A 71,582-nucleotide genomic window follows, 5' to 3' on the forward strand; every position below is an offset into this window, starting at 1 on the left:
AATGGGGAATGGGTCCCAGGAGGAATATCACAGAGGTGAAATGCCCTACTCGACACATCTTATCAATGGTACAGGCTGTTAACTGATAATGTTAACTTTGATCACCTGGCTGAGGCAGTGTTTGTCAGGTTTCTCCATGTTACTTTTTTCCCTCTTCTGTACTGTTTGGAAGGAAGTCACTATGCACAGCCCATATTTACAGAATGGAGAATTATACTTTACCCCCTTGAGGGGGGAGATAATACTGGATTTTAACCCACAGAATAAAATAAATATCAACTTAAGGGTGGAGGGTGGGAGGAGGGTGAGAGTTGAGAAACTACCTATGCTTACACATGGGTGATAAAATAATCTGTGCACCAAACCCCCATAACACACAATTTACCTATATAGCAAACTTGCACATGTACCCATAAAACTAAAATAAAAGTTAAAAAAACTGAATAAACAGCGGAGAAGGGGGAACTTCCCCTCACAGTAAAATTGCAATCAATATGCATAGAAAGAAAGAGGAAAATAGATAATTGTCAGGAAAGCACCACCACAATAATGGTGGATCCACTGATGAATGCTACAAATTGTGGGTGAACGTTTGAGGAGAAACAGGACTTGCATAGTCCCAAGATATTTATCAACTAAAAAGGGAACTATAGTAACTTTATAGTGGAGAAACCCTGCACACATCAGCTTAACCAAGTGATCAAGGTAAACACCACTAGTCATAAGACACATGGACATTATGAGCCTCTTGCTGTGGTGTGCTGAGATGGACCCAACACCATTTCTGTGGTATTCTTGCCAAAAATTACAGCCTCCCTCAGGTCATGAGAAAATATCAAGCAAACCTCAATCAAGGGACTGTCTATAAAATACCTGACTAGCACTCTTCAAAAGTATGAAGATCATGAAAGATGACAAAAGACTGAGGAACTGTCATAGATTGGAAAATACTAAGGAGAAGTAACAACTAAACGCAATGTGGGATTCAGGACAGGATCCTGGAACGGAAAATAAGAAGTGAGGGGGGAAAATGGGGAATTCCAATAAGATCTGTAGTTCAGATAATAGTACTGAACCAATGTTAATTTCTTGGTTTTGATCACTGTACCATAGTTATGTAAGATATTAATATTAGGAAACTAGGTGAGAGGTGTACGAAAGCAAACTGTTCTATTTTTTGCAATATTTCTATAAGTCTAAAATTAGTTCAAAATAAAAGGTTTTAAAAGTTGCAATGTAAAAGATTTAGGGCAGATACCTGGAAGGCCTCTGGTGGCAGAAACATGAGATGTTTCAGTGGATTTTTGAAGGGTGCTTGTCTCAGGCAGTTAAGGAAAAGAGCCTGGGTGTTTAGCCCTTGGGTCCTCAAACATCCTGGTGCCTCTCTCTGCATTTGGGGCTGGGAGACCTCCTCTCTTCTGGGCAGTCTCCCACGAAGATTTGTTCAACGTAGTGGCCTGTGGTTGGTCAACTCCCCTGTATCTCCAGACCACCCCCACCCCCCCCAACCTTGTGTCACCGACTGAGACTGCAATCCCCACTCCCTGTTTCTTCTCTCTAATATAGCACTGGTGGGGGGAGGGGGTGGGGAAGCAGCCCTGTGTGTGTGTGTGTGTGTGTGTGTGTTTCTGTGTGTGTGTATAGCAGGAGAGCTGGGGATTCCCATCCTAGAGGATGGAGGTGGCCGAGGTGAGGCTGAAGCAGTTGGGGGAAGGCTTAGCAGGCAGGCAAGCGGCTGCTCCAGAGAGAGGGCGGCTCAGACAGTGGTTAGCTGCGGAGTGGGGCTTAGCAGAGGGAAGGGGGAAAGGGAGGGGGCTCTCCTTCTCAAGGGGCCCTTTCATGTTGAAATCAGCCAGCGTGAATGCTGGCGGCCCAGGAGCCCAGCCGGGGGAAATGTGAGAGCCCCCTTATCTCCCCTCATGTCACAGTGCCGTCTGCGGTTCTCAGCCGGCCAGAGAGGATGCATTAGGAGAAGTGTTGGTGGGGGATGGGAGAGAGAATGCTCCCATCAAGACCTTGGGCTGGGCCCACTTAGTTAAGGGGAGGTTGGAGGAAGCAGGTTCCAGACCGTCCTGCTGCTGGAGGTGGGGGTGGACTGGAGTGCCCTGCATCTCGAAGCAAGGAGAGCCAGCAGGCTTTGGGGCCTAGGGTGGTGGATTTGGCAGGAATCAGAAAGAAGGCCTCAGGTTCCACCCCTATCAAATGCCAGAATGCCCTATACAGCATGCCTCTGGTCTGCTCTGGGAGTGCAGTCCCTGCCCACACACCTGCAGGAGCAAGGAGCCCACTCCCTCCTGGGAGAGTCAGGCCATGGGTTCCACCCCTGGATTCAGTTCTCGTTTCTGGGTAGGAAACCTGGAACATTTGACTAGGAAAGCCAAGGCCTCACCTTTCCCAGGACACTCTCAGCCCAGGAGTGACCCCTGCTGTTCAAACAACCTTGAAGGCAGAGGACAGAGCCATTAGCTTCCCATGGCTTGGACTGGGTGGTCCTTCCTGCCCCTTCCAACCCTGCAATCTTGTTTCTCTGAGATGGGCTGTGTGGTTCTTTGTAAATCTGCTGTTGCAGGAGGGAGGTGGGTGAGGCCACACCTGGACTGTGGGGGCCTTGTTGGCTGGAGCTGTCAGCAGCCAATGTTTTCACAGACACCATTTGCCCGTGCAAGTTCCCGGCCCCCCAACACACTCCCACTGCCCAGGGCCCCAAGCCTCCTCCCTGCAACAGCACAGGAACCCAAGGGAGCCCCGGGTCGACTCCAGGATGACCTAAACCTTTAGGTCATCCCAGAAGCCTCTGCTGCCCAAGAGAGGGAAGAGCTGAGACGCCACGGGGCCATGTGGAGGTGTGGGTAAAAACAGGACAAGGTGAATGAGACAATTTGAGGAGTCCCTGGAGACAGCTCAGTGCACAGGGCTGTAGACCTCTGGGATCTGCCTCTCGTTTTTTCTTTTTTGTTTGTTTGGTTGTTTGTTTTCGGGGGGGTGGTTCTTTTGAGACAGAGTTTCACTCTGTCACCCAGGCTAGAATGCAGTGGTGAGATCGTGGCTCACTGCAGCCTCGACCTACTGGGTTCAAGCTATCCTCCCACTTCAGCCTCCCAAGTAGCTGGGACTACAGGTGCATGCCACCATCATGCCTGGAACATTTTTGTATTTTTTTGTAGATATGGAGTTTTGCCACGTTGCCCAGGCTGGTCTCCAACTCAAATGATCCGCCCGCCTTGGCCGCCCAAAGTACTGAGATTACAGGCGTGAGAGCTGCCGTGCCCGTCTTGTCCTGATTTCTCCCAGAACCTTGCTGGATGACCTTGGGTCAGTCTGTTCCTCTGTCTCCCCAAATGTCCAATGGGAAGAATTCCTCACCACCTGATTGAAAATAGCCTTAGCTTCTTCTGTGAAAATAGCTCCTTCACAGCATGTACCTCTATTTGAGCTCTTCTGTCTCCCCCACTAAAGCACGATCTCCATGAGGGCAGGGGCCCTATGCCCTGGGCATCCAGAACAGGGGGGCAATGGGTCTTAAAGGCCTTCTCAGTGCTGGACACTCTCATTGCATTTGTTCCAAGCAAGATTCAGGGTTTGAGCCAGGGACGGAGGAACCATGTTCTGGGGGTGGCAGAGGAGAATTTTCTCCTGGAGCTGCGTGAGCATAGTGGGCCACATGGTGGGCTCTAGGATGCAAAAGGCTAGGCTAAGGCCCCCTGGGAAGGGGAGACAGGCCTGAGATAGCTGCCAGGGCACGAGACCTACCAGAAGCTGATCCAACCCAGCCAGGAGATGGGCTGTTTCCAGATGGGCTCTGTGATTCCTCCAGGCGTCCTCAGCACCAAGCTCAGGACCTGGCAAGGAAAAGGGATTCTGGCAGTGTTTGATGGTTAGCAACAGTTAACTACTCACCATTTATGCCTGCCTTGGCACCTCCCAGCTTTGCCTGTGGGACTCTCTAGGTGGGCCTGGTCATCTCCTACAGGCTAGCTGTGCTTTATGCATCATTACATTGCCCTCTCACAGCAGTGGGGTAGGTACTATAGTACTATCCCTGTTCTACAAATGTGGAGACAGAGACACAGAGAAGTTTAGTGACTTGCCCAGGGATACACCACCACCAAGGTACAGAGCCAGGATTTGAGCCCAGGTCCATGCTGTCTTATTTACCCTGTTGCCTTCTGTAAAACATGTTCAGAGATCCAATTTGACCAGACTCAGCACCTGGGTCCCACACTCCGACGTTCCCACACATTTTTGCTGTCTCACTGCATTCTTACCCCCAGCCTGTGTGGTGAACAGGGCAGGCACTATCATCCCCACTTCACAGACAGGAGAATGGCTTGTGGTCACCCAGCCAATAAATAGCAGCACTAGGACCTGAGCCCAAGTCAGCCTCGTTTTAGAGCCTTGCTTTTTGCCTTCAACCAGGCTAGTCCTATGCTCTTAGACCCCACTCACTCCCTAGGGCTCTCCCAGCCTGCATTCAATACCACTGATGCCACAAGCACCCGAGGAACCTAGCCCTCAGTATAACCTGCTCTTTTCACCCTGGCCACAAGGCCCTTTCAGCAACTCCTGCTGAACCTTCAGTGGGGAAGCAGGTGATGGGGGGTGGGGAGCAGGTGGCCATGTCATGGAACAGACAAAGAAGGCAAACTATGGGGCCCTACAAAGGTCTCTGCAAAGATCTCTGACTGAAGGCAGCTGCAACTTAACTTTTGCTCAGAATCAAGCCTCGATTCAATGAATATGTACTGAGTATCCACAATCCACCTGGCATTTCAGAAAATGCTTTTCTAAACAGGCAGTTGCCATCAGTCAAACGCTTGCTATATGACAAGCAGGCATTGTGCACAATCCATTGAATCTTCACAGATCCTTCGAAGGGTGCTACGAACATGGACCCCATTTTGCAGGTGGGTAAAGTGAGAGTCAGAAAAGCCAAACCGCATGCCCAAAGTCTCCAAGGTAGAAAGTGACAGATCTGGGAACAGAATCTAGGCCTGCCAGACTAAAACATCTATGTTCTTAAGCCCTGTGTTATCTGTCTCCGAAGGGGAGTGCCCTGCCTGGGAAGCACGAATGACAGCCAACTGCATTAAAAGCGGGAAAACAGAGAAAATGCAGGACAAGAAAGAGAGCCCTAGCGAGGGGCCAGCTCACTTCCAGAGGACACAGGGGCCATGGGAACATGGGGGTGCCTCCCCTCAACATCCTACCACAGACTTATCAAGCCTAGGAGCCCCAGGTTTGGCTGAGGTGAGGCTTGCTGAGTGTGTGAGGGCTCTAATGGCACTAGCCATTGGAGCTGAGGGGCCCAGAACATATGGATGACAGTGCAAAGGGCCCAGAGAGAACAAAGGAGGTGGGATTGGGGAAGGGGGATGTTCAGAGAAATTCTGGGGGGAAATCATGGGAAAAGCTTCCAAAGCAAAGAATGATGCCTTTTGCTTTGTAAATCAGGACGCACTTGTAGGACAGAAGCAAGAGACCAGAGGGGCAAGAGCCTGGCTCAGCAGAATGCTGGCAGACAAAAGGAGTCAGGCCTCCCAAGCTTTGCCAGGCAACTGACACAGACTCTTGACGAGGGTGAAACAAGCTCTCAAATGGGACCTGAGGGATCTGAAATTGCATAGTTAGAAAGGGGGCAGATTTGAGTTGTGAACACGGGCTTAATCTGGTTTCAGGGCCTGTCTTAGTTCAGACTGTGATAACAAAATACATTAGACTGAGTCATTTATCAATAATAGAAATTTATTGCTCACAGTTCTGAAAAGTCCAGGATCAAGGTGCCAGCAGACTTGGTGTCTGGTGAGGGGTGACTCTCTGCTTCCAAGATGGCACCTTCTAGTTCTAGTTGTGTCCTTACATGGTAGAAGGGCAAAAAGGCTCCCTCAAACCTCTCTTAAAAGGGCACTAATCCCATTCATGAGGGCTCCACCCTCATGCCCTAATCACCTCCTAGCAGCCTCATCTTTTAATACTATTGCACTGGAAATTAAGGTTCAACATATGAATTTTGGAGGACATAGCAGAGCCCATGCTCTGAAATGTCCCCAAAAGCAGACTATTGGGGAGAAAAGCCCTGGGTGGTGGCAGTACAAGGAGCCCCAGAGCCCACAGCTGTATGCCTGAGGCCTGGGTATCTCGGCCCCCAGAATCCCTTGGACAGCAGTAGCCCCTTCCTAGAGTTCCCTGGCAAATACAAGACACTCTGGGCTGGGAGGGAGGTGGAGAACATCTAGTCCAAACCCGTCCCTCCATTCATCTTACACTGAAGTCATCTCTGCAACATCCACGTTGAGTGGGGTTTCACTGGCAGAAATAGGAAACGGCACTCCAGGCTGAGTGCACAGCCTGAGCAAAAACATGGTGCTTAGAGAGGCCATGGTGGCTGCAGGGCAGATGACATTAGTGTGGCTGTAGCAAGACTGCTGGGAGGGATGGAAAGGAATGTGGGAAGCCAGCTGAGTCTTGGGCTGAAAAGGACCACCAAGATTCTCTAGACCAGGCCCTCACTCTGAGCCATACCATCAGTGTCTGCTCTCCTTTCCCCCGGCCACCCTGCAGGATTTGAGAAGCTAGAAGTTTCCTTACAGTCCATCTAGCCTGGGTCCTTCATTTGCAGATGGAGAAATTGAGGCTCAGAGAGAGACAGTGACTCATGCTAGGGCCCACAATCAGTCAGCCCTTTTGCGGACATTCAGTAAATATCCATTCATTTGAAGCTTAGTTCTGAGCAAAAGTGCAGAGAGCCTTTAGTCAGAGAACTTTGTAGATGTGCCATAATCTTTGCTCCTTCAGAGCAAGCATCCCTAGCTTCTGGGGCCACTCCTCAATACTTAGAAACTGCCTACATATGGCGCATAGTAGGAGCTCAACTCGCATTTATTAAATGAATAAAAGCTTGGGTAAGTCAATGGTAGGGACATTAGGACAGCCATGTGGGCACACAGCCAAGGGGACAGTGGGAGCTGAAATCGAGCCCACGCTGCACTCACCAAGCCATGTGCCCTGGTACAAGGCTGCATGCATCCAAAGGAGGTGCTTTTTGCCACCTTGCACTATGACACTGTATAGGCTGGTGACAGTGCTGGGGACTTCAGAAGGCCAAGGAGTCAGTCTCCTCTGCAGCCTGCTCTCCTCTAAACAGGCATCCATTTGGCCATGACCCAGCCACCACACCTCCAGAGGGATACCCAGTGAGTAGAAGAGATGCCTCCCTTGCACCCAGCCCCCAGCCATCAGCTGATGTAGGAGCTCTTCAGGCCACCAGGTCCGGTTGCTGACTCATTGAGTTTCCAGTCAGCTAATCCCAAATCCTTTTCTGCTCACTCCCTTGCTCACCGCCTCATTACACACCAGCCTCTGGTGGGAATTCTTTCCCCTGACATATCTTCCAATTGCATGTGCTTAGTAGGTACTGCCATCCTAGAGCCTTGAACAGTGAGAGGGCAGGGCATTGACGGGTGGGGAAATTGAGGCTTAGAGAGGTTAAGTAACTTGGCCAATGTCACCCAGCAAGAACATCCCAATTTGGATTTAAACTGAGATCTATCTATTCCAAGCCTTAAGCTTTGCCCAGGGCTCTCCCTCCAGATGCCAGGGCGGGGCAGTCCCACTGGAAAAGTGCCTGATGGCAGATGCTTCTCCATCCTCTCTGGTACAAGGCATCTGTGTCAAATTGACATCAGAATGTCTGGCCATGTGTTGTACATGCCACCTGTGTGACTCTAGGCAGGAGCTCCCACCTGGCTTTTTAGTAGGGGACAGATGGACTTTTGTTCCGCCCACCAACCCTGCTACTTAGAGCTATGGCGGGACTTTTGAGAGCAGGGCTGGACTTGGTTGGGAGGGTCCAGGGCAGAGGCTGGGAAGCGTGTGCAGGAGCCAGGCCCTGACAGTATGAATTTCTGTCTTTAACCTGGGCAGGATTTCCCTCGGTAGGGGGTGTCTGCAAATCCTACCCCTTCACTGAAGTGAGTGTCAATTCTAGTTCTGCCCTAGGCTTTGCTTGGCAAGGCAGGTGGGCAGAGAGGAGGAGTAACTGCTGATGCCCTGTCTCAGGAAGACCTCAGAGCCCTGTGGGGCTGGGCCTGCCTGCCTAGTGGCCTGATTTGATGCCAGTATCTCCTGGTTGAAGGGAGAGTAGGAGGTTACTCCAGAGAAGATGGAACCCCCACATGCAGGCCCAGCCAACAGGCCACTCACCTTTGGCAGCCTGGGGCAGAGGGGCATTGAAAGAAGTTCCATTTAGTTGCAGGTCTTAACTGCTCAAACTCTTGTTGAGGAAGGAAGAATGCATTGCATAGTGAAGGAGGGAGAGAGAAGGACAGAGGCAGATACATAGATAACAGAGGGGACAAACAGAGGGTGTGAGAGAACACAGAGTGTGAGTGAGCCAATGAGCAGGGGCGCACTTGGAATGAACGCACAGCTGGGAGTCAAGAGACCTGATTCTAAACCCAGCTCTGTCACTGACTTGCAGGGGGCCCTGTAGCCAGTCACTCCTTCTCTTCTAGGCCTCTAAGTCCCATTTGTCAGGCTGTGGGGGCAGGGAGGGGGAGGTAGGACTGACCTAGGTACCCTCCAAGGTCCCACCAGCCCTGACCTCAAATTCTGTGAGATAGAAATTGCTCCTCTTAGGCTGGCTCTGGCAGTGGGCGTTTCTGAAACTCACAGCAATGAAAAATAGGAAAAAACAAACTTTGGGAATTCCAAGTATGGCTGGGGCTGGAGGATGAGGCAGGCAGAGCTGCAGAGCTGTTTGTCTATGATTCAGAGCCTCTTGTGAGGTAGAGCACATGTTCTTAGAGGCAGGACTGCCCACCACTACCCCCAGCCCCCACCACCACTCTGGACTCCCCACCCAGCTCAACCTCAGTGGGGCCCCTGCCCTGGCCCCGCTGCCACTGCAGCCACTACCTCACTCCGACTGACCCTCTGGAAGAATCAGGGATGAAGCCAAGGCCCAGAGAGCCTCACTAACTTGTGCACAGACACCCAGCAATCTTCAGGCTAACCCTAATATCAACAGCCCAAGTGGGCAGAAAGGTGAAGGGAAGGAGGGGGAAGGAGGAGTGTCCCATGCAGCCAGCCTCTCCTAGGTGCCCAGGACAGTACTTGTATCTTCCAAACATCATCCTCTTTAATCTTCAAAACCATCCTTTGGTTTAGGCCTTAGGGTACCTGAAACCAGTGCTCAGAGAGGTGCCTCTACTAGCTCAAGCTCACATAGTCACTAGGTGTAAAGCTAGGATTTGGAATTCAGATGCCAGATTTGCACCACTGCCCAAGGGTCCCAGCATGGCTGCAACATAGGCCTTCCTGACAGTTGGGCCTTATCACTTTGACTAGCAATTTCCTGTCCCACACATGCCTGACCATGAGGCCAGGTACAGGCTGCAATCTGAGCAGCTTGTGGGAATAAGCTCAACTGAAGGAGGTAGCCTGAGGAGGTTTGGGGAATATTGTGGGGTGATTTGCCATGGGGGTTGTGCCTCTGTCTGCCTGTGTCCCCACCTCTTCCCCAAACAGGGGTGGCAGGCACTGCCCCAGCCCCTGGATCCCAAGCAGGCCTGAGTGGACCCACTGGGCCATGGAGCCCTGCAGTTTGGGCTTCTAGTTGATCCTGTGAGGGGACAGTGGGAGTTGCCACCCTGCTTCCAGCTTCCAGGAGCTGCCAGCCAGGCACAGGGGGCAGAGCAGAGCAGGTCTCACACACACAGAGTTGAAGGCAGAGCAGCTGTAAGAGACAGAGAGAGAGAGAGAGAGAGAGAGAGAGATAAAGGGAGGTAAAGAAAGGTAGAGCCAGTGAGAACCAGAAAGAGGGAGATAGAGACTGGGCAAGAGAAACAGACACGGAATCAGGGAGATACTGAGACCGGGAGATAGGACAAGGAAAGGCCTAGAGGCAAAGAGATGGAGAAACAGAGACAAAACCAGAGTCAAAGGGCAAGGGAGACAGGACAGACATGGAGAAAACCAGCAAAAGGCAGAAGGGCAAAGAGGAGGGGTGGAGAGAGGGGCGGGAGCAGGATGGGAGCTGGGGCCAGGGATCTGGCCTGAGGCGTCCCAGCTGTGGCTGACTCCTGGTCCCCACTTGCTCCTCCCTGCCTTTGTCTCCCTCTCCCAGTCTTTTTCCTTCAGGGCCCACAGAGGAAAAGCAACACCATTTGTATGGCAAAATAGGGGGAGGGGCCCTGGAGGCTAGGGCCTCCTCAGGCCTCACTTTGCCTCCCTGAGGGCTGAGGGGGTGAGCACCCCCAGAGACCTATAACACATGTGGCACAACAATAATTGGGAAGCTCTGTCCCCAAACACTGCTGCTTGGGATGATCCCAGCCTGTTGTCAGAGCAAGTCCACAGCTGGGAGGGAGGGCTCCAGAATCCTAGTTTGGCCCTCGCCTTTCTCCTTGGGTCCTCAGTTTCCCCAGGGTTTTATTGATGGCCCAGCATGCCTAGCCCACTAGCCGGGAAGCCATAAGGAAAAGGACCCAGGGCCATTGTGAGGCCCATCAGGCCCCTTCAGTTGGCTCTGAGTAAAGGTGGTCAACCTTCCCCACTTCCTCCTGGACCTATCTGCACACCTGCCTCCTGCACCCTCTGCCCTGTCCTTACTCTCACTGAGGCCGCACCATCCTGATGTGCTGCCTCCTTCCAGCCACCACCTGTCCATCAGCCCGAAGTTCCAATCCCTCCCTTCTCAGCCAACCAGGCCCAGGGAAGCCAGGCTTCCGGGCAAGAGTTCAAAACCTCCATAGCTGCCACCTGCCCAAGCCCAGGGAAGGGTCCTCGGGCCCCCCAAGGAAGCTTCTTCCTGCCATCCAAGATTTTTCTACTAGTCCGGCTAGGCTGTACAAGGTCTGCTGAGCCAGCCCTTCTCTGCTCTCCTTTGCAGGCCTGGATCAGGCAATGGTCAGGGTGAGGGTGCCTCCCTCCCAGCCAAGATACTTCCCACATTTTACCCAGCAATCTGGGAGCCTCTAGCCATATCTTCTCCTCTGGGACCCACAAGTCAGGGGCAGTGCCAGCTCAGCCACCAGCCAGCAGCCCTGCCCTAGGCTCTAGATAGGACTCTAAAGCTCCCCATGCTTTAGGGAGGTGAGCTTTCAGGTTCCAGGCCAAAGTGTGTGTGTGTGTGTGTGTGTGTGTGTGTGTGTGTGTGTGTGTGTGTGTGTTTGTGTGTGTGTGTGTTTGTCTGTCTGTCTTACATCCTAGCAGTAGAGCACTCCCAGAGCCATGATCTTTCCATTGGGAAGGAAGGTGACAGGCTCTGCTCTCAGAGGGCCTGAGGACAATATTTGGCCTGGTTAAGTGGAACAGCTGCTTCAGACCAGGAGAAAAGAATTCTCCGTCCCAGCCAAAATGTCTCTATTTAGGGGGTTATAGGATGTGAGGAGAGGTCCAAAGCCCATTTACTCACTTCCTGGGAGGGCAGACAGACCAGAACATTCTTCATGACATGGGAAAAGGGCTGCCTCATCCTAGCCCCTCTGCCCTGCAGAGGCTGGCATGGTGGCCCTCCTGGATGGTTAGGTCACTCAGGGATGGCATGGAAGGGAGACAGGTCCCAAAGGATGCAGAGAAGTGACCTATGCCAGCCTCTTTCTACAAGTTGGAGCCTTCTACATGTTTTCTGCCTGCTGTCAGCCCATATTTGGTCCCTTGGCTGGCATTTGTTCCCCAGTTTGAGCTGTAACCCAGTCACCAAAGGAGGCCCCATGCAGTCTGGTCACCAAGCCTAAGTTGAAACACTATTCCCATTCTCTCTACGCATTTCATACCTTGGAACATCGAGGCCCAGTCAGTAGGAATGGCTGGGTCACATCTCACTCAGTAGAGGCAGGGCCTTCAGAGGCCCCAAGTGACCAGAGTCTTCAGTTTTCCTAAATAAGTGTCACCAGCAGTGGAGAGAAGTTCCCAAGTCCCATCCCAGGACTCACTCAGCATGGCTATGGCCTTTATCTTTGTAGCGCATGTACCCACAGGATGCCCGTGTGGCACCTGCCCGGTAGCCAACTGACTTTCTTTCTTTCAAAGAGTCAGTGTAATATTGAAAAAAGAAATCAAGTTTGTGACTCCTGGGTTTGAATCTAAGATCTGCCATTTCCTAACTGTGTGACATTAAGCAAGTCCTTTAACCTCTGTAAGCCTCCACTTTCTCAACTACCAAAATGAAGGTAATTACTACTGCCTGCCTGCCCTGCCTACCTTGCGAGCCCCACATCAGGGAGGGGGTGTTGGTCATTTACTTGTCCACTGAAAAAAGACTAATCAAGCACCTACTATGAAAAAAGACTAATCAAGCACCTACTATGTGCCAGACACTGTTCTGGGGCATTAGGGTGCTGCAGTGAAGAGAAGAGACAAAGTCCCTGCCTTTGAAGAGTGCCCTTTCTAGAGAGGAGAGACAGTCAGTAAACAACAAATATCTAATATAACATCAGCTGTGATAAGTCCTATAAAGACATGGCCAAATGAGGGGGCAGAGGGTGATGGCAGTGGTGCCCTGGCTCTGACTGCCTCATCTTTCTGCCCACCGGATGCTGACAGAGCTGCCTTCTCCAGCGTCCACGTGGCTCCTTGCTTATGAGTGGCCTAGCCAGGCAGGCAGAGCAGGACTGATCTGGAAACCCAGTGGCCTGGCCTATTTCTGTCCCAGGGCCCTGGCACTGATCCAGCCCAGATCCCAGCCTCCCTCGCTTCCCCAGCTCCAGTTGAGTTGGGCAGAATCCCATCTCTGCTCTTCCGTCCCACCAATCTCTGCAGCCACCTCCCAGCAGCCAGCCTGGGCAGTCCCTTCAGCCTGGTTCCCTCCCCCCAGCTCCCCACAGATGCGTCCCCACCCTCACCCTGTCTCCTACACTGGGTGCAATTGGGGCTGCCTCCCTCCTCCACCCACGAGCTGGAAGGCAGCCCCTCAGAAGCAGCTGGGGCTCCACTGAGCTGGTACTAATGCTATCTCCTACGAGGAGGGAGGAATGAAAGGGTCTTGGCTTCTCAGAGGCCCTCAAGAGCTCAGCCCTTCCTCCACCAGCCTCCTTCCCCGGGCTCCGCAGGACACAGTGGTCTGGTGGGGGATGGGTCACTTCAGGCAACAGAGGGACGGTGGGGTGTCCTCAAACTAAGAAGAGGCTGAAGTGGCAGAGCAAAGGGATTTCTCCACTGGGCCCCACACCTCTCTGGGCCTTCCCTCGGCAGATATGTCCTGGGACTAGGGGCAGCTCTTATTGTCCCTTTTAAATGTGTTTACATTTCCATTTTGATGATTTAACATTGATGAGGCCACTATGTACTGACGAAATTTTTGAGAGTTTTTTTTTTTTCTGTTTGCAAAAGTTAATCAGGCTCATTACAGAAAGTTTGGGAGGTACAAAAAAGTATAAGGAAGACAAAAATAACATTTCCCACACCTAACTATCCAGATATAATTCCTGTTCACATTTTGGTTTATTACCTGCTGCCATTTGTCTATGCCTATCTCCAGAGCCCTGTGTAGCTATATTAATACCTATACACACAGATACATTTTAACATACTTGAGAATATATATGCTAACAATAGTTAACACTTATTGTATGCCTACTGTATGCCAGACCCTATTTTCTGCACTTCACATGTATTAGCGAATTATTCTTCCCAACAACCTTAGAGGTAGGCATGATTATTAAGCCCATTTTATTTCTAAGGAGACTGGGGTAAAGGGAGGTTGAATGTCCAACCCAAGGTCATGCATCTAGTAAATGGCAAAGCTGCAAAATTAACACAGACCGTCTTAACTTCTGGAATCTGGGTGTTTAATGGTAGACTGCCTTAAAATTTTTTAAATGATAAAATATATTATACATACAAAAGAATGTATGTAACGCTAACACTGTTTAAAGGCTGGGAATAAGGTGAGCATCTGTGGTATCACTGACCAGGTTATGAAATAGAGCATTACCATGGGAGTGTTTTGTTTTCTTTCTGCTTCACCATATATCAGGCACATGTTTCTATATCCCTCCAAATTTTCAGATAATGTGGCTCATTACTGTCTAATAATGAAGTTTCTTCCCCACAGGCCTCCAAAACCTCCCTGATAGCTTCATCTGCCAAAGACTCCTGGTAAGCCACTGGGGTGCACTTCTCTAGCCCTTCCAGGATGGGCCCCAGGACACACAAAGGCTGGCTGGCTGGGATTGGTGGAGGCACAGGCAGCCCTGCACACAGCCTGCCTCTCCTGGCATCAGGTACCATCTCAGCCCTGCAGGCACAATTTTTATCTTGCTGACGTCCACTGGCCAGTCCTTCTGACAGATGGGGGAGGACAGGAAGAAGGGGTGAGGAGAGGAAGGGAGGAGGTGTGAGCTCGCTGAGATGGGGCCTAAAAGGCACTGAGAGCGCATAGGCTGGCTGTTCTCTCCGGCTCAGCAATAGGACCCAACATGGGGGTGTTTCCTTCAAACCTTAGAGATAGATACTAAGCACCCCCATCCCAATGGCTGGAAGGCATTCATTTGTCCTTTCCTTCAACATTTTTTCCTTGGACATCTACTATATACAGTGCTGCGTTCTGGGGCACAGTGGCAGAGGAGACAGACACCATTGCCTCCCTCCTGGAGGGTTTAGTCAGTGGGGGCTGGGGTACAAATGTTCAATGACTAATAATCAAATAAAGATTTAGTTACAGTTAGGATGAGTACTCTGAAGGGGAGGTGCAGGCTGCTAGGAGGGCATATGACAGAGGTTCGTGACCTAGCCTGGGGGTCAGGTCTGGGTCGGGGAAGCCCTTAAGAACCTGGCCTACCTCCTCTCCTGCAGGCAATGAGTGGATGGACGTGGGAAGGGCAGACACAGCTCCTATCCACCTGAAGTCACTTTCAAGAGCCAGAGTCTGCTGGCTGGTGGCCCTCGACTTTGGCCAAGCTGAACTGGGTGGTTTTTCTCTCTTCTCCATTATTCTACACTCACTGCTAGGGGAAGGCTTGGCCCTGCTTCTTTGCTGTGTCCTCCAGGCTAGTGGCAGATTCTCTGAATGAGCCTGCTGAGCAACAATCAAGGCACAAACTGCCTCAGTGAAGCACCACTTAGGTGACTGGGCACGAGGGTGCCAGGGCCTACCCACACTCAGGCTCTCCTGTGGGCCCGGCCCATGTGGCCTTGAGCCTCACAGTATGCCAGACCCTATTTTCTGCACTTCACATGCATTAACAGAATTATTCTTCCCAACAACCTTAGAGGTAGGCATAATTATTAAGCCCATTTTATTTATAAGGAAACTGAGGTAAGGGAAGTTAAATGTCCAACCCAAGGTCATGCATCTAGTAAGTGGCAAAGCTGGAAAATTAACACAGACCGTCTTGACTTCTGACCCAGGCTCAGCTTCTGCCCTACCTGGGAGCCTCTTCTCCCTACTCTGCCCCCATGTAAGTGCCTGGGCCCTGAGGAGAGGACACTAGCCTTCCCTCTGTTCCTGAGGACACTGGGAAAAGAAAGGCTGAAAGGCTGGTGTCCAGGGCCAAGCCTGACTCGCCTTTGGGGCCCCAGAGTGCAGAATGAGGTCTCTCCCTCCTCTTGCCCATCCAGCCATCCTTCTGGAAAGTGTTGAGCCCAATGCATAGTGGTTAAGACACAGGCTCCTTTGCCGGGTGGCCAGGGTTTGAATCGTGGTTGCGCCACTTACTAGTTAAGTGGCCTTGGGCAAGTTACCTAAGCATTCTAACCTCATTGTCTCATCTGTCAAATGGGGATAAAGATGGTGGTAACTATATCATAGGGTTGGCACAAAGATTAAACAGATTGTTTGCAAAGTGCTTAGGACAGCACTTGACATTAAAGAGTAAATATAATGATTGGCTGTTTGTAGTTTTGCTGTCTCCCAGGGCCTGAGGTGACAGACAAGTGTTGCTCTGAGTCTTGCTTTGGACATTTCCAAGCAAAGTTATTGCCTTTGAGTGTGGAGGCTGAGAATAGTTGATTTTTTTTGCCTTGTCAGAGATCCATAGAGCCTGCAGCTGAAAAAACCCCAGAAACCATCCAGACCAGCCACTAACATCCCCCTACCTCCCACCCTTGCTCAATGAATGAGAAACTGAGGTCCAAGAAGGAGGCAGGACTGGCCCAATGTCACAGACAGTAACAGCAAAGGGGCTATGAACTTGACCTTTTAGTCACAGCTCTAGTCTAGCCTGGTTGCTAAGTAGTCAAGCTTGGATTCAAACCTGGGCTTTGGCACTTGAGAGTACTTAATGACTGTGTCCCTTAAGCAAGGGCTTTAACTCATAGGAGCCTCAGTTTCCTCATCTGTTAAATGGGGATGATAATATCTACCTCACAGGCTTGTTGAGAGGATGAAGTGGAACAACGCATGTAAGTGCTCACTGTGGGGCCTGGCATAGAGTAATGCATGTTTGTTAACATTCTTGGCTCAAGGGCTCTTTCACTGCACCAGCCTGCAGGTGCTGATGCCCAGGTGATGCCCACTGAGCAGGCCAGGCAGACCCAAGGGCTCACCAACTGACACCATGCCCCTCTGACCAGGTCATTCTTCCCCTCTGGTCTCAGGCCCTCTGCGCCTGCTGTTAAGGCAGCCTGACTGGCTCAAACTGGACTTATCAAGGGCCAGGCTGGCTTAAACACACTTGAGTCGAAGGACACAAGTGATGCCGGGCAGTGGTGTGGTGGTTTCATTCATTCTCCCTGCCCTAGGGAGAAAACACGGCTTTCTCTGTATTCGTTTGTGTTTGTTTTTGTTTTTTTTTTAGAGGCAGAGTCTTGCTCTGTCATCCAGGCTGGTGTGCAGTGACATAAACATAGCTCACTGCAGCCTTGAACTCCTGGGCTCAAGTGATCCTCCTGCCTCAGCTTCCTGGCTAACTGAGACTACAGGCACATGCCACAATGCCTGGCTAATTTTTTATTTTTAATTTTTGTAAAGACAGATGTCTCCCTGCCCAGGCTGGTCTCAAACTCTAGGCCTCAAGCAATCCTCCTGCTTCAGCCTCCCAAATGCTAGGACTACAGGCGTGAACTACCACGCATGGCCAACTATGTGTTCTTTTTTATGCTGGGGCTGGCTGGAGACCCAGCTTCCTCAGATGCCCTTTCTGGGGTCCCTTTGAGCCAGTGCTGGTCCCCTCAGAGGCCAGCTCACAGGCCAGGAGGAATCAGAGCCATTTGACCAACAGGCAGACACAGAATGCTTGTTCCAGCAGTTCTCCACCCTGTATATTAGGCTCATCATGCTGGGAGCTCTGAAAATGCCCATGCATGGGCTCTATCCCCTAGACTCTACTTTAATTAACCTGAACTGGGCCTGGGACAGAGACATTGTGTAGAAGCTCCACACATGTTGAGTTTGACAGAGGTGCAGCCAGGGGAGTGAGCACCTGTGCAGTAGGTGATTCCAAGATGCTTCAGCTGAGGTTCTTGGCCTCACGAGGCTCCCTGGCTAGTGGGAAGATAAGACAAGTAAGGAAACCATGACCAGACAAAAGGATGTACATACTGACAGGGATAGAAAAGCATGCTGCTAGCACCAATGTGCTTTTCCTGGGCTACCTCACAAAGGAAGTGACATTTGAACTTGACTCATCCATGCAGTCAACATTAAGGGACTATTTATTGAGCAGTTACTGTGCATCAAGATGGTTCCAGGTGTTGGGGGTGCAGCAATGCCCTCCTGCAGCTTCCATTCTAGCAAGGATGCCCTGTGACGGGTCAGTGGGAATTTGGCAGGCAGGGAAGCTGGGGAAAGGTATTCCAGATAAATGAAATATCATGAGCAAATGGGTGGGAGAGAGGAGGCCTTGCTTTGACAACAAAGTTTGACATGGCCAAAGCCTTGGCATCAAAAGAGGAAGTGGTAAAAGAGAAGAGATCTGGATATGGCCCAGCTGATGGGAGTGGGTTGCATAGGCTCTGCTAAGGAGCTGGAATTTATACTGCAGACAACAGGAGCCATGGCAAGGCTGTGGGCAAAGGAGTGGCTTATGTTTAGAATTATGACTCTGGGGCCATGTAGAAGAAGCTAGGTCGCTGGCCCATCCTAGGTGACTCTTCTGACCCTTCCTCAGTCAAGATCCTGAAGTGTTGATTTCCTCTTGAGGGAGGCCCCATATGAGGCCAGGATTGGAGGCAAGGAGCAATGAGCACAGCAGGCATCTGTTGAGTGCACTCTTCCAAGCACTGTGCAGGCATTAGCTCATTTAATCCTCACGACAGCCACTCAGGTGGGCACCATCATCAGCCCCGTTTTGCAGATGGTAAAACTAAGGATCAGAGAAGTTAATCCATTTTCCCAAGGTCACATAGCTGGCCAGTACCAGAGCCGGGATTTGATTCCAGGCAGTTCACACTTTAAGCACTATACTACACTGCTTCATAAAACACCTATTAACTTCAAGAGCTCTCAGTCTTGAAGGAATGTCATGGGGGTATCATCACCTCAATTCCTCCAGGAAGGTGAGGGGTATTCTAACCTCATGTTGAGATTGGGGTTTGTCCTCTTGAGTAGAAAGGCCCTCACTGGTGCAAGGCTGGTCCTGACCTGTTGGTAATTTCAGGCCTGGACCAAATGAGATCCTTCAGGCTGTGACCACCTTGCCAGTCTTGCCTGACACCCTTATGCTAAATGACTTCTCCTCAAACCTCTCTGGGGCAGTTTGGAGGAATACAAGAAGGATGTGTGGTCTTTCCACAACTGGCATGGTTCTTGACACAAAGCAGGGCAAGTTGGAAGTTGAATGAATAAATGAGTGAACAAATGAATGAATGGTGCATCGAGCTGAGCCCCCTCAGTGGCTCTTCGCAGGCAGTAGAGCATAGTGGTTAAGCATTGGCTTTTATGTCAAGACAGCCTAGGTTCAAATCCTGACTTGACTGATTACCAGCTAGGTGGCTGTTTCTGAATCTAGGTCCCCCACCTCCTTCTTGGAGCTGTTTGAAGGGTAGAGATAAGAGCTATAAAGCACTTAAGATGGTCCCTGACATACAATGAGCACTTAATAATTAGCAGCTCATGTTGACTTTCTGGAAGCCTCTGAGAACCTAATAAGCACTTTGGACCATCTCCCTAGAATAATGCACCAACCTGCCCAATTTTCCATATAAGATCAGGGAACCTCTAAAGACTGGACCCCACCTTTAAGAGTCTGGCTCCAGATGCCCTCATATGAATGATATTGGGAAACACGGTGGTATTTGCCCTTCCCCTCTGCCTACTCCTGCCCCCAAGACCTTTGGAAAGGGGCAGTTTGGGAAGAGGAGTTCCCAAAGGCTTGGGGACAAGGGGAGGGGTCCCTTGCCACAATTCCCCCACAGCCATTGGCATCTTCAGTCTGTCTGACTCCACCCTCTCCTCCTCCCTCTAAAAGCCAGAGATGGGGTGGGTAAGGCTAGAGTGGCTACTGGCTTTAGATCAGCTTGGACAGGGGAGAGAGGTGGGGGGTTCAGGACACAATAAAGAACCCCAGCTGTTGAACAGCCACCCAGGCAGGCACGGGCTAGGAGACCTCCCCAACCGTCTTCTCCTTCACTGTGTAGATAAGACTGCATGTGTCTGAGGAGTTAATAGCCCCATTAGCAGATGAGACAGCAGGCTCAGAGACAGGGATGGGTGTGTGGGGGGAACAAGTGCAGGGCCCCTCAGCTCTTAAGTGATTGAGTTGTAAATGCAGCCGGAGCCTGTCTCGTTCCAATGCCCTATTCTCTGCTCCCCACCAGGTTGCCTCAGGGGAAAGGAATGGCTCCCAAGCCAGCTGAGCTCAGCCTCTCGTCCTGTAGGTGGGCATTCAGTGTAAAGGGCCTCAGATACCTAGGCATGGGCACCCACCTCCTGCCCTGTTCAGGTCTCAGGCAGGCTGTACTGGGAGCAGCAGCCACCCATCCAGAGTGGGTGGTGAAGCCGCAGCTGAGTTTATGAAGAGCAAAAGATGACTCCAGCTGCACAGGAAACTCAGTAACCCTGATTATGTGTTTATTCTTTCCCTTCCCTGCCTCCTGTGCCCTCCCTCCCACCTCCTTCTCTTCTTTCTTCCTGCCTCCTCCCTAGCTGCCTTTCCTCCTTCTATCGCCTCTCAAATCTGCCTGCTGCCAGCTGCCAGCTGCCCTCCACCCTCCTCTGCTCTTTTCCCAGCCTCATCCCGGCCAGCTGGTTCTACATGGCCCCTTGTTCTCCCCCTCCAGAGGCAGGGGCTGCCCAAATACCACACAAAGAGGCACCAAACTTCCATCCCTCTGGTAGAGAGCCACAAAGCTAGAGGCAGCCCTAAAGGTGAGCTTGTCCAGCCCTACTCTCCCCTTTTTTTATAGATGAGGAGACTGAGGCCAGAGGGATGGAGTCAAACAGCTATAACAGAGCCAGAAGTAGAATTCCGGATGCCCATGGCAAGACTTCAGGGGCATCAGTGACATGATACCATGGGTGCTGGAGGAAGTGCCAGGGACTTGCCACCTCTGGGCCATGCTTCCACCAATAGGGCTCAGTACTAATGGACTCCCAGTCAACTCCTTCTGTTTGCCAAGAATCCTAGAGCTACAGACTATCAGAGGCCACAGGACGCATTGAGGTCATCTAGTCCAACCACTCGTCATATTGGATCCAGGGGAAGGTGGGAGCAGACATCAACTGGCCTTAACCCTTGGCCCAGGAAGGAACATGGCACCAGACTCAGACATAGGAGCAAGTCAGAAGTGTAGACACAGCATAGCATTCCAGCCAGCCAGGGTTCGAATCCTAGTTTAACAGTGCATTGGTGGTGAGGCCCTGGACATGTTGCCTAATTCCTGTCTCTTAGTTTCCCACCTTACAAAATTGGGTGATCATAACACTTACCCCATAGGGTAGTTACGAAGATTGCATGGGTTAATACTTGTGAAGCACTCAGAATAGGGTCTGGCGCGTGGGAAGTGACACATACATTTTGGCGCTCACCATTATTCAACTTCATAAGGAACTCTTATATCGCCAACAAAGAAAAGTGCCCAGTAAGAAGCCTCCATGGGCCTATTATAATGATTCACCAACAATCGAGATTGCCCAGTAGTAGGGCTGAGAGTGTCCACTGTAATGATGCAACAGGGAGGCTATTGCCCGAGACAGTCCTTGCAAGATTTACTTTACTGATTCACTCAGAACAGTTGGAAACTATCAGGTTGAACTGTATGAAATTGTCAATATTTGACCACTTCTGACCTACAAAAATGGTTATTTCACATGGTTTAGCCTAATAGCAAGGTTCATTTTGGGGTGGGTAAGGGATGGTTCAGCCTCCACTCATTTGTTACCTCTTCAGTTGAGGGAAGGGGGTTGCTAAGCATGATTCATTTCTATAAAGAGTCAATAGGTGGTTTCTAGTAGGTGTTTCTAAAGTGCTTAGAAACTGCTTCCTTGAGAAGTTGAAACTCCTCCTGGAACCAATTTTGCATTGTGAGAGACCTTGATATATAAAGCCAAGAGGGGATTTTAGCCAAAAAAAAAAAAAAAAAAAAAAGGAAAAAGAAAAAAGAAAAGCAACCTTTATTTTTAGCTGTCTGAAGATGAGTGGTGAGTAATCAATGATATCGATGTCATTTCTGGAAGTCCTGGAAGGCACCAGGGGCCACTGGAGATGGGTTTGAGACACTGGGATACTTCCCAGGCAACAGAGTAGAAGAAAAGGGGGCAGGTCACTGCCATCTCTGCCCTGGGATGGCTTCCAGGTTTGTGGAAAATGGCTCAGGGCAGAAGCATGTGTAGGGTGTGTATGCATCGTCTCTCATCTGTATGTTGCTGCTATTTTTAGTAGTATCAATGACATGCTATGTTCCCTCTGAACCTCAGTTTCTTCCCTGTGAGCTCCAGGAAGTCAAAGACCACATCCGTCTTGTTATCACTGAATCCCCAGGACTTAGCACATTGCTGGGCACAAGTAAGCATTCAATAAATATTTTCTGGATTGATTAATTTCTGGTTTCCAGGTGGAAACAATGACATCCTGTGAAAATCCTTTCCAAGAACTTGAAGTGGCACCCGAATGCCTGGGGATTTCATCAGTGTGGTGGCCGTGATGCTGATCAAGGCTCCCCAGAGCAGTTGGGGCCGGAGCTCTCAGAATGATGAAAGCCACAGAAGAGGAAGCTGAAGGAGCAGGACACGGCCACTTTGGAGTCCACAAAATATTAGTCTGTGTCAGTAGCTCCACTGAAGTGTGACAAAACAAATTGAATTTATCTGCAGCAAGAGGGATTTAGGTCAGACCTTCTAGACACTGTGGGGAGGTGAGGCAGGGTATAGACGTCCCTCCCTGAGCAAACAGAAAGCTTCAATTCTCATCACACTACCCCTAACTACTTACTGGCAGTGGAGCTCCAGCTAATTCCTTCCCCTCTCTGGGCCTCAGTTTCCCCATCTGTAGCTGGGGGTGGGGGGCAGCGGTAGACTCCACAGTCTCTACGGTTCCTTCTAGCTCTTAAAGTCTGGAATTCTGTCTGGAGGCTGGGCCGAGCTGGCATAACTTCAGAAGGCTGTAGACGGCCATAAAAGTGGTGGGATCCCTGGGGATGGAGAATCCTGCAGGGAAGCCCCCTCCCCCAGCCCTTCACCTCCTGCCCTTTTAACTGCTGCAACCACAACCCTCCCCTGCTCTCCCAGGTTCCTCCTCCCCAAACCCCCACAGCTCTGTCTGGAGGCCCCATTCTCTGACCAGCTTTGTTTGCTTTTAATAAAGTTAATCGCACTCCTAATTTGTATGTAATGAAAAGATAAAAGGGAGACATGGGGGCGAACCTTCCATTGGAGTGGGAGCAGTCCAGGTCCAGGGCCGGCAGCCGCCTCCCCCACCTCCGCCCTTACCACTGCCTTGCCCATCCCTGGAGTCTGAGCAGGCGCTGCTGTCTGGGCGGCAGCCCGGCCCAGTTGTCCCTGCAGCTCCCCCAGGGAAGCCTCCTGGGGCCTGCTTGATCGGCCTTTCCTGTGCCTTTCGTGGAGGACAAAGAATCCCCACGTGTAAGTCCTGACAGCATCCCACAGTTCACCTTTGTAGGACTCCCCATACTCCCAGCCATTCAGTTCCTTGAAGGCAGGGGCTGGCTCCTGGCTGGGAACACAGCAAGCAGCAGCAAAACTTAATTCCTCCACTCTTGACTGTGTCCTCATTTGGTCTCTGGGAATGCGTTGGATTCCTCAATGAGAACAGAGAAGAATATACTGTAGGGGGTGGAGGGCTACTGATTAGATTTTACTCATCTGTGGGTCAACACTTCTGTCTACTTAGCCCACTCAGCCATTTCTTACCCCCTTACATGGCTTTTCCCTCACAAGCCCCACTCAAATAGTTGGTCACCCCAGGTCCTCATTCTTATCCCAGCCTAAGATCGGGGTGCATAAGTCCCAGCATGCTGAAGCAGCTCTGGGGAGCTGCTCCCACGAGGCCAGTCCCCCACAAAAGAAGCCTGGCTCCCAGGGTTACTCCCCCTGCACCCGCCCGCCCCCAGAGGCAGTGTCCATGGGAAACTACCCCCTGTGGTGGTGGTTTGGGGGATGATGTTCATGGGGAGATAGGGAAGGAAACACAGGCTCCCCATGGGGAATGCTCAGGGACACAATTCAGTGAGGACTGTGGCAAGGGATAGAGGCAGCAGGGGTCACCTCTACCTCCAGCCCTTGTTTCAGAGGCCCATATCCCATACCCTTGACCATTCACAATAGAGGGACAGAGGTGAGGCCGATGGGGATTGGGAGTGGCTTAGTGCACAGGGAAGAAGTCAGGCTGAAGAACAAGCAGCCCTTCCCCTGCCCTCCCAGGTCTAGGTCAGGCAGGGCACAGGCTAACCTCCAAACCCAGATGGGGGTATGGAGTCAGCAGCCCCACTGGAGGGGCTCCCAGCATGGCACGCCTGAGCAGCAATCTGGAAGCTATTGGGCTGGTACATTTCTGCCGATCCACCGCGAATGCCATGCCCAGTTCATTTCCTCTAAGGAAACACAACCTCGGGGGATAATTAGAGCTTCTTTGCGTACACAATCCCATATTGTTTATCCAACACAAATTAAAAAATGTGGGCCCTGAGAACATGGAGCAGAGAGATAAAGGAACCTCCTCCTCCTCCTCCTCCTCTACTTCCTCCCCCTCCCCTCTCATTCCCTCCCAGCTGGATCTCATTACCCTACCCGGCCAGGCCAAGGCCAAGCCCCAGCCCCAGCCCCAGCCTCAGCCTCACCCCTATCCTGCCAGGTCCTGCTCCTCAGACCCGGACCCTCCAAGTCAGGGCCTGGGATCCTCCCCACCCTTGCCCTTGTGTCTACCTGTAGTGAGAGGTGGCTCCGGCATAGGCTTCTCTGTCCAAGGGTGCTGGACAGAGTCACCATTTCATCCCTGTGTCCTCTCAAGGACCCTCCCACAGAGAAATGTGGGAAACACCAGCCCCAAAACGCAACTCAGCACCCAGAAGCAGAGGCAGGGCCTGTGCCCCGGGGCTTTCTGGGAAGGAAGGGCTGGCTCTGTTGGCCCTGGCCTTGGCCCTAGTTCCCTTCCACTGCCCAGATGTGCTCCACCCAGACAACAGGAGCCCAGTCAGCCTGGCCTGGGGGCCCCCTTCACAAAGCCCGGCCCCTCTCCCCCCAGGGCTCAGCCCAACAAAGGAGGATTCTCAGGCAAGGCGACTCAGGGCGGGAGGAAGGAGGGTTGTGGGTGGAAAATCGCTTCAGAACCCAAGGTTGGCCATCTCCATGAAAGCCCTATTATTGCTCGAGTAGTGAAACGTCTTGCTCAGCATGGCCAATTCAGCTTCCCTCACTTCCCTGTCTCCCCCTAGGAATAGCTCCACATTCCAACACTGCACAGCCAGCCTTTTCCAACCATGGGGAGGCGGGACAGGAGAAGGTATAGGCAGGGAGGGGTTGGGGAGGAAGAAGGGCTGCCCATGAGAACTTACCTTTCTCAAGCCTTTGCTTGCTTAGAGGGCAGAGATTGCCCCACAGAAGTTAGTTCATCATTAGGTGTGACCTTCCCGTTTCTCTTACATCACAGCCTACTTCCTGGGGGGCCTTGTTCCAGGGAGGCCTGGTGGACTTTCCTTGCTGGCTGGGAAGGTGTCCTCCTACCCACTGGCCACTAAGCAGTATGGCATCTCTCCCCACCAGGGCCAGAGACCGGCATGGCCAGGCCTCTCTATTCTGTGTCCTGACCCCTCCTCCACCTCAATCACTAAGAAAGCCAGAGGGTCAGGAGAAGGAATGGACTCTCTCCTGGGGGCCAGCCCTCCCACCCTTCCACAGGCACAGAGCAGGGAGCTGACCGGCTGGGTGAGCAGGGAGTTTGACTGGAGGTAGAATTTTCTCTGGTTGAAGTGAAGAGGAAGTTGTGTGAGCTGAGAACACATTCCCTGTCTAGTCTGTCCTTTCAGCTCTCCTGGTATTTTTTTTTTCTTCTTCTTCTTCTTTTCGTTTGTTTCTGAGCTGGAAAGAACATGTGCTTGGCAGATTTTTATTAACTCTATAGCTTGCTCTCTCGTGCTCTCTCTCTCTCGTGCTCTCTCTCTCTCTCTCTCATTCTCTTTCTCTCTCTGTCTCTGTCTCTCTTTTTTTCGCTTGCTTGACAGAATTTAGATTAGACAAAACATGAGCTCATTTCTGCCTGAGAAAAAAAAGCAAACCACTCCCCCTCCCCCTCCCCCACCTTCTCCTCTTCTTCCCAGCCTCACCCACCTCCACTCACCAGGCAGGGGTGGGGAGGGCCGGCAGGGCTCACCCAGATATCATCTCTAAGTTAGGTCTTGGGGTGCCATTGCCCTCACGTTGTGCCAGCTCCCAGCTCTGGAGGACAGACAGTCTCACAGTCTTGTAGTCATAGGCCTGCCACCCAGAGTTGGCCGAGTGTAGGAGGCAGAGGGGTGGCCTGGAAGAGACATACCTGGAGTTCTGAGGGTAGGTTGGCAAAGTGGACCCTGCCAAGGTTGGCCAGGCTCCTGGCAGCATCGCACAAGCACCCAGGCCCCAGACCCTAATGCCACTTGGGCCCATCTCTCACTCACCTTCCTTTATTTTCACTCTCATAGATATTCCTGGACAGTTGTTACCACTTCCCATCGTCATCAGGCCACCTAACCAGAGTCCTGTTTCTTCAGCCCGTCCCCTCTGAGCACTTGCTGGGGGGCCCCCTCCCTGAACTGCTGACTAAATTACTAAAGGCCCTTGTTTCTTCATGGATCATCAGGCATACGGGCATATGGGATGGTGGCTTGGGAGGCCCATCTGAGTTGAAATCCCAGCTTTATCATTTACTTGCTGGGTGTTGGTCTAATCATTTCCCCTCACTAAACCTCTGTTTCTTGTCTGAGAAACAGGGATAATAAGATCTGCATTATAAAATTGTCATGAGATTTAAATAACATTGGAATCCATTTTGGCCAGGCACAGTAGCTGATACCTGTAATCCCAGCATTTGGGGAGACCAGCTAGGAAGGATCGCTTGAGCCCTGGAGTTTGAGATCAGTCAGGAAAACAAAGCGAGACCCTGTCTCTACCAAAAAATTAAAACTTTAGCCAGGCTTGGTGGCATGTGTCTGTAGTCCCAGCTTCTCTGGAGGCTAAGGCAGGAGGATCACTTGAGCCAGGAGTTGGAGACTGCAGCGAGCTATGATAGCAGCACTGCACTCCAGGCTGGGCAATAGAGTGAGACCCTGTCTCTAAAACACACAAACGAACAAAAAACCTTACCATTTTGACCTTTTTAAAGGAGTGAAAACAAAGAGTCCTCGATAAATTACAAATAACTGTGCAGTAACTGAAGGAATGACCCCCTCCTCTTTCTTCTCCTCCTCCTCCTTCTTCTCTCTACTCATCTCTGAAGAAAATTGGGGTGGAAGGGCAGCAGGAAGGATTGTACTTAGACATGAGAAAGAACTTCCCAGGAATGTAGAAGCTGGAAAGAAATGCACACTGGAATCTGTAGACGTGCCTTTCAGCATACAGCAAAGGAGAGCTGCCCAACCCTGGAGGCAGGAGGATGCTGAGTCCTGCCCTGGAGGGTCTGGAGCAGTGGAATGACCATAGACTGTGGTGGGACAGAGCCCTGGGTTTGGATCTTATTTTCATCATTCCTTGTGTGACTGTGGGCAGGTCACTCCCCAGTCTGATCTTCTGTTCCTCATCTACCTCATCTACAGTGGAAGAAGAGCTTCCCTCCTCTCGAAGCCATTGGGAAGTATCTTTATGAGTTTCTGCGGGCTGCCCAGATGAGTCTTCCTTGTCACTCCAAAGCAGCAGGGAGGAAGGCCAGAGGGGGTTTCTGGGGCTGCCCTAACTGCTGAAGCTGCTGGGCCCTCGGGAACCCTCGCGGTTGTCCTGTCAGGCAATGGTTCAGCGCAGTTAGGGCTCCCAGCCCAGGCTCCAGGACTGGTGGGCCCCTCAGAGTCAGTGGGCTCCCCCACACTTTATTGCCACCCCCTCCTCAAAGCCCGCCAGCCCACCCTCTAGCTGTCCCTTAGCCAAGCAGGGCAGCACTGCTCTTCTAATCTCATTTTATAAATTAATCCCTCTCTTCCCTTAATCATTTTCATTGCCTGCCTCTGAACCCACTCCAATCCATCTACTGCTCCTGCACCTTCTCCCACATATCATCTCCTTCATGTCCCTCTGGCTGCAGCGAGAGGCCCCCCCACATGGCCTGCCAGTGTCACTGCATTCCTGTCCCCAGGTGAGAGGGTCAGCTCCCAGTGCCAGGTGGGCCTGGCCCCTTTGCCTTTGGCCCCTTAGAGACAGCTAAGTGAAGCAGAGATCCAACACACCTGGACCGAAACCCTAAAGCTGCAGCTTATTTGCTCAGTACCCGTGGGGAAGTGCCTTCACTTCTCTGGGCCTCATCCTCTCCATCTATAAAATGGAGCAACTGGCAGGGACCCAGGTCAGAAAAGTGCTTTGCAAAGGGCTGGGCACGTTTTAGTCACTCTGTTCACTTTGGGGGAGGACAGGGCTGCAGAGTCAGTTCTCCCCTCGGCCTTCTCTGCTTCTCTTCTCATTCACACACTGCCCCCCAGCCCTGAAGATCCCTGGCACGCTGGGCATAGGGCCCCACAGCCCACCGTGGCCACAGACAGGAGCCTTATTCCCCAAGCTACTGTCAGCTTCCATTGGGAATGATGGGCTTTCCCCCACCACAGGAAGGAAGAAGGCTTGACCTAAAGCAGCAGCTTGCAACAGCAAGAGAGGGGATCTGGGTGGGATGTGCTGGGGGGCCTTGTGGCCCAAAGCTAAAAGGGATGGTCAAGATGCTGAAAGTCACCCTCACTTCATCTCCTGTGAATCATCTCCTAGACGTTCTCTGGAGAAGGGAACTCCTCTGTTTGGCTGCCTAAGCCTTGGGAGGATAGGGCAGGGTTGAGGGAACTCAGCTTTGTGGAGCACCTACTCTGAATTTTCCCAATAGCCCTGTGAGCCTGGCTGAGGGGATCATATTCCATAACTTGTCCACTTGAGTGCCTATGCCATGTGGGGTGCTTATGGATTCAGCAGCAACAAACGCAGTAGACACAGTTCCCACCATGCTGAGCTTACCATGCAGAGAATGGTAGAGCAGCTTCCAAACCCTGGTCTGTCCGATGCCAACACCTGTGCTAATAACCACTACACTAAGATGCCCCGTGTTTCCGACAAAGAAAAGAAAAAAAACCTTTCTAGTTGTATGACAAAAGAGGTGGCTGACAGTGATCAAGAGGCTTCTCAGGGCCAGTCTGAGCACTCTAGGAGTTGATGATCTACAGGAGTGACATGGCAAGGATAGGAATGGGGCAGTAGGGACACAAGGGAGCAAGTCCTGTCTGCAGGAGTGGGGCAAGGCTTGGCGAGCCAGAACTTTTAAGATGGCTCCTAAAGGATACATAAGAGTTAGCCAAGCTGACAAGGGAGAAAATGACATCATAGATGGACACAACTCTAGTAAGTGCCAGAGCTAGTGCCAGCAGACCCATGACAGTGGGACTCCCACCCCTCTTTCCCTGTCAGCTGCACGCAGGCCCCCACCTGGAGGAGGGGACAGTTTAGAGGAACTTGGGCTCCTATCTCTGCTTTGCTCTTTCTTGGATGTCTGGCCTTCAACAATCACTTCTCTCCGAGCCTCAATTCTGCAATCTAAATGCTGGGCACCCAGTCAGTGTGAGATAACAGACAGCTATTTTAACCGGTATCTTCTTATTATTGTTATCTTCATCAATATCTTCACTAAATCTCATCTCAAAATGACCGCACTGCAGGGTGTCTGCCCTTGCCCCACCTCGGTCTGCCTGCCTTTTCCCTCACCCCACGTTTTCTCACCTACCTTTAATTCACCCTGAGCCCCACCTCTGCCTCTTCTATAACAGACTGGCTTGGCTCTGGCTGAAGTCTGAAAGGTCAGGCCCTAGCAGGCTCCTAGCAGACTTTAGAGCACTTAGCATCCTTTCCGCCAGTCCCCCACCATTTTCAGGGAAAAAAAGGTGGAACAGGAAGATTTTTCTCTCCCTGTTCCAATTGGGATGGGTTCTGCTGCACAGATTGCATGATCTGGGCTGAGGTCTGTCTTCTTCATCTGCTTTGTCCACCCCAGGAGGAAAGGAAGGGAGAGTTATTTTGAGTGAGAGGCTGGATGCAAGAATATTCTCCTCTCACCCCCACCCACCACAGCCCACTCAAGACCTCCGCCACTGACAGCCAAAGGCAGCCCCTTCTGAGTAGCACAGGGTCAACCCTCCCTGAACTCTCTGCATTGCTGAGGCCTGGCCTCCCTCAGGCCTCTCCCAGGCCAGGGAGGCTAGGGGGAGGCAGTGAGGGAGGTTGTTGCAGCGGGGAGCTGGGGCCAGAAGTCCAGCCTGGTTCTGATTTCCCTGGCTAGGGCTGGGAACCAGAGTCTGGTCTGTCTTCAGTCCCTACCCGCCCCCCACCCACCTCATGCAACGCTCCTCTGCTTTCGGGAGTGGCCCATAACCGCAAACACATTTGCTAATGCAGCTAGCTGGCCTGCCCTGGGACAGCTGGCTGGGCCCTGTGCCTGGGGCCAGGCCAGGCAAAGGGCAGGGGGCCTGGCTGGGAAAGGGGCCTGAGGCTCCTCCTCTGCTAAGCCGCCTGCATAGCCGTGGCCACCGCCTCTCTGACTCCACAGCCCCTCTCTACTATGACTCCTTCTAGTGCTAAGAAGGATGTCAGAGAAACTGAGGCTACTAGAGAAGGATTGCATGATGGTTGCATACTGTCCAGCCCAAGAATGGGGCAGCCAGACAGCCAGACGTGCTCTTTGGCCAAGAAAACACTTTGCCTGCCTGAGCTAAGGGGGTTTCTTGGCCTGAGCCCTCCCACATAGCATCTCCTAAGAGGAGCCACCTATAGGAATGGAAAATACAGGGCTCGGGGAGGGCTGCGGGCTTATACATTGCTCAGGAGGGCAAGAGCAGAGGAAGGCTGGGACTTCCCATCTCTGCCACTGTGAGACTTGGGTAATCACTTCCCTTCTCTGAGCCTCAGTTTCTCCATCCTGTCCTGATTACCTCACAGACTTGAGATATGGGAATGAATAGGCAAGTGTCTTATAAACTGCAAAGCTCTGTACCCATGAAAATAAATTATTCTACCAGACCATAAACTCTAGGAGGGCTGGAATCGTGTCTGAGCTAACCTCTATGTCCCCTGTGATCCAGCCCTGGGTGCCACAGTAGGGGATGGCTAGAGAGATGAGCCTGGGGACTGCGAGACACAAGTCAGTGCTAGCTTTTGTCAACCCTCAGTTCACGCAGCCTCTGGGAACCAAGACTGAGTCCTGGGGTCCCTGGGTTCCGGAGCTTGAGCTGTGACTGGAGCCCACCCCCACCCAGACAGCCATTCCAAGGCCCCAGACTCACTCAGCTGCTCACATCCACCCTCCCCCCACTCCTCCCATCACACACAAGGCATGCAGCTCAGCTTCCCCCTGCCAAGACAACCCCACCCTGGCCCCATAGCCCCTCTCCAAAGACAGGGGCCTTTTTCTGCCACGTTCCTGGAGGCTTTTCCACTTAACAGGGCCTTGAAATCCATTTGCTGCAGACTGTGAACTTCTTTTCCATGCTCCTGCCCGCTGGCCCTCTTCTAGGCTGACCACCCCCCCACTCCCACCCCCACACTGGCGTCCGCCAGCCCATGGCCTAGCAGCTGTCACACTGATCTTCCCCTACCCAGGCCTCTGGGGCAAAGCAGGGGGCACCTGGAGGAGTTATTTGGGGCCCAGGAAGCAGCAGCAGCCTGGACTAAGACAGGGGGCTGAAAGCTCACTTTCTAGGACTGTTCTGAGCTCCAGCCTAGCCTCAAAGGGGTGCTTTCCCTTCTTCCAGGCTGCTAGAGAAGGAAGCCACCTCCTTTAAGACTCTAAAGCCACAGACAGGCTGGGCGCTGTGGGTCGGGCCTGTAATCTCAAAACTTCGAGAGGCCTAGGAGAGAGGATCGCTTGAGGCCAGGAATTCTAGACCAGCCTGGGCAACACAGCGAGATCACATCTTTACTAAAGCTGAAAAAAAAAAATAGCTGGGCATGGTGGTGCATGCCTGTAGTCTCAGCTACCCAGAAGCCTGAGGCAAGAGATCACTTGAGCCCAGGAGGTTAACGCTACAGTGAGCCACGATTGCGCCACTGCACTCCAGCCTGGGTGACAGGGCAAGACCCTATCTTAAAAATAACATAACATAAAATAATAAAATAAAATAAAATAAAATAAAATAAAATAAAATAAAATAAAATGCTACCAAGGCATTTCTCCCTAGATAACACCTCCATCCCTCATGGTGTTTGCCCTTGTGTCCTCATGGCCTTCCCTCATGGCCCTCCCTCATGGCCCTCATAGCCCAAGGTCCATGGCTATGCTGCTGATACAAGTACATGACAGTGGCCAGATAACCCTCTAGGCATAGCTGGGAAGGTAGGTGTTCTGGGCTGTAGTCCTACCTTAGCTACAATCCATGACCTTGAGTCAGTCTGGTCTTGATTCCTTTGGAGGCTCCTCCCCACCCAGCCCTGACATCCTCTTGTTTCCTGAATTCAACTCTGTCCTCTACTTCTCCTGAGAGGTGAATCCCAGGTCTTTGTGCCCTTCTTTCTGGACTCCAAAATTCTTCCATGTTCTGCCACAAACTTCATTCTCTGCTTCACGAGGCCCTCTGAAGCTGTAGAGATGGAAGGCAGCTGACATCCACTGAGCACCTACTAAGGCCAGGCATTTTCATGCCTTCTACCTCATTTTCGTATTAGTATCTTCACAGTGCCTGCTAAGGAAACTGAGGCTCGAAATGGAGAAATGACCCACAGGCCTAAGGCCAGGAAATGGTGGCACCACAACTTGAGCCTGGGTAGTTGGACCCTCTCATCTGTGTTCTTTCCTTGTCCCCTTCACATGCCCATGCCTGCCCACCAATGTCCTCTTGTCACAGAAAGAGGTCCAGTTCATCCGTACTTGCTTTGCAACAGCTAGTCATAGAGCTTCAGATCCTGCTCAGTCTTCAAATGGTGAAACTTTGTGCTGACCTGTGTGCAGCTTGTGATCTACTCTGGCCTGAGGCTCCATCTCAGCTCTATTTCCCTAAAATTGTATTATTCTAAAGCTAAAGGCAGAGTGAAGAAGAAAAGTGTACACCAAGGACAGAGCACTTGGAAGAGCGAGGGAATGCCTTGTGTGTCTCAAGTTATCCAACCAACTGAGCACTGATTGTGTGTCAACCACTGGTAGCCAGTTTCACACCCCTTCTCTTGTTTGAATACTCACAACAACCCTTTGGGAAAGCAACAATCTTGGCCTTTTTATAGATGAGAGACTGAGGCACAGACAGAAGAAGTAACTTGCCCAAGACCACACAATGAGAAAGTAGCACGGTATTTTTCCCATACCAACTCCTACACCTCAGCCTGGCCTATTCCCAAGGGAAGAAAGGTGATTTCTGCAAGAAGAGGTTCCCCCTGTCCCAAAGACCTCGGGCCCAGAAAAAGCGCCATGAGCACAGAGAACCTATATGGCAGAGGTCAGGACTACAGTCCTCAGTCAGATTTTGCCTTATCCCTGCTGCCTGGAGCTCACCCTTGCACTGGCTCTGGGGGATTGCCTGTCTCTCTCCCCATCTGTCTTTCTCATCCTTCCCCACTCTGGTTCTCAGCAGTGAATTTGTGTGAAACCTGGACTGAATTACCACCCATTACCCAACCTGCCTCATTCCAAATCCCTGGCATTAATGCAATCAATGGAGGGGAAGCAGGCTCCCTTCAGCCGCCTGTCTGGCCCGCCCTGCACTGGCTTCTTGGTGCTGCTAAAGCCCTGCGCCCCAACCCCTTCTCCTCCTTGCACGTGTACAGGCCCCACACACCATTCACACATGTTCCTTGTAGAAACTGAGCAGGTCCTCTACCCACGGAAAAGGCTTTTCTGAAAACTCAACTGAATGAAGATATATACGTGCATATTTATTATTTCAATGAACGTTTATGGGGCACCAACTCTGTGCCAAGCACTGTTTCAAGGCACTGGAGATACAGCAGTGAACAGCCCAAAGTCCTTGTTTTCATGAACTTTAGCATTTAGCCTGGGGAAGGGGTGAACAATAAACAAGTAACCATAAGTTAACAAGTTAATCCCAGATTGTGACAGGAGCTATGAAGAAAATAAACCAGGCTTATGTAATTATGATGTTAGAGGGGGCTATTTTAGATTGAGTGATCACGGAAGGCCTCAGTGAGGAGGTAATGCTTGGGTCGAGACCCAGTTGACAAGAAAAAGTCAGCTATGTGGGAATCTGGGGGAAGGGTTTGAGGAAGAAACAGCAGAAAGCATAAAGGCACTGAGGTGGAAATGAACGTGATGGGGAAAAGGGGTAAAAGCTGAAGTTGGAGAGACAGAAAGGGACCATATCACATAAAGCCTTATAAGTCAGGATAAAGACTCTGAGTTTTACTCTATGTGTGATGAGAAGCCATTAAAGGGCTTTAAACATGTTAAAGAGTGTGATTGAATTTGTGTTTTAAGATCACTCTGGCTGCTACAAGGGGTATGGATTATTGAGGGGCAAGAGTAGAAGCAGGGAAATGTATTGCACCAGTCCAGGTGAGAGATGATGGTGGCCTGGCCTAGGCTGGTGGCCAGAGAGAAGTGGATATCAAATGGGTAATTAGCTACAACAGACTTCAGTAGAGGTGTCAGGCTCTTCCTGATTACCTCCAATGGATGATTCCTCCATATATCCACTCGAATTGTCTAGTTAGGCATCTCAAATATACTCTGGCTACAAAAGAATACTTGATTCCCCATCACCACCACCACAAAACCAGGCGGTTAGATATACAAGCATGGAGTTTAGGGCAAAGATCAAGATGGAAGATACAAATCTGGGGGAGTCATTGGCATATAGATGGTATTTAAAGCCATGGGGCTTGACGAGATCATTTATAGAGAAAATATAGGTAGAGGAGATGAGAACATCTAACACTAAGATCCAACATTTAGAGGAAGAGCCTGCAAAAAAACAGAGAAGGAACAATCAGAGAAATAGGAGGAAAGCCTGAAACTAGGAAAGCCTGGCTCCAGGAGGGAGTGGTCAACTATAGCCAATGTTTCTGAGAGGTCCAGAAAGGCAAGGCAGATCGTTGGGGTTGGCAATGTTGGGTCATTGGTGATCTTTGACAAGAGCAATTTCAGTGAGGATGGAAGTCCTCTAGGGTAGCTAGAGGTGAGAATGGGCTGTGAGGAAGCAGACACATTGAGTGCAGAAATCTGGTGTGAGAGGTCCCACTGTGAAGGAAAGCAGAGTGATGAGGCAGAAGCTGGAGGAGTGCATGGGTGAGGAAAAAGTAGCAGGGCAGTGGATTCGAGGCCTAAGTGAGGACGGAGCCTTGGTAGGTAAGGGTACTAGAGGGAATAAGAATAATAGAGTGTGGGATCAAAAAGTGAGATGATTGAAATCAAGATTCTTAAAGTGATGTCATTAATCATGATGGCAAGGTCAAGGGTATGGCCAAGAGAATCAGTGACTGAGATGGGATGAAGGGCCAGATCCTTGGAGGTGTGAGGTACTCCAGGAAGAGAAAAGCCAGGGTGGTAGGTCTATGTTAATGAAGAAGTTGCAGGATGTGGGGGTAGAGAGGAGACAGTCAGCCACCTACTGACATCTTCAGTGAATGGAGGGCAGCGACAAATGCAGTCAAAAGATGGCAGCCTTCAGGAGGGGTGGGAGATGAGGCAGTCTTTGGAAGAGCCATTGTTTTAGAAGGAGGAAGGAAAACAAGTGGTCTAGAAGCAGCCATGGGAAACAAGGAGGACATCTACCCCATCTCCCTGCCCAGAGGTATGTGGGGTGTGAGAGAAAAATATAGCCCCCAAAATATAACAGGAGAGTTGTGACCTTGGTGTATAGAAATAAAGGAAACGGTTATAAGAGTTTGAGCATATGGGGAAGGGGCAACAGTTGCTGCCAGTAGACCATGGGTCCCAGAAGGCAGAGTGGAAGGGTTTGAGGAGCTTGGAAGAAATGTAAGATGAGGCCCAAAGTAGGGACTGTACACGGCAATGGAGGGATTGGAGTTTGGGGGGTGATGGAAGACCAGGAGGCCTGGCTTCTGTGGTGAGCAAGGCAAAGAGGGATATGAGTCCTAATGAGATATAGCAGGATTCCGTCAAGAAAATGGGCTCATCAGGTCAAGCCAGCAGACACGGGGAAGCTGAAAGACTGCCTGCCTGCTACTGGCTGGTGGTGCTGAGGCAGAGGGTGAGCTAAGACCTGTAACGAGGGGAAGCTCTGTAGGTCTCCCATATAACCTGCAGGGGGCAGTGTCTCTGTTGAGAGAGAAGACAATTTCAAACAAGCAAAGCATGGAAACACACGTCCAAGCAGCCACTCATGACTGCATACCCTCAGATATACACTTGTATGCACACAGAGACCCTAGCCCAACCCCCCACGAAGCATGAACTTGTGAACAAAATCATATGTATATGCAAATGTACATAAGCAGGCATGTACACTTTTGCATGTACCAACGTACACACACCATGCATACAGGCCCAACACACCATGCACAGCCATATTACCCCATACCATCATATACACACATGCAAGCACACACCCACGCACACGCACATGCATGCAGAGGCAACCGAGAGTGGGTTTTCTTAAGTCTTGCCAAGCCACAGACATCAGAAAATCAAGCTGAAGTTGAACAATCCAACCCAGAAAAGGGGGAGGAGATGAAGGGCGTGAGAATGAGGTGTGTGTTGGGGTAGTCCGGAAGCGGGGAGCAAGGGAGCCAAGTGCTGAGTTAAAAAAAAAAAAACTAGACCGTTTGGAAAAGGGAAAGCCTTCAGACAGAGCAGGAATGCAGGCTGTAATTAGAATCGCTTCAACCGTCTCTAGATTGGGAGAGGATAGGCAAACTGGTTACACATGCGGCATGGTGATCCCCAGCCCAGATAATACTGGCAAAGCATGTGCACATGTGCGCATGTGCACATGGGAGCATGCAAGCGCTGTGGAAAATGCACTTAACCGAACCACATTGGGCCCTGGGGAAGCCAATGTGAGGTAGCCCCCTTCACTTGCCCCTGCAGCCACTTTCCTTCAGGCTGGACCTCTCACCAGACTCAGGGCCACCACCACAAACATGTGTATGTCCCCAACAGAGTAGGACTTGCCAAAGGCCACAGAGTGGGCCTAGGGAGTGATGTGGTGACGTAGGCACTGGACTGGAAGACAGTATCTCCGAGTTTGAGTCCCAGGTAAGCCACTGACAGGCTGCCTGACTGGGGCCACATTCCTCCCCTGCTTTGGGCCTCTGTAGCCTGAAGGGAGATCTTGGGGTCCTTCCAATCTGGCCCTGAGTATTCATCCAGGACTATTGGTTCTGAGCAGCTGGAAGGAGGCAAATGAAAGAGATTTGTGGGGTGCCTGCAAGATGAGGAACTGGGCTGGGAGGGATGTGAGTGTCTCTGGCTCCCCTGGCCCTGGGCAGAGGTTGCACTGAGGGAGAAACTTCACACGCTGGTGTGCTGTGGGCCCCAGAGACTGAAGCAGGCCTAGGAAAGAGGGCCAGGCGGCCACAAACAGAATCCCTCCTATTCCCTCTGGCCCTCCCCTTCCCTTCTTCTCACCTTTCTCCACCAGGCTTTCTGGGAGGCCTCAGGGCCAGCTGCTATCATCACTAAAAATAGCCTAGGCAGCTTTGGGTGTGAAGGAGCCCATCTTACTTGCAGGGTCCCAGAGGCCTGGCAGGTGGCAGTTGGTATCTATGGCCCCTCCAAGCCTGAGAGATCAGATTATCCTTTTCAAGGAGAAATCTTGCAAGCCCCAGTTCCAGCCAAAAGCTTAGGTTGCCCATGCACTGCCCTCTTTGTTCTTTGTGTCCCAGTATCCCAGCGACTCCAACTTAGAGCCTCACACAGTGGGTAGCCTGGATCCTGGTGCTCAGAGAACTATAATAATAACAATGATAATAATAATAGTTAACACTTATTGAACACTACTGTGTGTCAGGCACTTTGCCAAATGCTTTGCATGTATTCACTCATGACTCTTCACAACAACTCTTTGAGGTAGGTCCTATATCCATCCCCATTTTATAGGTGAACAAACTGAGGCACAGACAGATTAAGTACATTACCCATGGTTACACAGCTAGTAAGCGGTAGAATGAGGATGCTTTTTATTCTTTTAATTCCTTCAGGGAGAGGAAGATTCTGATAATGATAATAGTAATAGTTAATATTTATTCATCTTCACGGGCACTGGGCAGCTGAAAGAGCCTCAAAGCTAAAGGGATGAAGGGTTAAATCCTTGGTTTGCTCCTCACTAGCTGTGTGACTCTGAGCAAATGCCTTCACCTTTCATAGCTTCTTGAGTTTCCTCATCTGTAAAATAGAAATAATCACAATAGCTGGCTCTCAGAGTGGCGAGAGGATTGTAGGAGATGATGTGTGAGGAAGTACTTAGCACAGAGGAGCTCACATCACCCTCTTGCCCCTTCTGAAAGATACCTGGGGCTTTTTTGTCTCATTCTCTCCAGTGGCCGGGTGGAGACCACCTGAAGTCCTGAGCCCAAGCTGTTCTTTCCACGTGGCACTAAAGGCACAGTACCCAGGGCCTCCGGGCTTTTCAGGGGCCTATGAAAACATGTGAGCCCCAAGAAAATTTATTGGCTCTAAAATATGAAAAGAAAACAGCAGAATTGGAATTAATAAATGTTCTATTATACGTCTACAAAATGTAATATAATACCAACCTCATTAATTGTTAAATTTAGTATTCCTAAAAATTTCATTACATTTGAAAACAATTTGTTGGTTAGATTTCCTCACTTTGCAAGAATTCCCAAGTATGCACAGTGATTACAAAGAAATCAGAGCCAATTGGGAATGAAACGAGTTACTCATAGGCAAATAATTTCGAAAGCAGAATTATAAAATCCTTTGAAATATTTTATGGCAAAAATTACATTTAATATGGGATGTGGGAGCATTTTCATATATATGACACGCTGTGGGGTGAAACCTCTAAAAGTGAGAGTGCCTAGGGCCTGCCCCAAGACAGAGGGAACAAGAGTCCCTCTGTGAGGCACACTGGGATGGGGGGAAGGGTCCATGCGCCATGGTGGGCGCCCACCACTCTGGTTGTTCCCCTCATCTCCTAAAAAAACAAACAAACAAAAAAACCAAAAAACAAACAAACAAAAAAAACACCAACCAAAAAAACCACCCTGGCCACATGCGTGTAAGCGCTGGCAGAATGGCCCTTTTGGAGCAACCCTTTCATTTACTGCCCTCGGCTCTTATCAAAGGCCCTTTCAAGAAACAGGCATGCCTGTGTGCCTTTCATAATCAGGAAGAGAAATAAACATTATCTGATGAAAATCGAGAAGAAAACAGCCATGTGTAAACGGTGTCTGTTGGGTTGTCAAGCCATTGCCCAGGACATTGTCCACTGGGCTGCTCAGTGCCCCTCAGGCAAGGGCCCACATGAGGTGCTTCTCTCCCAATTTAGCACCAGCATAAACTTGGGGTCCCTTGAGTACCTGTCAGTTTCTTCCTCTCCGATAACGAAAGCGGCAGAATGCTCTGCTTCTGGCTGGCTCACAATGGGAGGCCGCCTCTGCGCAGGCAGGGAGTGAGAAGCACACAGGCCACCACTTACTTCTACGTGACCTGGGCCAGGTCCTTTCCCGCTGAGCCTCATGTGCAACATGGGGTTAAGTCACAGGGTTAGCGTGAGGATGCACTGAGATAATGAATGTCAAGTGGAAAGAACGGGCCTCCGTACTGTTAAGAACGCCAGGTTGGGAGCGGATTTGCTCTCAACTGCTGGGACTTGATGACTCAGGCCTCCCACCCCAAGATGCCTACCTGCTCTGCAGGATCTCTGACATCCCAGCTCTGTGACCAACACATGCCAGCAACTTGATGAGGTCAAGCCTCTCCCTTGTCAAATCTGCATGCCCACGGATCACCGATGAGCCTGGGAAGATTCCACCATGGCTTCCAGCTCTCTGGGAGCTAAGATGACTCATTCTCACCTAGGCTTGAAGTCCCCTCTCTCGCTAGTTAAACTTTTCCTGGTTTCTGTCCTCTCCTCCTTACCTCTTCAATGCAAAAACACAGTGAGGATACAGTTCCGCTAAGAGCTCTTTGTCCTACTTACTACTGTGGCCAATGCAGGGACGAATGAGCCTGAGCAAGAGGCTGGTGGCATAATGCCAGCTCATCAATGGCAGACAGCATTGGGGCTAATCCACCATCTGCAGCTGGGCCACCCACTTTCCAGGCCAAACACCTTGCTACCAGCTCAGAAAATGCTCCACCCACTCTTTTGAATGCCATCTCTCCACTGCCCCATCCTCTCTCCCTCAACCCATCCCCCACCTCCTCCTGTCCCCCACATGACACTAGCCTTCCCTCCTCTGTGCTTTTACCACACTTTGTATGTGCCTCCATTGTGGTCCTTAGCAGCTCTTAGCTCCTTGGAACAGCACTTCTGGGCTCTCGCCTCTGCATCCCTCAGACCACCTCAAGAACAGAGCTTGTGTAGTTTCATCTCTGCATCTTTGGTGCCCTGCACAGGGCTTGCCATGGGGTGTATCCACCAAAGGAATGGAGTTCAGCATAGGTGAAGGAAACAGGGAGAGAAGTAAGAGTGACTCTGTCCTCTTGAGTGAGTTCTTCCAACTCTGGGCCTGGACTCAGAAGATCTGGGCTCAAGTCCTTGACCATTTTTAGTTGTGTGGCCTTAGACAAATCACTTCCCTTTCCTTTGAGCCTCACTTTTAAGACCAGACAAATGAGGATCCCAGTCTCTCCCCTGCCTCCTGCATGGGCTGTTGTGGAGATCAAATAAGCAAATGATTGAGGAAGTATGTTAGACGTTGTGAACTGCTGAAGTTCCATGTATTTTCCCATCCTGGGAATCTGCACACACAAACACCTGCCCACTAAACCACTCCATTGCAAGGGAAACCCAATTTGTGTGCTTATCACATGATGACTCGCATTTGTACTGTGTGATCCAGTTTACAAACAACATCTAGAGGGCTTTCTGTGCCCTTTCATTCTCTTAATACCTGCTTTTCCCCCACGTGTCAGGCAACCTGAGCCCCATTTGGCAGTTGATGATCACTGATAATGAAGGCAGCTAGCGCTTATTGAGGACTTACTATAGTTCTGAGTGTTCTATATTTATTAACTTACTTAACAGGTACCATTATTTTCCCCATTTTTAGAGATGGAAAAACCGAAGGTCAAAGTAGTTAAGTTACTTGCCCAGGATCACAGAACTAGTACACAGCAAAGGTATGGCTTGGTCCTAGGTATTCTAGCTCTAGAATCCGTGAGTTTAACCACTGCGCTGTACTACCCAGACAAGAAATTGAGGCTCAGAGAGGGGAAGTGACTGCCCAAGGTCACGCATACAATGGGTTAGTGGCATTGCCTGTATCTTCTGACTCAGATCTTTAGCACTTTCCACAACCTGGACTTTTCTGTTGAATAGGTAATTATCTGTAAATGAAATTTCACTGTGCTCTATGGATGGAAGGGAGGTGGAATCCTTGTATGAGGGAAGCAGATCAGAGATATTCCTTATGTTTACAATTCAACAAACATTTATTCTTGCTCTCAAGGAGACCCTAATTCTAATATTCAACTGCAGGCACCAGAGGTTTATCCAGTAACTAACAATGGCCCTGGAAACAAAGGAAGGAGTCCTTAACTTTCCCACTTGGGCTGGATCTGGGAGGGTGGAAGACCTGGGGATGTGGGAGTAAACAGAGGGGCATCTCCAGCAGAGGAACTGCCGGAGGAAAAGCGTGGCTGTAGGAAAAGGCCTGATGTGTTCTGGAAATAGTGCCGGGTCCCAGGCCACTACAAGACTTTGTGGAAGAGAAGTGGGGACTTGAATACCAAGCCAAGGAATTGGGACTTCATTTCTGCAAGTGACAAGGAATCCACTTACTTTCTGGTTGCCAAGAGAAGCTACACCCAAGGAGTAATTCAAGGGAATAGACTCAGACAGTCATGATATGTCCCACCTTCCCTGCTAGAAAGGACACTGAGACCTTCCAGAGGTGCCAATGACTTAGACAAGGTCAACCAGTGAGATTGTAAGAATTAGGCCTTTTTTTTTTTTTTGAGACAGAGTCTCGCTCTGTCACCCAGGTTGGAGTGCAGTGGCGCAATCTCGGCTCACTGCAAAGTCCGCCTCCCGGGTTCAAGTGATTCTCCTGCCTCAGCCTCCTGAGTAGCTGGGACTACAGGTGCCTGCCACCATGCCCGGCTAATTTTTGTATTTTTAGTAGAGACGAGGTTTCACCATATTGGCCAGGCCTCGAACTCCTGACCTCGTGATCCGCCCACCTTGGCCTCTCAAAGTGTTGGGATTACAGGCGTGAGCCACTGGGCCCGGCAGGAATCAGGCCTTAAGTTGGGTCTCGACAGACCTTGGAGATTTGTACAAGCAGAGACAAGGGAGGAAGGACCACAAGAGTGGGGAGTCCAGAAAAAGGGAGAAAAGGAACCTGACTTGGAGCAGCCCCACATCCCATCCCTATACCAGGCTGTCAGGTGTGGCTTTGGGTAGGGGGCTCCCTAAAGGGGCAGTCAAGTCCCTGGAGTCTTGCTCATTGCCCAGAATCCTGGGCCAAGGCCCACATCTGGGTGTTGGGGAGGGACCCCAGAGCCATGCCATTGGTCTCCTTCTCTGCAGGAAGCCCTCAGGAAAGAGCTTGTCAGGGGAATAGAAGGGCTGGCTGGGCCTGGCTGGCCAGGCAAGTGTCCTGGTTTGAGAAAAGCCAGGCCTAACTCAGAGCAGGCAGCTATCCCCAGCTTGTGGGGGAGCCAATTAGAGCCAGGGTTAGGTGGGGTCCTGGCGGCCTCTGCCCTGGGTCCTCCACTCCCAGCTGGCAATCATTAGGTTTGCTCAGAGGATCCCTGTCAAGAGAGATTGACTCTGGGACGGATCAAGGTGAAGGAGAGGCTGGCAGAGAGGACCCCAGTGCCTAGACTGCACACTGAGGCCCCCCTCTCCACGGCTGCCGGCTACCTTGGGCATGTCAAAAAGACATTTAAAATACCTAGTCGGCCCCTTATCAAGCCATGTGTGCCCCCATCCTCCCCACCCCTCACTTGATAAGCACGTGTCCCACTGTCATGGGGAAATATGGGTGCTATAAGCTCAAGGGCCTGCCTCTCAGAGCAATGGGCCCATTAGTCAAACAAAAGCTGCTAGGGGAGTGCTCCTCTCTGGGACTGGGAACATGGGTTCTAGGAAGCCCCAGGATACATAGCCCCGGGGAAAGCATACACAGGGGCTAAAGCCATGCCCCTTCTTCCTCCAACCTTCAGACCCAATGGCCTGTTCTCCGAAGTCCCAATGTCCTCATCTGTAAAATGGGCACAATTCCTTCCTCACAGGGCTGTTGTGAAGCTGAAACAAGAGACTGGATACAAAGCTCCCACCACAGTCCCAAGCACAAAGTAAGTAGTAAGTGCTAGGCCAGCCCACCCACTTTTTGTCCCTACAAAAGGGGTCAGGATAAAACTGGTGAAAATCCACCACTCCATAAAGCACCTACATGTTAGAAGTTGGGGGGGCCAATATCCTCTGAACCCTGCCTCCTCTGTTTACTGATGCAGCAGTAGAGGCCAAGAGAGGTTAAGTGACTTATCCAAGACCACACAGCTTATCAGTGGTAGGTCTGGGACTGGAATCCGGGTTGCCTGTATCATAGCACACTAGAGTGCTGCTCATCTCACAGCCCTGATTTGGCCCCTGCAGCAATATCGGGTGTTTTTCCATACCCCTCTTTTGAATAGGATGTGATGAGGACACCTCTAGGTAATGTCCTGGCAGGGCTGAGCCTGCAGATAGGGGGTCCTCTGCCTTTACTCTGTGCTACAGCAGTGTGGACCCATGCAGGCAGAGAGAGAAAGAGGGTGAGAGAGAGATGCTGACTTCAGTGGGCTACCATATCACATTGCAAGCTCATATCTCATTTGCTGTTCACCAGTCCCTGGCCCCCCTTTCCTTGCTCTTTCCCGGGCAGAGCTGCATGGTTTGCATTATTCCCCTTCCTGCCCGCCTCCCTTCCCGGATATCTTGGTTCCATATTTTCCACGCTGAGGCTCAGTTTACTCCTGGCTGGGCTCTGGGCCTGCACCTGGGTTCTAAAAGGTCTGGGGGGTGTGTGAGTGTGTGTGTGTGTGTGTGTGTGCATGTGTGTGTGTGTTGAGTGGGGGAATGCTGCTGTTGTCCAGCCCTTCTTTCTGTCCTGGGTGAAGGCCACCAGAACATCCTCCCTACCCTCTGCCTTTCACTTTCTGCCTCTAAGATGGCAATATTCCTCAAAGTAATGACCACAGACCCCTGATTCTGAATCACTAGAAATGAGGACTTCCCAGCCCCACCCAGACCTATGGAATCCACATCTCTGGGGCCAGGGCTCAGAAATCTACATTATGACCAGTGTTTCATTCATAAGGATTTTGCTTGATTTTTTGCCTTTAAATCTTCATTGGCAAGGGGTTCATTTTGATACCTGATGTTGATCGCTCCTGTCCCAAGTTCACTTAACAAATATTCACTGACCACTCAACATTTTCTGGGTTTCGCTACTAACTCTCTGGCTACTCTCTCTGTTTCCTTTGCCAGCTCCTCTTCCTCTCCTATTCCTTGAATGCTGGAAGGCCCCGGGGCTCAGTCCTTCCCCTTCTTTTTCCTGTGCTACCCAGCCTCCGTGCGTGAGCTCATCTTCTGTCAGCTTCAGTTCCTATCTGTGTGCTGAGAATCTCCACCCCAGGCCTCCCACCCAGCCCTCTCCCCTGAGCTGATTCAGCCCCACCCCAGCTTGAATGACCTCCAGGCCCCTCAAATTCAACAGGACCCATACTGAGCTCATCTTCTTCACACACTCAGTGAACTTTCTGAAGCACACATCTGATGACCTCACTCAGACACCTTCTGGGACTCTCCTTGGCCCACAAGATCAAGTCCATACTCCATAGCCAAAAGAGAGCCTGGCTGCTATTTACCTCTCCAGCCTACCCTCTCCCCACTCTCCTCTCCTTGGCCTTCATCCCTGACTATCCCACTCCAGATCGGATCAGCTGAATGACTCACAGTTCTATAAATGCACCAGACGCCCCTCACCCCTGGCCCTGCATGTGTTACTTCCACTTCCTGGAACACAGGGGCATAGTGAGAGCAGGCCAAAGGGGACATCTGTCTTTGAGCACCAGTCTGTGGGGGTGCTTCTGAGATTCTAGTTGTGGTGTCCTTAGCCAGCATGAGGGGACAAAGGGGGCAGACATTTCCTTAGCACCATTGACTGTAGCCATGCCATTGTTGGCACACCCTTCTCCCCCAGGTTCACCAGGCCAAATTCCATTTCCTCTAGGAAGCTTCTCCTTACTCTTCCAGTCTGAACTGTCAGTATGCTAATGATCAGAGATAAATCTCTAGGAATAGTGCCTGGTACATAATAGGCACTCAATAAATATTTGTTAATGATTGAGCAAATGTGTTCCTCTCACTTTCCTCTGTCAACATATTCTATTATGATCCACAATTTCAAGACTATCTCCCACCTCCACCCTTACCCCATCCCACCTCCACCCCCACTCCAGACTATGTGCTCACCAAGAGCAGGGCAGCATCTTCTCTATATATCTATCCCCAGCGTACAGCAAACAAGAGTATGTGCTCACCAAATGTTCGATGAATTAGCTTATTGAGACCCCTCTCTGCCTGGCACTGAACTATGTCCTAGGGAAGCAAGCAATGATCAAAAGACAGAGTATCATGTTCCCTGCTGCTGAGACACTGGAAACTCCAGCTGGTGTACTAAGGGTAGAACAGGCAAGTCGTTTGCTTTTTGGAGGCAGAGTGAGGAGGAGGAGAGAGTGGGAAGCTTTCCCAGAGGAGGTAAGTTTTGACCAGTGCCTTGTTGGATGTGGAGGGCTCTTCTAGTCTTTGTCTTTGATTATAAAAATTAAGGCTTTTTGGCCAATTAAAGCTAAGTGCTGCTCATTCAATATCTCAGTTAATCCAGATGCCAATCCCAAAAATAGGGATTCTCATCATCCCTGGTTTACCAATGACCAAGAGGAGGTACCCCTGGTCATTCATGTGGTGAGTAGCAAAGTTGGAACTTGGTCCCAGATTTCCCTGATCCCAGAGTTCACATGCTGACTACCACATCCTCTGCATCCAGTTCCATACATATTGCAGAACATTTCAAACACACTATGTTCTAAAAAGAATCCCCAACCTGCCCCATTAGGTAGTTAGGCACATATGCTTGCAGGCCTTTCCTCTTGCTGTTGCCCTAGAAATGAGAGGCAGCAAAGCGTGATGGTTCAGAGCACGGACTCCGAGGCAAGGCCACCTGGTGTGTACTCCAGCTCTGCCACTTACAAGCTGTGTGTCATGGAGCAGGAGGCTGTACCTCTTTGGGCCTCTGTTTCTTCATCTGTAAAATGGTGATGATGATAATGGTACCTAATTCATAGAAGAATGAATGCCATGTCCATTGTTTAATGCTTATCTATTGTTATGAAGATTAAATAAGGTATAAACCACTTAGAATAGTACCTGGTGAATCTAAAGACAAAAAATATAGTACCTGGAACATAGTAAGTGATTATTAGGTACATTTTCTATAAAAAAGGGAACTCTACTAAACATGCAGCTTGCTATCCCTACTTCTTCCTGTGGAGCAGGATTCTGTCAGGTGGAGAAAAGCATTCTAAGCCAGTGGGGAGCCGAGTACAAGAGCATGGAGGTGGGGAAATATGTGATGTGTGTTAGGAAGATCAGAGAGGGTGGAGATGTAGACGAGGGCTGGATCCCGAGGGCCTCAAAGGCTCCCTTTACATGACAGGACTGGGAAGAAAGCCCAGGACTCCTCAAGACCCCGAGAGCACTGCCCTCACATCGTAGATCTGGCTTCTCAGCCCTCATCTCAGCTTCTTTGGCAAACCTCTAGCAGGGTTGCTGAAACAGGGACTGGCCTTCCCCAGGCACCAGCGTTTCCACTGTCCAGACAGCTGTTTTTCTCTGTCTGCCCAGGTCCAGGCTCCAGGACTGGTTCCTACTCAGGCATTCAAAGCATGCTCTTCTCCTCAGAAGAGAGAGGCAGGGGGAGGGGGCTGGCAGGGGCAGGGCCCCCTCCACATCTGGAGGTGCCACATTGGGGTGAGCTCACCTCTGAAAGCCAGGATGGGGAAGGCAAGGTGAAGGGGCCGGGGCAGCCTGCCAGGGTGGGCTCCCCTTCTCAGCCAAGGTCTAATGGGAGCTGACAAGAGCAGCTGTGGGCCTTTGATCTGCCCTTCAGGTATACGTCCCAGCTCAGGATGGCGAAGCTAGAATGAGGAATGTTGATGAGGGCGGAGATAAGAAAAGATCAGTCCAACCAGGCAGAAAGGGCCTGGGCCACCAGGCCAGGGCTCAGAAGAAGAAGGAGAGAAAAGCTTGTGCTAGAGAAAGGCCTGCACAGCCCCAACCCGTGGCTGTCTGGCCCCTTCCTTCCCCTCAAAAGCGAGAGAGGCTCCTCTGGACTCAGCCAGGCCCTGCTTGCGTGGGTGGGGTTCAACCTGCCATGTGGTCTTCATTTCAGGTCTTCACACACACACACACACACACACACACACACACACACACACACACGTACATACACACGTTCCACCCTGCCGCACCTGGGGAGACATAAGGTGGGCTGAGCTTGGGACTTAAATCAGCCTCAGCAGGTGAATTGGGGTGGGGGCCTCCTGGAGCTGCCAGCACTGAGATCAAGGGTCCAGCCCAGGCCCAGTGGGTATTTTTCCAGTTGGCTTTGTCCCAGGAGACACCTGCTTGGCATGGTCTAGAAAGATCCTCAAGCCTTTTGATTGCAGATTCTCAGGCCACCAGGACTCCCTCAACAGTGCTCTCCCAAGTGGTCAACCAGCATTTTCTCGAAGAGTTCCAGGGACAGGTTGCTCATCACCTCTCCAGGCAGGCCAACTTGTGGACTTACTTTGTCAAACCTGGCACCTCTGGTCACACCTACAGGCCCACCATGGGCTGACTCTGTCTACCTTGCCTTCTGCCTCTTTAAATGAAATCCTCAGACACTGACCCAGAGAAAAGCATATGAGCCCATGGAAAATCGGGCAGCAGAGGGAGAGGAGCCAGCTGCTTACGTGAGATTCTAGGCTCTGATCATTTCTGTTGCAAGCAGACCCTGGTGGGATCCGAACCCAGTCCTCAGGGAGGAAGGCCAACCATAGGGCAATGAGGAAATGGAAGCCCAGAGAAGGGAGGAAGTTGCCCATGGCACATAGCTCTTTTGCAGCCCAGTGGACCATCGTCATTCTGGGTCCATTTCCCAGGCTGGCAGGAACCCTGAACGCCATCCCATTCCACTCCCACCTAATGCCCTGCCAGAGGACTTCTTGCCTACCCCTAGCTTTGGGGTGGGGAGGGGGGGACTTAGTACCTTTCCCTTCTTGGACCACTCTAGTTGTCAGAAAGTGGTTCCCTATTAAAAGTCTGGAGTCACCTCCCTGGAACCTCCCTCCTTGTGCCTATTCTGCTTTCTATACTCTCATAGATGGGGAGGGTACTTGGCCAGGGGGACGGGGAGGGTACTTGGCCAGGGGGACGGGGATGGAAAGAGCAGTACATTTGAGAGCCAGCCTCCCTGGCTCATCTTTGGATGGTCCCTTCCCCTCCAGGTTACACCTGATGATTTTTATTCAGCTCTAAGATTTTTTTTTGTCAGTGTTCTGCCCTATGACAGCCTTTCAGACTTCTGAGGATGAAGACCACACCTCCCACACTTTCCCACAGTTTTCTCTTTTCCAGGATCAACAACTCCAGATTATTCAACTTATCCTTCTAGGGCATGAGTCCCTGTCTCCTCCCAGCCAGCAAACACCCCTCAGTGAGAGGGGAAGCGGGGGTAATCCAGAGTGACCTATACTCAGAACTGTGTGTTGAGAGGAAGAAGGAGGGAAGGAAACAAATTTGGACTTTTGTCTTCTCTATATTTATGTAGTCTTCTCCTTGACCTTATAGTTGCTCAGTTGCCCTTATTCCTAAAGCCCCAAGAAGCAGGACCTGAAGCAGCCACCTGACACACTCCCGATGCCTTCTCCCCTCCTGTCAGGGCTGAAACTAAGCTCCCCAGGAATCAACCCCCATCTCAGGTCCTAAATCTTGTTCATTACACTTTCCCTTCCTTCTGGAAACCTGTCTGAAGAAGATCCTCAAAGGCCAGGCCTAGAGATCTCTGACAGAGGCTGGTTTGGGGGAAATGGAATCTGCTTCCATTTAGGAAGTAAGAGCTGGCCACCTTGAGCCCCCTGGCCAGCCGGCCAGCCACTGCTGCAGCAGCATCAGAGGTGGAGCTGAGATTCCAGGCTAAAGCCTGAGGCTCAGCCCAGAACCCCAGGCCCCTGGGACCCTGGCAAGCCCTCCAGGAGATGACAGCATCAGCAGGAGCTTGCAAGTGAATGAAGCAGGCCAACCTCCTCTCCTGCCGCCTCCTCCTACTCTTCAGGCCGCTGAGGAGTTGGAATGTTGCCCTTTCTCCCTGGGGTGGTCACCTGCTTCCTCCCTACCTGAGCACTAGAGCTGCTGAGTTGGTGGAGGAGGGCAGGGGAGGGGCTAGGAACACCAGCTAACCTTGGCTTAGAAGAATGTGCGAAACAAGCAGGCCACAGGGCCCCTTTCCCAGCCAAAGACCCAGTGATAAGGAAAGGGGGAGGGGGCAGCTGGAGGCAGCAGCAGGAGGGAGAGGGGAGAGTGTAGGAGAATGTGCTGTGTCAGCCAATTGTGCTCAGGCTCAGCCCTGAACTAACAACTCCCTCCCCTCCCCTCACCCTTTTCCCTCCCTTCCTTCTTTCCTTCCCTCCTTCCTCCCTTCTGTCCTTCCCATTCTATGTCTCCATCAGTCTTTCTTTCTGTCTCCATGTCTCTTGGTTTCTTTCTCTCTTTGGTGTCAGCCTCTCTTTCTGCCTGCTTCTGTTTCTCTTTCTGGCCTTTCTGTCTGCCTTCGTCTCTCGTTTTCATCTTTGGACCCACTGTCTGTCTGTCTGTCTCTCTGGCCCTCTCCCTGGCTCCGTCTCCCTCTGTGTGTGTCTCTGGCTTTACTTCTCTGCCTGTCCCTTTCTCTCTCTCTGTTTGCCTTTCTCCAAACCTGTCTTCTTCTCTAGATGGGTCCATTTCTCTGTGTCCCTGAGCATGTCTTTTTCTATCTTCTCTATGTCTTCTCTCTCTCTGCCTCTCTTTCTGTCTCTCTTCCTCTCTGCCCCACTGCCCTCCCCTGCCATCTCTCCCTTTCCCTCCCCTGAGTGGCTCCCAAGAGGCTTTCATCAGCTGCGGAAGCACCAAGTGTGAAGCCTGGCCCCACAGTGGGCTGGCCGGCCGTGCTTTTGAGCAGGACCAGGCCCATGGCTGCTTTTCCCAGCACAGAGAAGGAGCAAAGAGGGGAAGGAGGAGGGCACCAGCCCCTGCACACAGGATCCTGGGGAAGATTGGAGAAGGACGGAAGCAACCTTTTGTAGCTCCTCTGCTGAGCAACCCTTTTTACCATGTGATGGAAAGACTCTTTTATCCTCATTTTTCAGATGAGGACACTTAGTCTCAGAGAAGGAAGTGACTTGTCCAAGGTCACACAGTGAGTCCGTGGCAGAGCTGCTAGGATTTGAACCCAGGACTTTCTGCCATCATTTCCCCCTGGGAGAGGGCTTGCTCTTTGGCTTCTCTTAGGCCATGCTCTCTAAGTCCATGCTGGCCTCTGCCTGACAGCTCTCTCTAGGATCCTGGTCTTTGGGCTTTCTTAGTAAGAGACCCAGTTGAAAACCTCCTGGGAAGCAGGGCTGGTGAGGTCCAATGCATCACAATGATGCCACCCAAAGCTGACCCCCAGGAGAGAAACCCCCAGGGCCCCTTGGGAGACATGGCTGAGAAGATGGCATCTGATGGGGTGACATAGACAGTCTGAGCTGAAGGAACCCTGGGAGCCACACAGTCCAGCCTCTCTCACTGCACAGATGGGGAGGTTGAGGCCCATGCATAGGGAGTGAGTCCAGATCACCTCAAGACACAGCTCTTAGGGGAGCAGGACAACATTTGAAGAAGAAAATTGTCAGGGACTAGTTTGTTTTGTATAAAGAACATGAAAAGTCTATGTAAGTAAATCCACCTCGCTCACTGCCACTAAGCCATTCATTTTCCATCTCTGGACAAGGCACTTGGAGAAAAGTTTGGGGCTAGTCCCTGTGCCCAGGTCCTTCTCATCTCTGGGGATGACTGAGGGTAGGGTCAGACTGTCTTCTAGGTTTCATGGTCTGCGGCCCTGGGCTTGCCTGCTCCTTTCCCCGCCAGGGGCAGTGTGGGGGCAATACCAGCCCAAGTGGGCAGTGCAGCTGGTGGGAAAGAGCATTTGCTACCGAGACATGAAGGGGCAGTTCGGGGGGGGGGGGGGGCGCGGCAGGGATTATGGGGCAAAAATGATCAAAAAAGAGACAGAGAGAGACAGAGACAGAGAAGAGGAGGCAGAAGGTGTGAGAAGGCTGGGCCTGGGGCCTGGAGGGAGTTATCAAAGGACAGCGACTGCCTTGGCAGGTCATAGCAGCACCAGTTTCACTCAAGTAGGGCTTGGCTGTTTACACACGTGATCTAATTTTGCTTCTCACCACAGGCCTGTGACATTGGTGAGGCTGAGATTACTGTTGCCCATTTGCCAGAAGGGTAAACCAAGGCCCAGGAAAGCAAAACCACTTTAAACTCTGGGGCAGTGAGTGAGCTGCTGACCCAAGCCCTTGAGCAAGCCTCAGGTGGCCTTTGCCACTTTGCCCTCAGTCCTGCTCTGGGAGGCAGTGGCATGTGGGTTCCACTGAAGAATTCTCCAGTGAAGTACAGTCAAAGTAGAGGAGCAGGAGCCAGACTCGCTGGAGGGCATTTAGAGGGAGAGAGAAAATGATTTAGGCAGAAGAGGCATTGGCTGCGAGAGGAAGATGAAAGGATCCAACAGACAGGGCTTGGCTCAGGGATGAGTCAGGCCTCCCGAGATAGTAATCTACAAATATCTCTGAGGTGTAAACAGCCAAGTAGGCTTCAAGGAAGAGTAGGAGGAGCAGGAAGGCAGCAGAAGCTGGAAGGGGAGGGGAGGGGTGGGAAGTAGAATGCCTTGGCCAGTCAGTGCAGGGACACCCACCTTGGGAGGTGCGCTGGGAGAGTTAGGCTGAGCCAGGGAGCAGGGCCCTGGAGGACGGCCCTGATGAGCTACAGAAGACCTCAGTGGGTGCCCCATCCTGCAAGGGTGCTGACCTCCCACCCTAGGCCCTCCCATGGAGTGGGCAGGCCACTTCCCATTTTCTGCCCCACTCCCTGGAGCGGGGCTTAGTGCCAACTTGGGTCTCTTCCATCTCTAATAGGACTGACTCTATGAGCACACGCTGCATATTCCCAGCTCTGGGCCTGATTGTCCATCCACACATACTGCCTCAGGGTTGCTTGGCAGCCCAGGGCTGGGAGCAGGAGCCCCCTTCCTAAGCCCATCCCCTCCTTCCTCCCAGGGGCCCCAGGTGCCGGGAGACCTGGCTTGTCTGAGCAAGGCTTAGCCCCCTTGCATCAGCTCAGAGAAGAGGCCACACAGAGATGCCACCCACGGAGGGGCAGGGGCCAGAGCCTCAGCCTCACACTCACACACTTTTCTATGCTCTGCCCAGTGTCCTGGTGAGAGGGCCTGGGGTGCTGGTCCTGCTTTAAGCAAAGAGGGAAACAATGTTCCTGGGTTTGAGATGAAATGTTGCCTATAGAAGGCAGAGGAAAAGAGACAGAAGCCATTTTTCTTGAGGGGTTGGAAATATTGTTCCACCCCACCAACAATCCACGTTTACACAAAGCTCACACACACACAGCCACACACATGCACATATGCATGCAGGCATCTCTTCTGCACTCTCTGCCGCGGTAAAATGGAAGGGCCTGGACAGGGGCTCAGAGGAGACCAGAAAGGCCCAGTATAATTCTTGTGTAGTGGCTTTCCGCCTAGCTCACTGGTGCCTCGCCTCAGCTCTGAAAGGTAGAGCTCATAATGTCCATTTCACAGACAAGGAGACTGAGGCTTAAAATGATGAGACTTATGCTCTCGCAGCTAGAAAGTAATAAAACGTGGGGCATCAGACTCGGGTGTGTGTGCCTCTGCCCATGGGCTTGGCCTCCTCCTGGGGGCGCGGTGTGATGGGGACCCTGCAGCTCCCTCTCTTCCGGTCCACCTTGATATTGCAAACCTAGCCCCTTGGGAAGTTATCCTCTGGGTGTCCTCTAAAGCTCCACTTTCTGGGGAAATGAAAGCCTGGCCAGGTCCACTAGCAAGAGGGAGGTGGCCCAGTTTCTGCTGTTCCATCAGGTAAGATGAACCCCTGGCTGCTCCTCTTTGACTTCCTGCCAGGAAGAGGGGTGGGAGGATCTGGGAAGCTCCTTCAGAGCAGGCGTGCTACGCCTTCCCATTTGCAGCTCAGGATCTGCACACTGGAGGCACCCTCGCAGAGCCCACAATGGATGCCAAGTGGCAGTGAGGCCCTGAGGAAGAAACAAAAGGATGTGGGGCAGGCATAGTGAGAAGGATAACTCCTGTGTGTGCAGCATGTGTCAGTCTTCAAAGTGCTTCCAGAGGCATGCCATGGAGACCTAGCCCCTATGAATGAGGGAGGGAGGAAAGGATTACCATCTCTATTTTCCACATGAGAAAAATGAGGACAAGAGAGTAGAAAGGGCTTGTTCAAGGTCCCATAGCTAGACTGTGGACCAGTGCTTTGAGTTGCTGTTGTTGATTTTTCATTGCAACTCATGGTTACAAAACCAACAATAACAATATTTATGTGTGTGTATAAAATCATTTTTTACATCAAGACTCAGTACACATTTATGTAAAAATATATAAGTGTACATAAAATGGAAACAAAAGCTTCATGAAACTACTTATCCTTACCGTATGGGATGTACTCATTTTATTTTTATTTTTTAGAGACAAGAGTCTCACTCTGTCGCCCAGGCTAGAGTGCAGTGGTGTGATCATGGCTTGCACTCCTGGGCTCAAGCAATCTTCCTGCCTCAGCCTCCTGAGTAGCTAGGACTACAGGTGTGCACCATCACACTTAGCTAAGTTTTTAAAAATTTTTTGTAGAGACAGGGTCTTGCTATGTTGTCCAGGCTGGTCTCAAACTCCTAGCGTCAAGTGATCTTCACACCTCAGCCTCCCAAAGTCCTGTGATTACAGGCATGAGCCACTGCACCTGGCCTGCGTGGGATGTACTCTATTCCATTTTTTAAAATCCTGATCAAGACTCACAGAATTGATTGTATGACTTGCTAATGAGTTGCAACACGCAGTTTGAAAAAGACTGCTCTGGGGGCTACAGGCCACAGCCTTAGTTCTCCTGCCTCCAGAGAGAGAGGGCTGTTTGCGTCATGCTGTCCTGCCTCATTTTGAAAAAGAGGGGATGGGACCAGCTTAGTCAAGTGAGGAGATGGAATGGCCATGGTGGCAGAGGATTGGACTGGGGTGCTGTGGTTCATTGGGCCAGAGGAGGCCTCTTGGTGAGGGCTTCCTGCTCCTCTGAGACAAGCACGGAGCACAGGTAAAAGCCATAGAGATCTCAAAATGCTGGCCCCTGAAGGAACATAGAACCAGGATGCTAATACTGGGGCCTGATGGGGTGAAGCCTGTGACAGAAGGAAAAGGATCTGACAGAGGGGAAAGGGAATCATCCTGTGAAAGGTACAGACACCCCTGCACATGGACTCACACATTCACTCACACACATGTGCACATACATGCACATATGCACACACACCTTCCTTTGCAGCCTCCTCCCTCCCATCCTCAAAATTCCAGTTCATCCCCTCCCTCCTGCATACACAGACACACACGCATGCCCTCCCATACCCTCACACCACATACACAGGTTGCTGTGGGTGTCAGGCCTCTGGTGCTAGAAGGGGAACGTCTGCCCCTCGGTGGCCCTTGGTGACCATCGGCCTCTCAGAGAGCAGAGGGTGGGGGAGGCCAGTGGCTTTTCTGGGCCCAATTCTGGCCCACAAGAAGGACCTAGCTGGGGAGACAGAGGTTCTGGGTACCCTAAGAGGAGTGAGAAGGTCTGCTCAGGGCTGTTTCTCATCAAGAGGGCATGGACCCTGGGCACCTGGAACTCAGGGTTCAGAGAAGCCAGGGAAAAGAACAGGAGTGGAGGATGAGAGAAGATTATCTCATAGAGCAACACCCTCAAAAAGAAGATGGCTCAAAAGCTCAAGAGGCATAGGAGCACCTAGACATTAGACTTGAATGGTAGAACTGCCTATAGTCTAACAAAATGGGGCAGTTATTGGAAGTAAGAAGCACAACAGAAGGATTTTCCAAAGGAACTCAGAAATGGCAAGATTACACACCAAGGCTGCAAGGTAGGGCAGAGAACCAAGCCATGGTAGAATGGGGTAACATAGGACTAAAGTCAGAAGCAGTGAGGGCAGCAAACAGCGTCAGGCAGCAAGAAGACTGACAGGAAGTCCACCACCTAGTTCTTCTACCTTCTGGCTTCTCTATCCCAGAAAGAGTTGTATATTGAGAAGGAAAAGCAAACACCAACAAGAGGGCATTGAAGCTCAAAAAGGGCTGAGAAACAGAGACCTGAATGACTTATTAGTTAAGAATATGTGTCTTAGAGTCAGACAGCCCTGGCTCAAAGGCCTGACTGCCACATCCTAGTCATGTGACCCTAGGCAAGTCATTTAACGTTGCTGAGCCTCAGTTTCCCCATGTGTAAAATAAAAACGATCATGCTACCTACTTCACAGGGGGCATGGTGATTCCATGATAATGTGTGTAAATTGCTTGATACAATTTCTGGCACATAGTAAATATTTAATAAATAGCAGCTATTATGATTACTCCTCATTTTTCATGCTACAGACCTCAAGCAAGATCCCCCACCTCCATGCCTTCACTTGGGCTTTTCCACCCAACTAGAAAATCTTTCACCCCATTGCCACATATCCAAATCTTGCTCATGCCTTAAGGCCCAGCTCAACTGTTAACCTCCTCCACAAAGCCTTCCCTTATCACCTCCCAGCTGCCTCTCAGCTCTTTCTCCTCTAAACCTCTTAACACTGTATCTGTCCCTCTTTTCTGGCACTTGCCACCTTCTGTCTCTTATTAAAACTATTTGTTGGCATGGCTTACCTCTCCTACTAGACAGATGGACAGCTTGCTGAGTAGAGGAATCACATCTTGCTCAGCCCTGGTTCGCCACTGTTTCCAGCCCAGTGATGTTGAATGCTCTTGTTATCATTGTAAATGACTTCGTCTCCAAGTCCGGGTACCAACAGCAATTGCAGATACAAGGTTAGAACTATCATTATCCTTCTAAGAACACATGGAGACTGGGAGGTTTACAAGTATAGCAACAATTCTCCAAAATAGGGAAATGTAGACTTTGGCAATATCAAGCCACTTTGCTCAGTCTAGAACTTTAACAAAATTCTCAAAAGAAGTACTAAGTTGCTGGTTGTCAGGAAACCTCTGAATGAAGCTGGGAACATAAGGAAGCAGTGCATTCACTAAGAACATGTCCGGGCCAGTTAGGCCTCATTTGATATTGTGACTATGTTGGTCTCGAGTTCAGCAAAGCTTCTGACAAGGACCCCCACGCTGTCCTGGTGAATGAGATAGAGAACTGTGGGCTGGAGAAGGCCAGGCAAGGTGAGTTAGTAGCTGAATAGTTGAACTTAAAGTGTCTTGACTGATGTCAACCTGGAAGCAGTTATTTAGCAGCTGCCACAGGGCCCTGGGCCTTGATCCCATCCTGCACACCAAGGTTATCAGTGATTCGGAGGAGGACACAGAAGGCCTGGTCACCACCAGATCTCTGAAGACCTAGAGCTGCAGGGAACAGCTAATATGTTGATTGAAAAAAAAACGTTTTTTAAATTCTTGACCAGCTGGAAGCAGGGGCCAAAACCAGTCAGATAAAATTGAACAGGGGTAGATGTAACGTCCTGCTTTGAGATTCAAAGCCCAACTGCACAAATACGGGCTAGGGAGACAGAGCTTAACAGCCACATGTGTGAAAAAGACCAAGGGCTTTGAGCTGACCACAAGCTTCACAAAAGCCAACAGTGTGACGTGGTGGCTAAAACAGCTAATGAAATCTCAGTCTGTATGAATAGAAATACAGTTTTCAGATACAGAGAGGTAATAGCTCTACTGTACTCCTGCCTGTCCAGACCATCTGGAATATGGGGCCTGATTGTAGGCCCACATTTGCCAAGGCACATTGATAAACAGCCAGGGAAGGTCACGCAGGCTGGGGAACTGCCACATGTGAGAAGTGGTAGGAGAAACAGCGGCCATTTCCCCTATCCAAGGGTACTCATGAGCCTTGGCCTAAAATAGCAGTGTTCTGCAGAGACCACTCACGCTGAGCACTTACTCTGTGTTAATCACCATGGGAGAAGGCTTTACCGACATGGAACCCCCCACAGCGGCCCTAAGGGGAGGCATTCTCACTCTCATTTGACTCAGGAGGTGTGGAGTAACTTGCACAAGGTCACACATCTAGAAAGTCCCACAGCCAGCAGCACACAAGCCAGATCTGCTTAGTTCCAAAGACTGTACTTTTGTCCAAATAGCTGAAGACCCACATGGGGCGGAGAAAATAAGGGTGGTCTGAGAAGGCATATCTGGGATCTGTGGGTGAAAACCACTGGAAAGTATGATTTCAGCTCAATACATAGATGGTGTTTGTGGGGTTTTGCTTGGTTTTGTTCTGTTTTGCTTTCACTTTTTATTATGGAAAATTTCAGATATATGTAAAAGTAGACAGAATAGTTTCATGAACCCCCATGTATGTACCCATCACCCAGTTTCAACAATTACCAACTCATGGCCAGTGTTGTTCTATCCCCACCCCAACCTACTCCTCATCCAAGGATTATTTTTGAGCCTATTCCAGACATCCTACCAGCATGTATACAGAGGATGATTTTAACAGTCAGCCCTGTCCTGAGCTAGAACTGGTGTCCAGGAGAATGAGGAAAGGAGCTCATTGGCACTGGAAGGCTATGAGTATCGCTGAGGCCATTCTCCATTATGACCAGTCCCTCTCCTTTCCAACATAACTGAATTGATGGGGTGCAGGTCAAGGAGCAGAGAGGGTGGTGCTGCCATCTGAGCAGTGAAGACTACTAAAGTGCCTTGGGATTGCAAGGTTTTTCCTCAGCTAGAGAGCCCCCTACTCCCCCTAGTCTGCAACTGGCACTGTCCTATCCCCGGTACCCAAGGTTTGCTCAGAAAGAAAGAGGCACATATCTCCCTACTGCTAACACACACACACACACACACACACACACACACACACTCAAACACATTCACATACTCACACACCCTATTAGAGTCTTTGGAAGGCATGTCCTAGGCCGCCTCTCACACCTTGCCCTGGAGCCCGGGATGAGTCACCTCCTCACCATGGACATGCAGGCACAGGTCTTCATGAGAGCCGTGGGAGCAAGCAAACTTCAAGGCTTCAGGGGCCGCCAACCCCCAGGCCTGAGCTACACTTCTAGCAGGTGGTTCCTCTCAGCACTGCCCACCACCCCCAAGTGCCCTTTAAGTGTACCCCTTCTTTATCAGTCCCTTCCCTGGCCTTCAGCAGGGCCTCCAGCCCTAGTAGGGGACAGTTGGAGGCAGAGGTGTGGTGGGTGCAGTACCCACATCAACTAGGGTAACAGCATGTGACCCATTTAAGGCCCAATATGCCCTTGACCTTGGCAGGGTTCTGGCCTTTGACCTGAACATATGGTCACAAACAGGCAATAGCTCCACAGGTATACACACTGGTTTTGGTGGCTCCCAAATGCCTGTGTCTGTGTTAGTTTATCAGCCTTTAACCAGAAGGCCGGGATTGGCCTCCCGCTGTTCTCTCCAGAGACCAATGGCAATTGGGCCTTTAAATAAGTAAATATATTCCAGCGAAGGTGGTGGAGGAAATAGATAACCACAGTGAGTGGAAATTATGACTGGAAATATTGGTAGTTGTTGTTGATAACAGTAATAGGACAAATAGTTAAAGTTGTTGCTGATGGTGACGATGATGGATTTTGTTAAGCTGGTGATAATGGTAATGGAAGCAGCAGTGGTGACAATGAAGGTAGTCACTTACCAACTTTGTGCTCTTGTGAAAGTCTTTGCGCTTCCCTGCACCTAGTTTTCTCATCTGGAAAATGGGCTAAAAATTCGTACTTTGCAGAGGATTGTATGACATATTTCTACACTGGGCCTGTCACAATTCCCAGCACATGGTGGGCATTCCATGATGAGTAGTAGGTCCTTTTCCTCCCTTTGAATCTCACCGAGACAGTATGGTCTTCCCTAACACCTTATCCACGTGGTGCACACGAACACCCCAGAGAGGGAGACTAGGTGGCAAAGAGGCTAATCTTGCTACCACTTGACCCAATTCACTGGGTCAAGTTAGGCTCCAGGTTAGGCTCTGGTCCATAAGGAGATCTCCCAGAATGCCAAAGGGTGATGATCATCTCTTTGTGGCCAGGAGAGGAAAATGGCCCTTCCCCACTGCCTTGGGTAGATGTGGCAGGATTGACCAAGAAGAGGACACTGTGTGGCTTCTCCCTGCTCTGTAGTCTTCTAACAAGCCCCTCCATGTGGCACAGACAACATGCTGTCTGGAGACATCTCCTGCATTGTTATTAAGTCCCTTGTATTATTTGACTTGGCGTGCATATCTATGTGTGTGTCTGAGTGTGTGCAGTCTCTTCAACTAGACTGCAAGGCCCCCAAGACCTGGGGGTACCCCTTCATCCATTCTGTTCACTCTTCTCACAAGGGTGGCCACCTGGAAAGTTTCAGGCCAACCTAGTTCTTGCTTCTGTGGCTGGGCAGCTGTTAAGGGTCCTTCCAAAAAGGGTGAAGATTCCAAATCTTTCCTAAGCTCTAGGTCTCTGGGCTGAGGGGCCTTCCTGGCCCTTCAGAGACTGTCTTCCAGGCTCTGTCTTCCTCTAGGAAAATCTGTACAGGCCTCTGAACCTAGATTTCTCGGGTGTATCTCTGTGCCACTGTCTCTGTGAGTGAATGTCTTCCAGTCTCTGGGAAATGAGGGCGGAGCCAATGCAAACATTGCCGCTGAATAGAATCTTTGTGGCCTAATGATTTTGGAAAACGATTTCCACGGCGGGCTTATTATTCTGAGGATGGGAACCAGCTGTTTCCCCTTTCCCTGACAGCAGGATAAGAAGGAGCAGATGAAAACTCCATTTGAAGAGACTGAGGTTTCTGACCTAGAGGGCTCAGTGACTCAGGGATCGGAGGCCCTAGATTTGGGTGTGCAGCATTCTCTCTAGAAAGCTCTAAGATCAGGTCACCTTCCATTCCAGCTCAATCTGGGCAAAGCATTCTTCTCTTTGGAATCAAGGCGTGGACACGATGGCCCCAAGAGGCTCAGGGAGCAAGAAGGCAACAGCATAAGCGGTACTGGGCAAGACTTTGGCAAGACCTGAATAGGAAGCAGGAAGTAAGAGGGCCTTGTGAAGCCCTGGGATAGAAATTTGGGACTCTGAACTGGGAGCTCCACTAAGAGACTGTGGATGGCCAAAGGAGAATGGCCTCATTCCTCACTGCAGACCAACTATAGATCAGGATGTGCCCCTGGTGCTTCTGAATCTATCGACCTCATTCACCCCTCAAGGCCAGCCTTTGAAGCAAAGGGATTATTGTGCTCATTTTACTGATTAGGAACCAACCTGAGGCTCATTCAGAAAGGTGAAGTGATTTGTCCAAAGTCACACACAGACAGCAATGACAGGGCCAGGATTTGAGCCTAGGTCTCGCTCCTAAGTCAGTGCTCTTTCCACTGTTCCAGAAGCCTTAGTTTCCAAGGAGAGCAGTGACAAGTTGGGCCACTGCTGCTGGTGGACAGGGAAGTGGGGAAGAGTGTGGCACTGACTTACTGGCACTTGTCAGGAGCAAGGCTGCTGCATCAGGCCAGGCCATCATGGATGAGGTTCCTCATGACCCAAGCAACCTTGGCCCTTGATGTCCCAGGGTACCAGGGCTGGCTGAGGGCAGTGTCTATGCTAGAGCCCTTTCTGACTCCAAAAAGAATAGGTGTAAGGGCCCTAGGCTCAGCAGTTACTGAAAATGGATTTGGTCTCATTCAAGGCAAAGCTCCACCAGGGCATCCAGGGTTCTCTGCCAGTGCCAAGATAGTGCCCCTTGAGATACAAGGAGGCTAGTCCCACTCTCACAGAGCTATTGAGAGGCTGAAACAAGAGAACATATGTGCTTGTGCCCAGAGATGGTGCCATGCACCTGGGTGCTCCATGAGTGTTAGAATCCACATGGCTGAATGAAGGACAAAATAGTGAGGAGATCTGAACCCATGTCAGGGAGGCAGGGGGAGCTAGAAATCCATGGGGCCTGTGGCTGGCACACTCCAGAGCCCACTGCTTCCTCAAGGGGGCCTCTGCTTCCTTCCACAAGCCACAAGCAATGGGTTCAGCTCTCTTTCTGCTTCTCAGCTGCCCCACCTGCTCCGCCCCACCTGCTAAGCCCCTGCCCACTGGGGAAAAGGAAAACGTTCCCAGCAACTCTCCTCCCTCCTGTCTTTGCAACAAATCCACAGCCTTTTGTGTTTTAACTTTACGGTTACTCAGGACAGAGAAACAAGTAAAGAGTGGGGGGTGTCACCAGAATAACAACCAAGAGGAAGCCTCAAAGGGTCAAGAGATTATAGTTCCAGTTGCTTTTGGCATTCATTGAAATGGAAATGGGGCTGGGGCAGCCGTTCTCATAGGCCTTTCCCAGACTCCTTTTCTTCCATGGTCCATGGACGTCGCTTGTTAACTTCATTCTCTGTTTTATGCCTGAGCTTGGGGCTCCTGTGTGCCCTAGCAAGGTGCCCTCATGATCAGCTCCCACCCCCATCGCTCCTCACCATCAATAGAGTCTGGGGGTAGCACAGACTGTCTTAGGGCAAAATAATAAGCATCGTGATTAACACCATTCAAGCTCAAGCAGACTCAAGTGTGTCATTTACATGGACCCTCGAATGCTTCTGCTGAGAGGGAGCTTAGAGATCATCTAGGTCATCCCCTCCCCCGTTCCTACCCTTTTGGGGAACAAAGAAGGAAACTGAGCCCCAGAGAAGGGGAGTCCTCAAGGTTCTACAGTGAGTAAGAGACTGAGCCAGAAGCAGAGGCCATGGTTCCTGATGGCTCAAAGGGCTTCAGCCATGCTTTTTGTTTCCAACCCTGAGGGCTTGCGGCTTGGGCCTCTGAGAATGAGCCTTAGAGGGTGCATCAGAACCAACTTTGGCCTGCTTTACACAGGGTGGGGTCAGAGGAGCTTTTCCCCTAGCTAAGGGTGACTTAGGCTGTCCTCTGAGGGGCAAAGGAAGGAAATTCCCATCTGCTGCTGGCCTGCTATGAGTAAAATACCCCCACATTGGTCAGTTTTTTCCATCCTCATAGCAATCCTACCTAGGAAGAAGGCAGCATGATTATCCTTATTTTGCAGGTGAGGAAACTAAGTGTCAGAAATGTGAAGAGACTTGGCAAAGGTCACCTAGTTTAGAAAGTGCTGTTCTGGCATTGGAACCTGTGTCCTATGACCTCCATCCTCCTGCCTCAGAGGGCTCCTCAGAGCTCGTCTCAGCCAGGCCCCAGCCCGGCCCATGCTCCCTTCCCCTTCCACCTCCAACCCACCTCCAATTCACCTAGCTTGACCCCCGATAGGAATGGCCAGGTGGGGGATCCACAGCTCAGTGCTCCTGGGAACACACAAGCTCTGACTCAGCCACTTCTAAGGACTCAGAGGACTTAGGAGGCAGCTCTCAGCACACTGTGGAACAGACAGGTGTCGGTGACAGGCACTGTGTGCAAGTCTTGTCTAGGTATGGTTCTGTGTATATGCACATGCGTGCATGCAGGATGACTGGGTGTCTCAGTCGATTTGCAATTGTGCAGGAGACCCTAGGTCTGTACATGTGTCTGACTCCAAGCACTTGAGGCTCTGTTTGCCTGGGTGGAAACAGATGTCTGGATGTGTGTGCCATTGTATACATGCATCTATCCACATGTACCACTGTGTCTATGGACGTGTATTTCTCCCTGTAAATCTGTAACTACAACTGTGTGTGTGCAGGATTGTAAGCACGTGAGATAATCTTTCCAGTGTCCGGGTGTGGCTGGGTGTGGACACAGGTGCCTATACCAGTATCTGTGCCTGTTGACTGTTGACTCAGATTCGTGTGGGTGCCCAGGTGTGTATAATATCATGTGTGTAATTTATACGAGTCACTGTGCCTGCAGGAGTGTGATCATCAGGGTCTTTGTGCATCTGGGAGAGCATCTCCACCACATGTGCCTGGGTCTAGGGGTATCTGTAATGGCATATATATGTAGAGCACACACTTGAGTATGTCTGCACGTGCATCTGTCTGTGTACACCTGAGTCTCTGAGGGAGCCTGGTACACACAGACCTCGGTGTATTCTCAGACCTGATCTCAATCTCCACTGGGGAGTCTCAGTAGTCCCCCAACATCCCCTGCAGCCTCCGTGACCCTCCCCCCCATGCCGAGAAAGCAGGACCCATCCCGTGCAAGCATCCCTCTCACACCCTGCCAAGTGCACTAATCCCCCTGGGGAAGTGATTACCAACAACCATACACAGCCGGAGTTGCTTAATCACTCTTAAGAAATTTCTTTATAATCTGAGTAAATTACTTTAATTACTTGCAACTACCAATTAGTGTTTGAAGGTTTCCCTTCCAGAGAAACAAGCCTCCCCCTCTGGACTTCCAGCTCCCTCCTCCTTGAGGCTGAGGGGTGCTCACCTGGCTGCCCCTCCCACCAGGCGCCAGACTGCCCCCTCCACCGCCCACAGGGCCCAGGAACAGTGGCCCAGCCCCTGGCTCGGCTTTAGGAGGGCTCGGTTTCTCAGTGGTGCTCTGGGCCCTCCTTCCTGACCCCAGGGCCCATGCCGGAGGAGGAGGCTGGAGAGACTGGTGGTTAGCACACCAGCAGGCCCCAGCCGACTCACCTGATGCACCCCCATGGGGCCTGGCTCAGCTCTGATCCTGTTCCAGGCTCTGCTGCCAATGGCCAGAACTTACCCTCTCTGGGCCTCCCTCCTCTCCTGCCATCACCTGCCTCTCCTGGTATGCAGGGAAAATGGCTGCTGCCTCCGAGCTCCTTGCACAGACGGGGCAGAGCGGATGTAGGTGTCTAAAGGCCAAGCAGTCCTCCAAGTCAGGCTGCTGCTAGCTTATGCTGAAACCCCAGAAGAGACATTGACTTCACCCAGCTTCCACCCCCAGCCTAGGGAACCCCCTAGAGACTCCCAGAGAAAAGGCAGTGTGCTGTAAGAGGGGGAAGAGGAACACTGGCTTTGGGTTGGAATCCTGGCTCTGCTTCACCTGCATGCCCTTGCACAAGTCATTTCCCACTCTAAGCCTCAGTTTCCTTATCTGTAAAATGTGGAAGATGACATTGACTTCACACTTTGGTGTGAAGATTAAACCCCCAGCCGCACGGCAGGATGCCAAGCACAGAGAAGACATAGAGTACATGCTAATTCTCAATGTGCTATGGGCTGCGGACACAGAAACAGGACCCTGTTGCTGCCTTTAGGAAGCTTCCAGTCTCGTATGTGGAGAACAATCGCAACAGAAGAAGAATTGTGGTACTCGTCCTTAAAAAGAGACACACAAATTATTGGGGATGGTCAGAAAAAAAAAAGTAGGAAAAGTAGAGTTAGTGAAGGAGATAATTTCATTTGGCATTCAACTCACCACCCAATTCCCGTTTGTCCTTCCCTGTGTTCATTAAGACCCTGGACACTTGGGCAAGAGCGTCTTTGTGTGGCACAGTCACATAGGAAGTCACAAGACCCCCCACAGTCCGCTCCAACTCATTTGGGTGCCTTAGTGCGTGTGCATATGTGTTTGCATGTCTGTGTACACATATGCACATGCATGTATAGGACAAATGTGTATGTGTGTGTGCACATGTTCATGAGAATCTTAGGGGAGAAAAAGAGTGGGTTAAGATGAGGCAAGAGAAGCAGGTGGCAGGGAGAAAGGCTCCCGTCTCCCCTCTGCCAGCTCCTCTCTCCCTCTTCCCAGTGCTGGGTGGCAGCCCCTGTTTACAGAGTTCAAGGAGCTCGACTACCCACCCACTGCCCCACTTCAGGCCCCTCTCTTCCACTCGGCACCCCCTTCCATCCCTGATACTCCCGATTTCTTCCAATCTGTATTTGTACACACAGTTCCCAGAGCATTTGCCCCTCCCCTGTCCCATTAGATTGGTCCCACAGTTCCGACAACTAGGTGCTATTAATATCCGTTTTAAAGATGGGGAAACTGGGGCACAAAGAGATGATATGACACATCCCCTCCAAAAATTGTGCTCGAAGATAAGCTTCTTAAACCCTAGTCCCTTGGCCTCTATGGGGGATCCCACCAACTCTTTGAGGGGCGGGGTGGGGGATGAAAAGGAAAGCTGCTTCTTTGTCTGGGGGCCGGGGATCACTTGGGTTCCAGCTCCACATCTTTTCTTCACACTTCAGTTCCACTGCCCCCCACCTTTTCCTCACCCCACAGAGATGAGGGAACTGGCAGGCTCCTGGGCAGGCGGTAGGGCTGTGGGGGTTAATTAACTGTTTCCCAAAAAGCTTTGAAGATGAAGGCTCCTGCAGGAGGCAGGCAGTGCAGGCCAGCTTGCAGGCAGGCAGAACTGCCAATGAGTTGGGGCGCCAGGTTGTTATTAAGGAAAAATTCCCAGCTTCTGGCCTCCACTCCACCCACCCCCTGCCAGGTGCTCTGTACTCCGCAAGCTCTCGGGACTCCATGACCTATCATGCCTGGGCGAGCTTTTTGAAGGTATGCAGCCCTGGTGGAGGGGGAGATGAGACCCTGGTCTCTGGTGGGCAAATGAGGAGGGAGGGGAACGACCCGAGGCTGGAGGTAATGCAGGTCCCAGGGCCATGCAGAAGGGAAGCTGGAGGTGCTGCCCAAACATCCTGCCTGCGAGCCTGTCCCGGCTCGATTTGGCTCTGGCCTTAGCTCAACCACGCCAGGTTAGCCCGGCACACTCCTCTGCCATGTGCCTATGTGTGGGTGTGATCCAGAGGGGCAGAAAGATGGCTCCTGATTCAGTGCCTTGGGTCCTCAGAAGGCCAGAATTGGGATCCGAGATGTTTTTCCCCAGGAAAACCAGGTGAAAAGTAAACTTGTTCCCACCTACAAGCCAGAAAGTTTCCACAACTGCTTCTTTATTCTCTTTCTTGCTTCCCTCCCTCTCTCCTGGTGCTGCAGATATAGAAATGGCAATACCCTGACCCTAGACTGCTGGAACTTACAGTCTAGTTGGAGCGACCAAGTTGTTAGATAAAATACAACTATTTAACCCAGCATTCCTCTTCTATGAACCATCCTACACTCATGCATGGGAAATTGTACACAAACTAAATGGCCATCATTAGGGGGCTGCTTTTAAAAGCTATTCCATACTACGGAAAACAATGCAGTTGGTCAAAAGAATAAGATAGATCAATGCATGCAGAATGGAAAGATGCCCCACACATACGTTAAGTTTATTTTTATTTTATTTTATTTTGAGACAGAATTTCATTATGTTGCTCAGACTGGATTCGAACTCCTAGGTTCAAGTGATCCTCCTGCCTCAGCCTCCTGAGTACTGGGACTATAGGCGCGCACCACCACGTCTGGCTACCATTAAGTTTAAAAAGCTGTAAAACATTGGGTGCACATGAAGTCAGATCCCACTTGTGAAAAGTGAAACCAGGCTGGGCGCAGTGGCTAACGCCTGTAATCCCAGCACTTTGGGAGGCCAAGGCGGGCGGATCACCTGAGGTCAGGAGTTTGATACCAGCCTGGCCAACATGGCGAAACCCCGTCTCTACTAAAAATACAAGAATTAGCCGGGCGTGGTGGCAGGTGCCTGTAATCCCAGCTACTCAGGAGGCTGAGGCAGGAGAATTGCTTGGACCTGGGAGGTGGAGGTTGCAGTGAGCCGAGATTGTGCCATTGCACTCCAGCCTGGGTGACAGCAAGACTGCTTCTCAAAAAAAAAAAAAAAGAAACCAATTCTACATGTCTATCTGTACTTATTCATGTATGTGTGCAGATATACAGAACAAAGTGCCGGCTTTCCCTCGCCCCTCCTGGACTGCTCCACTAGCCCTGGCCTGGCCTGCAGGTGGGGCCTGACACTTCTTCACTGATCTTCTTCATCCCACAGTGGCACAACTACAAGACAGGAACTAAGAAGAAGTAACTGAATGCCTACTCTAGGCCAGGTCCTTGCTAGGACTGAACATGTGTTTGTCGAGGGCGGCTAAGTCTCCGCTGAGGCCGACCAGCACCGCCAGACGTCATCCCGTTGTGACTTCTACCTCCACACCAGATGGCTTCTTCCCACACCAGTCAAACCAGGGTCTCCCTGATCTCTGGCAATGTATGTCTCCCTTTCTCCAGGTCTGGGGCCAGGGGTCAGCAAATGGGTGTGTGCTCTGTGGCCCATGCTAAACCCTGGGAGGGGTGATGGGGAGCCAGAGGAAAGAGTGTCGCCCCCACAGTCTGTGGGGGGTGGTGAAAGAGGTAGGGTTCTGATGGCACATATAGAAACCAAACTCCAGTCAACTTGAGCTACAAAGGGATTGGTACCGAGACTCATGGAAAGGGTACTGACAGAACTCATGGGAACCAAAGAGCCAGACTTGAGAGCCAGTGGAAGCCAAGGTTCAGGAAACAGGATGTGCAGTGCCTGTCTTGTAACCAGCACTGCCTGGTCAGGATGCTGTCACTGCCACACAGCCCTCATGGCCAATATCCACCTCTCCATTATGTCCCTTGCTCTCATGGCCAGCCCCCTCAACCACCTTAAGTTGAAGCAGTTATCTTAGATTACACCCCAGTAAGACCATAAAATAGGGAGAGGTGATTCCTTCAAAAGAAATCAGGTTGCCAGCCAGGGTGGCTCACGCCTGAAATCGCAGCACGTGGAGAGGCCAAGGCAGGCAGATTGCTCGAGCCCAGGCGTTCGAGACAAGCCTGGACAACATGGTGAAACCCCATCTCTATAAAAAAAATTTAAAATTATCTGGGCATGGTGGCGCATGCCTGTAGTCCCAGCTACTCAGGAGGTTGAGGTGGGAGGATTGCTTGAGTACCGGAGGTGGAGGTTGCAGTGAGCTGAGATCACACCACTATCACTGCCACTGCACTCCAACCTGGAAAACAGAGCCAGACCCTGTCTCAAAAAATTAAAAAAAAAAAAGAAAAAGAAAAAAAGAAAAGAAATCAGGGGGCAGGGGGACGGGAAATGGGCAGCTTCCAAATGGCAAGTGGCCAGGACAAGGGATGCTAGGACATAGGTATCAGAGCAACCCTAGACCAACAAAGCCTTCTGTGCTGAGGGCGTGGGTAATGGCCATCCAGGCATGTGGGGGAGACGTGTTGAGCCTCCTCGAGGCTGGCCTTGCACCAGGCTCTTTCCACGTATCATGCCCTTCATCCTCACCTCAGCCCTGAGACACAGGCAGTATCATCTCCAAATACAGACGGGGACCTGAAGGCTCGGAGGCAGGAAATGACTTTTCCGATGTCATCACCTACCAACAGGCTGAATTGGGACTTGAACCCAGGATTCTGGCTGTTCTCTCCCCCTGCCCCCCACCGACAGTGTGGGGAAGCCACTGCACTGCTGTTTGAGCAGCTCCTCAGGATCGCAGCAGGGCCTTCAGGACTCTGTGTTAGCGGCACTCTCTTGGGCTCTCTTCTCCCTCTCCCTCCTTTCCTCATTCCCACCTCTAGAGCTCAATCTATCTAATCTAAACAAATCTGAGCTTGATTTAGAAAGGGTGCTTGAGGCCTTTGGTGCCAGGCGGCCTCGTGGGCAGAGGCAGGGCGAGCTGTGGTCACATTCCCTGGAGGCTTTCCTGCCAGCTCTCTGCAAGGCTGGCCCAGATCTGTTGGCTATGGGCAGGGCCTGAGAAAGAGCCTCAGTCCCGGAGGGGACAGAGCAAGGACTTCCTATTTCTCTGCTGCCTCCTACCCACTCTGGCAGCACTGAGGCAGGCATGAGGCTGCGTGGAAAGCAGGGGGAGTGCAAGATGGCTACAGAAGGCAACCCAGGCTATCCAAGGGAGAAGGGGAGGATTCTTCTGGCTGGAGGGTGGCCTCAGGGGTTCTCCTGCTATCCTACCCCTCCTCTGAGCTGACTACCCAATCAACCACGTTGGTGGCTGGCTCTCCTACCCTCCCTCCCCTCTCCACTGCCAGGGCACAACTATCAGGACTCAAGCTCTTTCCAGGCACTTAGACTACCTCATGGGCTCCTGGCTTCTCACTCACACTAGGTGAGTTGCCCTCTTAGAGAGATGAGTCTTGGGGGACTCTGGATGGGTCTGTTCAGGACCTCAGGCAGGTCTAGGCCACTGGCTTGGAGGCCTACTCTGCAGCCATGGCTGGCTCAGGGGGATTAGCAATTATCTGAACTCACACTTAGAAATCCTTGACCTGTTCCCCTTGGTCCATCAGCTATATGGCAAAATTAAGGACTGCAGCCTGGAGAAAAAAGTTCCTTCCCACTGTTGCTTGACTGAGCTGCCATGGGCAATGCCAGGAGGTGCATGGGTGTCGGTGAATAGGACAGAGAGACCTGCAGAGTGCAATTCCAACCCTGCCACTATTTGCTGTGTAACCTTGGGTAAGGCCCTCCCCTCTCTAGCTTTCCATTACAACCCCTAGGTCACAGAATTGCTGGAGGCTCAAATGAGTCAATGGTTATAAACAAACTTTGTAACACAAATAATTTATTGAGTGCTCACTAACTGCTAGGCACTATTCTAAGCACTTTCTAGTATTAACTCATTTAAGTCTCACGGCAACCCTGTGACCTAGGGACTTATGGTTATCACAATTATACAGGGGGATTGGGGGAGACCTAAAGCACAAAGAAACTGTGTAACTCACCCTAAGTCACAAAGCTACTAAGTAGTGAACCAAAAGTTAAGCTCAGGAGACTTGGCTCCAAACATTTCCCCTTATTTCCCCTTAAACACTATGCTACACAGACAGTCACTAACTTATAATGGTTCGACTTAGAATTTTTTGACTTTACAATGCTGCAAAAGCAATAGGCATTCAGTAGAAACTGTAATTCGAGTACCCATACAACCACTGTTTTTACTTTCGATACAGTATTCAATAAAATACATGAGATATTCAACACTTCATTATAAAATACACTTTGTGTTAGATGACTTTGCCTAACTGTAGGCTAATGTAAGTGTTCTGAGCACGTTTGAGGTAGGCGAGGCTAAGCTAGGATGTTCAGTAGGTGAGGTGTATTAAATGAATGCTCGACTTATGATATTTTCAACTTATGATGGCTTTATGTGGACATACCCAACCTTAAGGTGCATCTGCACTATTAAAGGCTGCACATGCCTCAGTATGATTTTTAAATAATTGCCTCTAACTAAGGCTGGTCGTGGTGTTCTTCAGAGAGGAGGCTCTAAGGGAGAGCAAATGAGGATTTGGAGAGGAAAGAACAAGTGAGTGCCTGTTTTTGAAGCTGGTGGAGGTATGCAGAGGTCAGCTTGTGCCTGCCCTGGCTAGGAGCCTGGGGCCCCTTGGATTTCGGGGAGCCTCTGGGCGGCTCCCGTTCACTCTGGCTGCGGGAGCAGGTCGGTGGGGCAGGAGCAGCGGGTGAGCAGCTAATCAGAAGCAGCGGGTCTGCCCGGGCTGCGCCTTGACCGCTTGACTCGCTCCTACGCAGCAGCGAGTGCCTGCTGAAAGGCCTCTGCTCCACCCCGGAGCTACCGGCCGTGGCGGCTGCGGCGGTGGTGGCGGCGGCGGCGGTGGTGGCGGCGGCGACGGTGGTGCGGCGGCGGCGGGGCGAAGATGGAGAGCCCGCGAAGCTCCTCCCCAGGGGCAGGCTGCCCGCCACTTTGCTCTGATAGCCTGGTCCGGGAGGCAAGTCCGCAGTCCCGCAGCTCCTCCGGCGCTGCACGCATTCTTCCCGGCCAAGAAGGAACGCGGCGAGCTAACGGGATCCAGATGTAGGAGTCCTCTGGGCTTGGACCCCAAATACCCTAAATACCAGCCAGGCCACCGGGAGACCTGGGGACGTGCAGGAGGCATGCTGGGGACTCCCGGCCTCATCGAGGGCCTGGACCCCACCCTCAAGCCCCCTCCAGTTGTGCTCTAGGGGCCTGAGGGCAAGATCTGGAGCCTGGGCCCAGGCCTCTCCTCTCTCTTGAGTCTGTGCTTGGTCCTGGTGCTTAGCTGCGAGGCTCCCCTGCTCTTTCCCCATGGGAGATGAGGAGCCTGGTGGGTAGCTCTGAGGCCCATGGAAGAGGTTATGTGCTCCTGTTGGACTCAGAAGCCCTATCCTCTGACACTGCCACCACACTCGGTTCTGTCCCCAGCCTGAGCTGGCCCTCTTTGTCCAGAGGGGACTTTGGGCAGCCATGACGTCCAAGGATCACAAGACTTGAGTGCCAAGTCTTGGGTGCGTGTCACTTCAGTTTTCCAGGGCTCAGTTACCTCATCCCTAGAATGGGAATATGTGTGGGCAGTTCTGCTATGTGAGGAAAAATAGATCCCAGCCCTGAAAGCTGAACCTGGCACCTGGTGGCTCAGAGGGAAAGGAGGCAACTCTCCAGAGACCTCTGGAGTGGTGCCCCCGCCCCCACTCTTACATGCTTGCTTCTTCTCCCACAGGGCCCGGCCATGCTAAGCAGAAGGAAAGGGACTGGCAATGTGTGTTTGGGTCCCTGCTGCAGGAACTAGAGGCTGGGAGGAAAGTTTGGGCAGGCAAATCTGGATGCATCCTTGGACATATTCCATTAAGAGCGGTGCCACTCAACCTATGGCGGTAAGCTGTGATCCCAGACCAAGAGGCATTACTGAGTATGTGGCAACACAGAGTATTGGATAAATGGTGTGTAATATAATATGATGGACTCTTAAAACTTCCCTCATCCTCAAGCTCTTTTTCAGTCTCCAACAAGCCCAGAGAGCCTGAAATTGCACCA

This window comes from Pan troglodytes, chromosome X (genome assembly GCF_028858775.2).
Source record: "Pan troglodytes isolate AG18354 chromosome X, NHGRI_mPanTro3-v2.0_pri, whole genome shotgun sequence".
In the NCBI taxonomy this organism is placed as follows: Eukaryota; Metazoa; Chordata; class Mammalia; order Primates; family Hominidae; genus Pan; species Pan troglodytes.